The 66,783-nt window shown below is 65.7% G+C and overlaps 5 protein-coding genes and 3 non-coding genes across 8 annotated transcripts in view; 2 read left to right on the plus strand and 6 right to left on the minus strand.

Moving 5' to 3' along the window:
* The window catches only part of WDR13 (WD repeat domain 13), a 12,485-nt gene extending 1,012 nt beyond the window's left edge, over positions 1–11,473 (plus strand). Inside the window, exons 3-10 of the mRNA XM_068999076.1 lie at positions 850–1,081; positions 1,947–2,041; positions 2,580–2,707; positions 4,718–5,025; positions 8,329–8,509; positions 9,250–9,391; positions 10,220–10,353; positions 10,995–11,473. Of these exons, the coding sequence (XP_068855177.1) occupies positions 850–1,081; positions 1,947–2,041; positions 2,580–2,707; positions 4,718–5,025; positions 8,329–8,509; positions 9,250–9,391; positions 10,220–10,353; positions 10,995–11,179 (1,405 nt within the window). The 3' untranslated portion in view covers positions 11,180–11,473. The remainder of the gene's footprint in view (positions 1–849; positions 1,082–1,946; positions 2,042–2,579; positions 2,708–4,717; positions 5,026–8,328; positions 8,510–9,249; positions 9,392–10,219; positions 10,354–10,994) is intronic.
* A 391-nt stretch (positions 11,474–11,864) lies between these two features.
* Positions 11,865–17,238, minus strand: SUV39H1 (SUV39H1 histone lysine methyltransferase). The gene is made up of 6 exons (XM_068999066.1): positions 17,137–17,238; positions 16,567–16,712; positions 14,589–15,251; positions 13,584–13,730; positions 12,717–12,846; positions 11,865–12,033 (listed from the first exon to the last, which is right to left on the minus strand). The coding sequence occupies exons 1-6, from the start codon at positions 17,153–17,155 to the stop codon at positions 11,894–11,896; spliced, it is 1,245 nt and encodes a 414-aa protein (XP_068855167.1). The 5' UTR covers positions 17,156–17,238; the 3' UTR covers positions 11,865–11,893.
* Positions 17,239–18,095: 857 nt separating this feature from the next.
* Positions 18,096–28,765, minus strand: WAS (WASP actin nucleation promoting factor). The gene is made up of 14 exons (XM_068999073.1): positions 28,409–28,765; positions 26,968–27,096; positions 25,556–25,726; positions 25,059–25,145; positions 24,489–24,585; positions 22,909–22,947; positions 22,787–22,825; positions 21,871–22,069; positions 21,390–21,432; positions 20,108–20,261; positions 19,377–19,470; positions 19,158–19,284; positions 18,269–18,371; positions 18,096–18,184 (listed from the first exon to the last, which is right to left on the minus strand). Exons 1-14 carry the CDS (start codon positions 28,763–28,765, stop codon positions 18,132–18,134), a joined length of 1,692 nt encoding a protein of 563 aa, XP_068855174.1. The 3' UTR covers positions 18,096–18,131.
* A 2,536-nt stretch (positions 28,766–31,301) lies between these two features.
* TBC1D25 (TBC1 domain family member 25) lies at positions 31,302–35,957 on the minus strand. Its single transcript, XM_068999074.1, has 6 exons — positions 35,853–35,957; positions 35,385–35,494; positions 35,155–35,306; positions 34,660–34,781; positions 34,009–34,218; positions 31,302–33,344 (listed from the first exon to the last, which is right to left on the minus strand). Exons 1-6 carry the CDS (start codon positions 35,955–35,957, stop codon positions 31,302–31,304), a joined length of 2,742 nt encoding a protein of 913 aa, XP_068855175.1.
* Positions 35,958–36,298: 341 nt separating this feature from the next.
* On the minus strand, positions 36,299–52,721 carry LOC138101205 (GRIP1-associated protein 1-like). Its single transcript, XM_068999070.1, is given in 23 exon segments — positions 36,299–36,727; positions 36,978–37,105; positions 37,885–37,978; positions 38,064–38,198; positions 39,382–39,491; positions 41,083–41,182; positions 41,305–41,361; positions 42,876–42,962; positions 43,996–44,040; positions 44,168–44,227; positions 45,476–45,547; positions 46,262–46,349; positions 46,351–46,362; positions 47,277–47,324; positions 47,841–47,872; positions 48,272–48,307; positions 48,622–48,716; positions 49,075–49,240; positions 49,895–50,002; positions 51,264–51,290; positions 51,831–51,892; positions 51,998–52,064; positions 52,647–52,721. Coding segments are annotated over 23 exon segments (1,743 nt in total). The 5' UTR covers positions 52,689–52,721; the 3' UTR covers positions 36,299–36,655.
* A 3,887-nt stretch (positions 52,722–56,608) lies between these two features.
* Positions 56,609–56,799, plus strand: LOC138101213 (U2 spliceosomal RNA). Its single transcript, XR_011147024.1, has one exon. It is a non-coding gene; the product is annotated as a U2 spliceosomal RNA (small nuclear RNA).
* A 1,606-nt stretch (positions 56,800–58,405) lies between these two features.
* LOC138101215 (U2 spliceosomal RNA) lies at positions 58,406–58,596 on the minus strand. The gene has a single exon (XR_011147027.1). It is a non-coding gene; the product is annotated as a U2 spliceosomal RNA (small nuclear RNA).
* A 1,409-nt stretch (positions 58,597–60,005) lies between these two features.
* Positions 60,006–60,196, minus strand: LOC138101216 (U2 spliceosomal RNA). The gene has a single exon (XR_011147028.1). It is a non-coding gene; the product is annotated as a U2 spliceosomal RNA (small nuclear RNA).
* Between the last annotated feature and the right edge of the window lie 6,587 nt (positions 60,197–66,783).

The following is a 66,783-nucleotide window of genomic DNA, read 5'->3' on the forward strand; positions in this document are numbered from 1 at the left end:
AGTTCCGCACCCCTGGGTCCGTTTTTTGTGGGATTTCTCCCCATTTTTGGATGGAATTTGATCTGTTTTTGGGTGGAATCATTCTGGTTTTGGGTGGAATTAACCCCCTGTCCCACCTGTCTCACCTGTCCCCCCTCACCTGCGTCCCACACTCCGCAGCCGCCGCAGTTCCGTGTGCCCAGCCCTGGTTTTGGGTGGAATTTTTGTGCTTTTGGGTGGAATTTTTGTGCTTTTGGGTGGCATTTGAGCCGTTTTTGGGTGGAATGGGCCCGTTTGTGGGCGGAGCTGACTGGTGCCTCCCCCGTCCCACCTGTGCCAGGTACACGGCGCACGCCACCCCCAGGTGCCCCCAGTTCCGCACCCCTGGGTCTGTTTTTTGTGGGATTTCTCTCATTTTTGGGTGGAATTTGATCCATTTTTGGGTGGAATTTGATCCGTTTTTGGGTGGAATCATTCTGGTTTTGGGTGGAATTACCCCCCTGCCTCACCTGTCCCACCTGTGCCCCCTCACCAGTCACCTCAGCCCCCAGGTGCCCCCAGTTCTGCACCCCTGGGTCTGTTTTTTGTGGGATTTCTCCCCATTTTTGGATGGAATTTGATCCGTTTTTGGGTGGAATCATTCTGGTTTTGGGTGGAATTAACCCCCTGTCCCACCTGTCCCCCCTCACCTGCGTCCCGCACTCCGCAGCCGCCGTGGTTCCGCGCGCCCGGCCCCGGTTTTGGGTGGAATTTTTGTGCTTTTGGGTGGGATGTGATCCATTTTTGGGTGGGATGTGATCCATTTTTGGGTGGGACGTGCCCGTTTGTGGGCGGAGCTGACCGGTGCCCCCCCCGTCCCACCTGTGCCAGGTACGCGGCGTACCGCACGCCGCAGCTGCCGCAGTTCCGCACGCAGTACGTGCGGCGGCGCTCGCAGCTGCTGCGGGAGCGGGCGCAGGGCGGGCACCTGGCGGGCGAGGCGCGGCGCTGGTACCTGCGGCTGCGGGCCCGGCTGCTGGCCCAGCGCTACGGAGCCCTGTCGGAGCCGGGCAGCTGCCGCAGCGCCCTGCGGGCCAGCCGGACCACGCTGGACCGCATGGAGGTACCTGGGGCACACCTGGGGGGGTGGGGATACGCCTGGGATACACCTGGGCACAGCTGGGATACACCTGGATGCAGCTGGGGCACACCTGGGGGGGTGGGGATACACCTGGGATACACCTGGATATACATGGGATACACCTGGGCACAGCTGGGATACACCTGGGCATACCTGGGATACACCTGGGATACACCTGGGATACACCTGGGGACACCTGGGCACACCTAGGATACATGTGGGATACACCTGGATACACCTGGGCACACCCAGGGTACACCTGGATGCACCTGGGGCACACCTGGGGGGGTGGGGATACACCTGGAACACACCTGGGATACACCTGGGCATACCTGGGATACACCTGGATACACCTGGGCATGCCTGGGGACACCTGGGCACACCTAGGATACACGTGGGATACACCTGGATACACCTGGGCATGCCTGGGGACACCTGGGCACACCTAGGATACATGTGGGATACACCTGGGCACACCCGGGCACACCTGGGATACACCTGGGATACATCTTGGGGGTTGGGGACACACCTGGGCACACCTGGGATACACCTGGGGACACCTGGGATACACCTGGGCACAGCTGGAACACACCTGGGGCACACCTGAGATACACCTGGGCACAGCTGGGGACACCTGGGGGGTGGGGATACAGCTGGGCACACCTGGGATACACCTGGGCACACCTGGAACACACCTGGGCACACCTGGGATACACCTGGGCACACCTGGGTGGGGTCAGAGCACACCTGGGCACACCTGGGCACACCTGGGGGAGGTCAGAGCACACCTGGGGGGCTTTGGGGGTTCCCACCCCCCCTAACCCGTGTGTGCCCCCCCCCTCCCCAGGATTTCGAGGAGGACCCGCGGGGGTCCCGGGGGCACCGGCGCTCCCTGAGCCGCAGCTCCGGCCCGGGGGGGCTGCGGGGGGGCCCCGACGAGCGGTGAGACCCCCGGGGGGGGCTGGGGGCGGTCCCGGGGGGGTTTGGGGGGGTCCCGGTATTTTGGGGGGGGGGTCCCAGGGGGGTCGGTAATGTTGGGGAGGGGTCTCAGGGGGGTTGTGGGGTCCTTTGAGGGAGGTCACGGTATTTTGGGGGGGGGGGGTCTCACACTGCCCCTCCCCCCCACCCCCCCCATCGCGGCCCCCCCGGGAATGGTTCCCACCCCCCTGGGTGAGACCATTGTGGGCGATGGGGGGGGGGCCGGGGGTGCCAATCGATACCGGGGGGGGTCCGGGGGTACCTGGGGGGGGGTCTCAGGGTGCAGGGGGGGGGTCTCAGGGTGGGGGTCTCAGGGTTGTGGGGGAGTTCACGCTGCCCCCCTGGGGGGTCCCCCACCCCCCTGGACGAGACCATTGCAGAGGATGGGGGCGGGGGGTGGGTGGGTAACAATCGATACGGGAGGGGGGGGGTTTGTCGATATCGGGGGGTCCCGATCGATGCCGGGGGGGGTCTCACGCTGCCCCCCCTCCCCTCCCCGCAGCCCCCCCGGGGTGGTGCCCACGCCGCTGGCCGAGGCCAGCCGGGCCATGGCCGGGGACACGACCCTGAGCGAGAACTACGCCTTCGCGGGGGTGTTCCACGTGTTCGACCAGCACCTGGACAGCGCCGGTGGGCACGGGGGGGCACCGGGGGGGCACCGGGGGGCACCGGGGCGGGGGGAGCGGCCTGGGGGCCTCGATGGGTCCCCCAAAGGGGTCTGGGGGGGGGGTCTCAAGTGTCCCCCCCCCCCCCCCCCCCAGTGTAGAAGCTTCAGTTCCCTGGAGGGGTTGGGGGGGAATTCTCTGGATCTCGGGGGGCTCCCTGTGTTTGGGGGGGCTTCCCTTGGCGCTGGGGGGGGTCCCAGGTGTCCCCTGGGGGAGGGGAGGGTCTCAGGTGTCCCTCCCCCCCCCCAGTGTGGAAGGCACATTTTGCCCACGACCCTGGAGGGGGTTGGGGGGGCTCCCTTGGGTCTGGGGGGGGCTCTGCTGTGTCCGGGGAGTCCTGTGGGATTTTGGGGTGGGGTCTCACCTGCCCCCCATCCCCCCCAGTGCAGAAGGTGCAGTTTGCCCACGACCCTGGAGGGGTTTGGGGGGCTCCCCCGGCTCTGGGGGGGCTCTGCTGTGTCTGGGTGTTTTGGGGGGGCTTTGGGGTGGTTTTGGGGTGAGGTCTCACGTGCCCCCCATCCCCCCCCAAGTGCAGAAGGCGCAGTTTGCCCACGACCCTGGAGGGGTTTGGGGGCTTCCCCTGGCTCTGGGGGGGCTCTGCTGTGTCCAGGTGGTTTTGGGGTGGTTTTGGGGTGGGGTCTCACGTGCCCCCCGTCCCCCCCCCCAGTGCGGAAGGTGCAGTTTGCCCACGACGAGCAGCACCTGCTGGAGGGGTTTGGGGGCTCCCCTGGCTCTGGGGGGGCTCTGCTGTGTCCGGGGAGTCCTGTGGGATTTTGGGGTGGGGTCTCACGTGCTCCCCCCGTTCCCCCCCAGTTTGGAAGGCACATTTTGCCCATGACCCTGGAGGGGGTTTGGGGGGCTCCCTTGGCTCCGGGGGGGGCTCTGCTGTGTCCGGGTGGTTTTGGGGTGGTTTTGGGGTGGGGGTCTCACGTGCACCTTCCCCCCCCGTCTCCCCCCAGTGCGGAAGGTGCAGTTTGTTCACGACCCTGGAGGGGTTTGGGGGGCTCCCCCGGCTCTGGGGGGGCTCTGCTGTGTCTGGGTGTTTTGGGGGGGCTTTGGGGTGGTTTTGGGGTGGTTTTGGGGTGAGGTCTCACGTGCCCCCCATCCCCCCCCAAGTGCAGAAGGCGCAGTTTGCCCACGACCCTGGAGGGCTTTGGGGGCTTCCCCTGGCTCCGGGGGGGCTCTGCTGTGTTCGGGTGGCTTTGGGGTGGTTTTGGGGTGGGGTCTCACGTGCCCCCCGTCCCCCCCCAGTGCGGAAGGTGCAGTTTGCCCACGACGAGCAGCACCTGCTGGAGGGGTTTGGGGGCTCCCCTGGCTCTGGGGGGGCTCTGCTGTGTCCGGGGAGTCCTGTGGGATTTTGGGGTGGGGTCTCACGTGCTCCCCCCGTCCCCCCCCAGTTTGGAAGGCACATTTTGCCCATGACCCTGGAGGGGGTTTGGGGGGCTCCCTTGGCTCCGGGGGGGGCTCTGCTGTGTCCGGGTGGTTTTGGGGTGGTTTTGGGGTGGGGGTCTCACGTGCACCTTCCCCCCCTGTCTCCCCCCAGTGCAGAAGGCGCAGTTTGCCCACGACCCTGGAGGGGTTTGGGGGGCTCCCCCGGCTCTGGGGGGGCTCTGCTGTGTCTGGGTGTTTTGGGGGGGCTTTGGGGTGGTTTTGGGGTGGTTTTGGGGTGAGGTCTCACGTGCCCCCCATCCCCCCCCAAGTGCAGAAGGCGCAGTTTGCCCACAACCCTGGAGGGCTTTGGGGGCTTCCCCTGGCTCCGGGGGGGCTCTGCTGTGTCCGGGTGGCTTTGGGGTGGGGTCTCACGTGCCCCCCGTCCCCCCCCCCCCAGTGCGGAAGGTGCAGTTTGCCCACGACGAGCAGCACCTGCTGGAGGGCTTTGGGGGCTTCCCCTGGCTCCGGGGGGGGCTCTGCTGTGTCCGGGTGGTTTTGGGGTGGTTTTGGGGTGGGGTCTCACGTGCCCCCCGTCCCCCCCCAGTGCGGAAGGTGCAGTTTGCCCACGACGAGCGGCACCTGCTGGCCTGCTGCTCGCTGGACGGGACGCTGTCCGTGTGCAGGCTGGCCCCCGGGCCCCCGGCCGTGCTGCGGCGGCTGCGGGGCCACGGGGCCGGAGTGTCGGACTTCGCCTGGTCCCTGTCCAACGACGTCCTGGTGTCGGCCTCGCTGGACGGGACCCTGCGGCTCTGGGACCCCGCGGACGGGCGCTGCATCCGCCGCGTGCCCGACCCCGACGGCGCCGCGCTGCTGTGCTGCGCCTTCCAGCCGCTCAACAACAACCTCACCGTGGTGAGAGAGCCCCGAAAACCCTAAAAACCACCCTAAAATACCCCAAAAACCACCCTAGAATACCCCAAAAACCATCCTAAAATACCCCAAAAACACACAGCCCCTGAGACCCTCCCCAAACCCAGCCCTGCCCTGCTGCGCCTTCCAGCCGCTCAACAACAACCTCACTGTGGTGAGAGCGCCCCGAAAACCCTAAAAACCATCCTAAACCACCCCAAAAACTACCCTAAAATACCCCAAAAACACACAGCCCCTGAGACCCTCCCCAAACCCAGCCCTGCCCTGCTGCGCCTTCCAGCCGCTCAACAACAACCTCACTGTGGTGAGAGAGCCCCGAAAACACCCTAAAAACCATCCTAAACCACCCCAAAAACCACCCCAAAACCACACAGCCCCCTGAGACCCTCCCCAAACCCAGCCCTGCCCTGCTGCGCCTTCCAGCCGCTCAACAACAACCTCACCGTGGTGAGAAAGCCCCGAAAACGCCCTAAAAACCATCCTAAAATACCCCAAAAACCACCCCAAAAACACACAGCCCCCTGAGACCCTCCCCAAACCCAGCCCTGCCCTGCTGCGCCTTCCAGCTGCTCAACAACAACCTCACCGTGGTGAGAGTGCCCCGAAAACCCTAAAAACCATCCTAAAATACCCCAAAAACCACCCTAAAATACCCCAAAAACCACCCCAAAAACACACAGCCCCCTGAGACCCTCCCCAAACCCAGCCCTGCCCTGCTGCGCCTTCCAGCCGCTCAACAACAACCTCACCGTGGTGAGAGCGCCCCGAAAACCCTAAAAACCACCCTAAAATACCCCAAAAACCACCCTAAAATACCCCAAAAACACACAGCCCCTGAGACCCTCCCCAAACCCAGCCCTGCCCTGCTGCGCCTTCCAGCTGCTCAACAACAACCTCACCGTGGTGAGAAAGCCCCGAAAACACCCTAAAAACCATCCTAAACCACCCCAAAAACCACCCCAAAACCACACAGCCCCCTGAGACCCTCCCCAAACCCAGCCCTGCCCTGCTGCGCCTTCCAGCCGCTCAACAACAACCTCACTGTGGTGAGAGCGCCCCGAAAACCCTAAAAACCATCCTAAAATACCCCAAAAACCACCCTAGAATACCCGAAAAACCACCCTAAAATACCCCAAAAACCACCCTAAAATACCCCAAAAACCACCCCAAAAACACACAGCCCCCTGAGACCCCCCCCCCAAACCCAGCCCTGCCCTGCTGCGCCTTCCAGCCGCTCAACAACAACCTCACTGTGGTGAGAGCGCCCCGAAAACCCTAAAAACCACCCTAAAATACCCCAAAAACCACCCTAAAATACCCCAAAAACACACAGCCCCTGAGACCCTCCCCAAACCCAGCCCTGCCCTGCTGCGCCTTCCAGCCGCTCAACAACAACCTCACCGTGGTGAGAGCGCCCCGAAAACCCTAAAAACCACCCTAAAATACCCCAAAAACCACCCTAAAATACCCCAAAAACACACAGCCCCTGAGACCCTCCCCAAACCCAGCCCTGCCCTGCTGCGCCTTCCAGCCGCTCAACAACAACCTCACTGTGGTGAGAGAGCCCCGAAAACACCCTAAAAACCATCCTAAACCACCCCAAAAACCACCCCAAAACCACACAGCCCCCTGAGACCCCCCCCAAACCCAGCCCTGCCCTGCTGCGCCTTCCAGCCTCTCAACAACCTCACCGTGGTGAGAAAGCCCCGAAAACGCCCTAAAAACCATCCTAAAATACCCCAAAAACTACCCTAAAATACCCCAAAAACCACCCCAAAAACACACAGCCCCCTGAGACCCTCCCCAAACCCAGCCCTGCCCTGCTGCGCCTTCCAGCTGCTCAACAACAACCTCACCGTGGTGAGAGCGCCCCGAAAACACCCTAAAAACCATCCTAAATCACCCCAAAAACCACCCCAAAACCACCCCAGAATACCCCAAAAACCACCCCAAAATCCCCCTAAACCACCCCAAAATCCCATGGGAGCCCCGTATCTCGTGCAGTCTCCCAGGGCCCCCCCAAGACCCCCCACCCCTCCTGTCCCCAGTGACCGACTGAGAGGGGTCTGGGCTGGGGAGGGGCTCAGGGGGCTCCGGGTGCCCCCCAGGTGGGCAGGGGTCAACATCTCCATGGGGAAGGTGGCACGGGGGGGTTTAGGGGGATTTTGGGGGTCCTAGGGGGGGTCTCTGGGTGCTCCTCCAGCCCCTCTTTGTGCCCCCCCCAGGTGGGCAGTGCCCAGCACAGGGTGTCGGCAGCGCTGGAGGGGGTTGGGGGTCTCAGGGGGGGTTCAGGGGTCTCTGGGTGCTCCTCCAGCCCCTCTTTGTGCCCCCCCCCAGGTGGGCAGGGGTCAACATCTCCACGGGGATGGTGGCACGGGGGGCTTGGGGGGGATTTTGGGGGTCTCAGGGTGGTCTCAGTGACCCCTCCCGTGCCCTCCAGGTGGGCAGTGCCCAGCACAGGGTGCGGGTGGCACCCAGGAGGGGGTTGGGGGTCTCACGGGGGATTTCGGGGGTCTCAGGGGGGGTCTCAGGGTGCTCCTCCAGCCCTTCTTTGTGCCCCCCCCAGGTGGGCAGTGCCCGGCCCAGGGTCCGAGTGGTCAACATCTCCACAGGGATGGTGGCACAGGGGGTTTGGGGGGGACTTTGGGGGGGTCTCAGGGTGGTCTCAGTGACCCCCCCTGTGCCCCCCGGGTGGGCAGGGGTCAACATCTCCACAGGGATGGTGGCACGGGGGGTTTTTTGGGGGTCTCAGGGTGGTCTCAGTGACCCCCCCTGTGCCCCCCAGGTGGGCAGTGCCTGGTACAGGGTCCGAGTGGTCAACATCTCCACGGGGATGGTGGCACGGGGGGTTTGGGGGGGATTTTGGGGGGGTTTCAGGGTGGTCTCAGTGACCCCCCCGTGCCCCCCCAGGTGGGCAGTGCCCGGCACAGGGTCCGAGTGGTCAACATCTCCACGGGGATGGCAGCTTGGGGGGGCTTGGGGGTATTTTTTGGGGGTCTCAGGGTGGTCTCAGTGACCCCCCCCGTGCCCCCCAGGTGGGCAGTGCCCGGCACAGGGTCCGAGTGGTCAACATCTCCACGGGGATGGCAGCTTGGGGGGGCTTGGGGGTATTTTTTGGGGGTCTCAGGGTGGTCTCATTGACCCCCCCGTGCCCCCCCAGGTGGGCAGTGCCCGGCACAGGGTCCGAGTGGTCAACATCTCCACGGGGAAGGCGGCGCGGGGGGTTTGGGGGGCATTTTGGGGGGGTCTCAGGGTGGTCTCAGTGACCCCCCCTGTGCCCTCCAGGTGGGCAGTGCCCGGCACATGGTCCGAGTGGTCAACATCTCCACGGGGAAGGCGGCGCGGGGGGGCACCGGCCGCCTGCCCGGGAGGGTCCTCGCCCTGTGCTTCGATGCCCCCGGGCGCGTCCTGTGGGCAGGGGACGACCGGGGCTCCGTGTCCTCCTTCCTGTGCGACCCCGGGACTGGTACGGGGCACTGGGGGGCACTGGGGGATACTGGGGGGCACTGGGGGGCACTGGGAGGGTGTCCCACACCGCTGAGCCCCTTGTGCCCCCCAGGCCGGCTGACCAAGGGCTCGTGGGTGCTGCTCCACGGGGGCACTGGGAGGGACTGGGGGACACTGGGGGGGACTGGGGGACACTGGGAGGGACTGGGGGCACTGGGGTGGTTCTGAGGGACACTGGGAGGGACTGGGGGCTCTGGGGTGGTTCTGAGGGACACTGGGAGGGACTGGGGGACACTGGGCAGTACTGGGGGCACTGTGGTGGTTCCGAGGGACACTGGGCAGTACGGGAGGGCACTGGGCGGGACTGGGGGGCACTGGGGTGGTTCTGAGGGACACTGAGCAGTACTGGGGGCACTGGGCAGTACTGGGGGGCACTGGGGTGGTTCCTGAGGGACACTGGACAGTACTGGGGGGCACTGGGTGGTACTGGGGCAGTACTGGGGGACACTGGGCGCTACTGGGGGCATTGGGCGGTGCTGGAGGGCACTGGGCAGTACTGGGGGGCACTGGGCAGTATTGGGATGGGGGGTCTCACGTTCCTGCCCCCCCCCAGGCCGCCTGACCAAGGCCTTACGGGTGCTGGTCCGTGGGGGCACTGGGTGGTACTGGGGGACACTGGGCGGTACTGGGGACACTGGGCAGTACTGGGGACACTGGGCAGTACTGGGATGGGGGGGTCTCACCTCCCTGCCCCCCCAGGCCGCCTGACCAAGGCCTCGCGGGTGCTGGTCCAGGCCGGCGGCTCCATCACGTCGCTCTCGGCCCGGGCCTGGGCCAGCCGGGAGGCGCCGGACCCGTCCCTGCTGGTGAACGCCTGCCCCGACCGCCTGCTGCTCTTCCGGTACCGGGGGGCACCGGGGGGCTGGGGGGGCACCGGGGCTCTGCGGGGGCTGGTTCGGGGCTGGCAGGGGCACTGGAGGGCACTGGGGGGACACTGGGGGGACACTGGACCCGTCCCTGCTGGTGAACGCCTGCCCCGACCGCCTGCTGCTCTTCCGGTACCGGGGGGCACCGGGGGGCTGGGGGGGCACCGGGGCTCTGCGGGGGCTGGTTCGGGGCTGGCAGGGGCACTGGAGGGCACTGGGGGGACACTGGAGAGACACTGGCAGACACTGGGAGGCACTAGAGGGACACTGAGGGGCACTGGAGGGATACTGGGGGGACACTGGGAGGCACTGGGGGACAACGGGGGACACTGAGGGGCACTGGTGGGATACTGGGGGGGCACTGGGGGACACCGGGGGACACTGAGGGGCACTGGGGGGCACTGGTGGGGTACTGGGGGGCACTGGTGGGATACTGGAGGGACACTGGGAGGCACTGGGGGACACTGAGGACCACTGGGGGACACTGAGGGGCACTGGTGGGATACTGGAGGGCCACAGGGGGACACTGGTGGGATACTGGGACAACACTGGGATGACACTGGGGACACTGGGGGGCACTGGGGGGGTTGGGGTTTCATGGTTGAGCCCCCCCGTGTCCCCCCCCAGGGTGGTGGAAGACAAAGGGGGATCGGGGGAGGGTTTGGGGCAGTTTTTGGGGTGATTCTGGGGTGTTTTTGGGGTGATTCTGGGGTGTTTTTGGGGCAGTTTTTGGGGTGATTCTGGGGTGTTTTTGGGGCAGTTTTTGGGGTGGTTTTGAGCGTTCCTTGGCTCCCCCCCCCCAGGGTGGTGGAGGACGAGGGCGGCTCGGGGGCCCCGGGGCTGCGGCTCCGGCGCAGTTTCCCCACCCGGCACCGGGAGCAGCCCCTGAGGAGCTGCTTCTGTCCCCTGATGTCCTTCCGGCAGGGAGCCTGCGTGGGTGAGCACTGGGAGCCACTGGGAGCCACTGGGAGGGACTGGGGACACCAGGAAGGACTGCAGGAACACTGGGAGCCACTGGGAGGGACTGGGAGGGACTGGGGACACCAGGAAGGACTGCAGGAACACTGGGAGCCACTGGGAGGGACTGGGGACACCGGCAGGGACTGCACGAGCACTGGGAGCCACTGGGAGGGACTGGGGACACCGGCAGGGACTGCAGGAGCAGTGGGAGGGACTGGGGACACTGGGAGGGGACTGCAGGAGCACTGGGAGGGACTGGGGACACTGGGAGGGGACTGCAGGAGCACTGGGAGGGACTGGGGACACGGGGAGGGGACTGCAGGAGCACTGGGAGGGACTGGGAGGGCCTGGGGACACTGGGAGGGACTGCAGGAGCAGTGGGAGGGACTGGGGACACTGGGAGGGGACTGCAGGAGCACTGGAAGGCGCTGGGGACGCTGGGAGAGGACTGGGGACACTGGGGTGGCTCCGGGTTCCCTGAGCCTGTCCCCAAACCCTTCCTGTCCTTGTCCCCCCCCCCCCCCCCCCCCCGGTGTCCCCAGCGGTGCCAGGCAGCCGGGAGGGCTTTGGGTGCCACCCTGGAGCCCCCCCAAACCCTGTCCCCGCTGTCCCCGGCAGTGACGGGCAGCGAGGACGCCTCCGTGCACTTCTTCGACGTGGGCCGGGCCGCCCGGGCCACCGTGAACACCCTGCAGGGCCACGGGGCCGCCGTGCTGGCCGTGGCCTTCAACTGCGACGAGTCCCTGCTGGCCTCGGGGGACGCCGCCGGCACCGTCATCGTGTGGCGCCGCCAGCACGCCTGAGGCGCCCCGAAAAACCCAGAAACGGCCCCGGAAAAGCCCAAAATCCACGTGAAAATACCCCAAAAACCACCCCGAAACGTGCCGGTCTGGCCTCGGAGCGCGGCGAGTTCTGCGGGCGCCGTCTGGCACCAAAACCACCCCGAACCCTTCCCAAAGCCAGCCTGAAATCGCCCCCAAAGCCACCCCGGAACGTCCCAGTCTGGCCTCAAGAGTGCGGCGAGTTCTGCGGGCGTTGTCTGGCACCAAAACCCCCCCAAATATCCCCAAACTGCCCCAAAAACGCCCCCAGCCTGGTCCTTGAAGCGCGAGGGGTCTCGCGGGCGCCGCGCGACACCAAAACCCCCTCAGACATCCCCAAACCCTTCCCAAACCCCTCCAGCCCTTCCCCCACCCCCCCAGACCCTTCCTAGAACCCCCAAACCTCCCCTGGATCCCCCCAAACTCCCCTGGATCCCCCCCAAACCCCCCCAGTGTGACCTTCCTGACGCCCCAGGTGCCACCTGCGCGTGGCACTCGCAGCACACCCAGACCCCTCAAAAACCCACCTGGGCCCCTCCAAAACCCCCCTAAAACCCCTCAAATTCCCCCCAAAACCACCCTGGGCCCCCCCCCAGAGCCCTTCAGAACCCCCCCAGCCCCTCCCCCCGGCGCGGGCGGCAGTGGAGGCGGGGCCCAGGTGCGCGGTGGGTGCGGCCCAGGTGCGGCCCAGGTGTTTCAGAACAGGAACTTGCGGCACGAGGCCGCCCCGCACTTGCACTCGATGCGGCCGCGGGCGCGGGGGGAGCCCCCCAGGGACCCCCCCACCAGCCCGAAGTTGGAGTCCATGCGGGTGCTCTCGGCGTCCACCGGGTCCACTGCGGGCAAAGGGGGGGCGGTCAGCGGCGTGGGGACCCCCCCAGGTGTGGCCTTGAGCCCCCCCGAAGCACTTGGGAGACCCCCCCCAGGTACGGCCCTGAGGACCCCGAATGGTGAAGGGAGCCCCAGGTGTGGCCACGGGGTGGGGGTGGGTGTGGGACAGGTGGGACGGGGACAGGAGTGTGACAGGTGTGTCATAGGTGTGTGACAGGTGTGTCACAGGTGTGTCAGGTGTGTGACAGGTGTGTGTCAGGTGTCTCAGGTGTGTCACAGGTGTGTGTCAGGTGTCTCAGGTGTGTCAGGTGTGTGTCAGGTGTGTCACAGGTGTGTCACAGGTGTGTCTCAGGTATGTCTCAGGTACGTCAGGTGTGTGACAGGTGTGTCACGGGTGTGTCGTGTGCATGTCAGGTGTGCCTCAGGTGTGCCACACGTGTGCCACAGGTGTGTCACAAGTATGCCAGCTGTGTCACAGGTGTCTCAGGTATGTCAGGTGTGTCTCAGGGATGTCTGATGTGGGACAGGAGTGTCTCAGGTGTGTCAGGTGCATGTCAGGTGTGTCACAGGTGTGTCAGGTTTGTCTCAGGTGTGTCGGGTGTGTCACAGGTGTATCACAGGAGTGTGTCAGGTATATCACAGGTATGTCAGGTGTGTCACAGGTGTGTGCCAGGTGTGTCTCAGGTACCGTGCATGTTGTAGTCGAAGGTGAGCTCCTCGCCGGCCCGGATGGGCCTGGTGGCGAACAGGGCGATGCGGGGCAGGCGCTGGTCCAGGTTCTCGATGAACACGTTGTACACCTGCAGGTTGGGGTCGCACTGCCCCGCCCCCCAGGTGAGCCACACCTGGCAGGGGAGCCCCAAACACACCTGAGCCCCCCCTCCCCCCTCGGCGGGTGAGCCCCGCTCACAGCACCCAAGCCAGCAGGTGAGGCCACACCTGGGGACAGGTAAGGGACACTTGGGGGCAGGGGAAGGACCCCTGGGGACAGGTAAAGGGACACCTGGGGACAGGCAAAGGACACCTGGGGGCAGGTAAGGGACACCTGGGGACAGGCAAAGGACACCTGGGGGCAGGTAAGGGACACCTGGGAGCAGGTAAAGGATACCTGGGGACAGGTAAAGGATACCTGGGGACAGGTGAAGGACCCCTGGGGACAGGCAAGGAACACCTGGGGACAGGTAAGGGACACCTGGGGGCAGGTAAGGGACACCTGGGAGCAGGTAAAGGATACCTGGGGACAGGTAAAGGATACCTGGGGACAGGTGAAGGACCCCTGGGGACAGGCAAGGAACACCTGGGGACAGGTAAGGGACACCTGGGGGCAGGTAAGGGACACCTGGGAGCAGGTGAAGGACACCTGGGGGCAGGTAAGGGGCTCCTGGGGAAAAGTAAGGGACACCTGGGGGCAGGTAAGGGACACCTGGGAGCAGGTAAGGGACAGCTGGGAACAGGTGAAGGACACCTGGGAGCAGGTAAGGGACACCTTTGTGCGGGTAAAGCCCCACCTGTGGGCAGGTAAAGCCCCACCTGAGCCCAGGTGCGCCGCACTCACGCTGTGGTTGACGAAGTGCGAGATGTTGCCGTAGTGGGCGGCGTCCACGGTGTAAACGTCCTCCACGTAGTCCAGGTCGAACAGGTACGTGGCGCCCTGGCGGTCGTACACCTGGCCCCGGCGCTCCGCCTCCTCCGAGGTGATGATCTGGGACAGGGACACAGCTGGGGCACAGCTGGGACACACCTGGGGCGCACCTGAACCACCCCACACACCTGGGACACAGCTGGGGCACAGCTGGGACACACCTGGGGCGCACCTGAACCACCCCACACACCTGGGACACAGCTGGGGCACAGCTGGCACACACCTGGGGCACACCTGAACCACCCCACACACCTGGGGCACAGCTGGGACACACCTGGGGTGCACCTGGGGCCACCCCACACACCTGGGGCACACCTGGGGCACAGCTGGCACACACCTGGGGCACAGCTGGGACACAGCTGGGACACACCTGAACCACCCTGCACACCTGGAACACAGCTGGGACACACCTGAACCACCCCACACACCTGGGACACAGCTAGGACACACCTGGGGCGCAGCTGAACCACCCCATACACCTGGGGCACACCTGGGGTGCAGCTGGGACACAGCTGGGGCACACCTGAACCACCCCGCACACCTGGGGCGCACCTTTACTGCCTCACACACCAACGCCACATCACACCTGCACCATGTCCCACCTGTCCCACCCATCCCACCTGTCCCACACCTGTCCCACCTATCCCTCACCTGTCCCACCCATCCCACCTATCCCTCACCTGTCCTACCCATCCCACCTATCCCTCACTGTCCCACACCTGTCCTTCACTGTCCCACACCTGTCCCACCTGTCCCTCACTGTCCCACCCATCCCACACCTGTCCCACTGATCCCACACCTCTCCCACCTATCCCTCACTGTCCCACACCTGTCCTTCACTGTCCCACACCTGTCCCTCACTGTCCCACCCCCGTCCCACCCCCGTCCCTCCCCGTCCCCCCCGCCGGTCCCACTCACCTCCCCCACGTACTCCATGACGAAGGAGTTCTTGCGGATGCGCTGCAGCGTGCGCACGCCCCAGCCGCGCCCGTCGCCGGTGCGGAAGATGCACAGGTCGTAGCGGATGCCGCGCTGCACCACGCGGTTGGGGCACTCGGCGCCGCAGCGGCAGCGCGAGTTGCACTCGTAGATGGGCAGCCCCGCCCGGATGCGCACCTGCCCGGCCTCGTTGTAGGCGAACCTGTTGTGGGACGCGCCCGGGCAGCAGCCCCCGGCCAGCGTGGCCTCGGCCAGGCAGTCGCGGCACTCGCAGCCGGCCGCCACGGGGGTCAGCGCCACGCCCGCGCCCACCTTGTACTCGTTGACGTAGACGAAGTCGCGCGGGGGCCCGTGCAGGTCCACCTCGTTCTCCACGGCGATGCGGCCGCGGTGGCTGCGCGTGCGGTTCAGCAGCTGCTCCCAGCGCCGCAGCGCCCGCCGCTGCTCCGCCTTCTGCGCCAGGTAGGACACGGCGCGCGCGGGCAGCCCGCGGGGACCCGGCCGGGCCGGACCGCCCGGCGCCCGGGCCAGGTCGGCGTGGAGCTGCTGCAGCAGCCCCCGGCAGCGCAGGTTGCGGCGCGGCTCCCAGGTGTTGGCCGAGGAGGGGTACCCGCGCCACTTCACCAGGTAGAACTCCTCGTCCTGGGGGGGGGGGGGGACGGGGGCTTAGGGGGGGGATTTGGGGCGGGGGGAGCCAGGGGAGATCGTGGTGGGGGTGGCACAAGGGGTCTCAGAGGGTCAGGGGTGTCCTGGAGTGACCCCCATGTCCAGGGGCCCTGTGGGGTCTCAGAGGGTCAGGGGTGTCCTGGAGTGACCCCCCTGTCCAGGGGCCCTTTGGGGTCTCAGAGGGTCAGGGGTGTCCTGGAGTGACCCCCATGTCCAGGGGCCCTTTGGGGTCTCAGAGGGTCAGGGGTGTCCTGGAGTGACCCCCGTGTCCAGGGGCCCTTTGGGGCCTCTTTGGGTCAGGGGCACTTGGGGAGTGCCAGGGCCGGGGGTCCCCAATGTGGGGGGGCCCTGTAGGGTGCCAAGGGAAGCTTGGGGACATTGAAGGAGACCCCAATGTCCCCGTGGGGTCTCACAATGGCGGGGGGGTCCTGGGGTCACCAGGGCAGCCCCAGGGGCTCTGGCAGTGCCCGGGGGGGAGGTCCTGGGGATGGTGTCCAGTGGGGGGAGGGGATTTCCTGGTGTGGGGGTCCCAGGGCCGTGCGTGCCACGGGGGTCCTGGGGTGCCTGGGGAGGGGGTTCAGGCTCAGTGTCTGGTGGGGGGGGGTCTCAGGACAGTGCCCAGTGGCGGGGTCCCAGCTCAGGGTCCACTGTGGGGGTCCCGGGTCAGCGTCTGGCAGGGGGGTCCTGGGGCAGTGCTGGCTGGGGGGGGGGGTCCCGTGGGGGGGTCCTGGGGCAGTTCCCGGTCTCCCTGCGGAGGTCCCGTGGGGGGGTCCCGGGGCCGTTCCCGGTCTCTCTGTGGGGGGGGGGGTCCCGGGGCCGTTCCCGGTCTTTGTGGGGGGGTCCCGGGGCCGTTCCCGGTCTCTCTGTGGGGGTGGTCCCGGGGCAGTTCCCGGTCTCTCTGTGGGGGGGGGGGGGTCCCGGGGCAGTTCCCGGTCTCTGGGGGGGGGGGTCCCGGGGCAGTTCCCGGTCTCTCTTGGAGGGTCCCGGGGCAGTTCCCAGTCTCTGTGGGGGGGTCCCGGGGCAGTTCCCGGTCTCTGGGGGGGGGTCCCGGGGCAGTTCCCGGTCTCTGTGGTGGGGGTCCCGGGGCAGTTCCCGGTCTCTCTTGGAGGGTCCCGGGGCAGTTCCCAGTCTCTGTGGGGGGGTCCCGGGGCAGTTCCCGGTCTCTCTTGGAGGGTCCCGGGGCAGTTCCCGGTCTCTCTGTGGGGGGGTCCCGGGGCCGTTCCCGGTCTCTCTGTGGGGGGGGTCCCGGGGCCGTTCCCGGTCTGTCCGTGCGGGGGGTCCCCCCTCTCACCCGCACTCGCCGGTAGTCGCACAGCAGCTCCACCTCGAAGTCGCCGAGGTTGCGGCGGGTGACGCGGAGGGCGCGGCACCGCACGCGCTGCAGCCGGCACAGGTCCTGCAGCCGCGACCACGACGACAGGCAGCACACGGAGCACTCTGGGGATGTCACCGAGGGGTGGGGACACACCGGGGGGGGGGCGTGAGGGGCGCTGGGGACAGGACAGACACCCCCCTCCCCTCCCCCCCCCCCACCTCCCGCCCGCGCAGCCGGCACCGCTCGCGCTGTCGCGACCACACGACGGGGACGACTCGGAGCACCCCGGGGAAGTCCCCGGGTGGGGAGGGGGGGACATTGTGGGGGGGGGGGGTGTTGGGGACAGGGCAGAGCCCCCCCCTCACACGCTCCTCTCCCCACCCCCCCCTCCCCCGCGCGCGTTCCCGCCACTTCCCCCCCCCCCACTTCCCTCAGGCGCCAACGGCCGCGCGCGGGAAACGGCGCCATCCCCTCAGAGCCCCCCCAGCCCCTCTCTGCCCCCTCGGGGCCCCCCGGGGACCCCCGGGCCCGCCCCGCTCGCGCCACCTTTTAAATTTTCCGCCATTTTCAGCCGCCGCCGCTTTTTTTTTGCCTTTTTCCGCCTTTTTCCTTTTTTTTTCTTGCGCTCCTTCCGCCCGGCGGGCAGCGCGGGGGGCGGGGCTTCCTCCGCCCGCGTCCAGCGCCCATTGGTTGCCGCAGCACCTGATTTACATATTGACAGCACGCTGCGCGCCTCCCATTGGCTGACGCAGTGATCCATTTGCATATTGACAGCTTCCCGCCCACCCTCTATTGGCCGCCGCGCTGCTTCATTTGCATAATATCTGATCCCGCCATTGGTCGTTGCGCCCCTTTATTTGCATATCGCTCCCGCCTGCCCGGCTGCTTTATTTGCATACACGCCGCTATCGCCCATTGGCTGTCGCGCCTCTTATTTTGCATATCGCTCCCGGCAGGCCACGCGCCTCGTCATTTACATACTGACAACCCCGGACGCCTTCGATTGGCCGCGGCGCTGTCTCATTTGCATATCGCTCCCAGCAGCCCCCGCGCGCTGCGCCGGCCCCAAAATCCGCCGGTTTTTCCCCATTTTCGCCGCGGTTTTCCCGGCTCGGAGCCGCTGGAAGGGCGGGGACCCCCCCCTCGGGACCCTCCCTGAGGCGACTCGGGCCCGGTTCGCCCCCTCGATCCGCGCTCATTAAACGGTAATTAATTAATTAACGAGGCGAGCGGTCACGTGATTCCTGCTTTAATTTGGTATTGCGGGGGTGGGGGGCAAAAAGGGGGGGGGGAGGGAAATTGGGATGGGATTGGGGGGGACAGGAGAAGGCGGTGCCCCCACCCCCCCCGAGCTGGGGGGGGGGGAGGGGCTCTTGGGGGGCTGGGGAGGGGTCTCTGCCTCCCCCTCCCCCCCCATTTGAAGCCGGAGGGGAGGGGGTGGGTGGGGGGCCCATTTTGGGTCTGGGGGAGTTCGTAGAAGCAGTGGGGGGGGGTCTTAGGGCCAGGTGGAATTGGGGGGGGGTCCCCGATCCGGGGGGGGCTCAATCGTCCCATTCATCGTCGTCCTCCTCCTCCTCGCTGGCCGCGCCTTCATCTGGGGGGGGGGGGGGTCAAGAGGGGGAGGTCAGGGGGGTCGTGGGGGGTCCGGGGGGGTCCGGGGGGGTCTCGGGGGTCTCACCTGAGGAATGGATGACGCGGCTCCGCTTCTGCATCACGTCCATGAGGGCCCCCACGAGCCCCCCCGCGCCGGGGCCCGCGCCCACCTCGGGGGTCTCAGGGGTCTGGGGGGGACGGGGGGGGGGGTCAGGCAGGACCCTGCAGCCCCCACCCCTCCCCCATAGACACCCAAATGGTCAGGGGAACCCCCCCCCCCCCAAATGATAACAGGATCCCACCCCCTAAAAGGGTCGTGGAGGAGCCCCTCCCCCATCCCATGGGATCACCGACCCCCCAAAGGTCACGGGACCCCCCCCTTGGATACCCCCGAGGGTCCCGCCCCCCTTTTTGGGGTCCCACCCTCCCTTTTTGGGGTCCCACGCCCCTTTTTGGGGTCCCACCCTCCCTTTCTGGGCTCCCACACTCCTTTTTGGGGTCTCACCCCCTTTTTGGGGTCCCACGCCTCCGTTTTAGGGGTCCCACCCTCCGTTTTTGGGGTCCCACGCCCCCTTTTTGGGGTCTCACCCCCTTTTTTGGGGTCCCACGCCCCTTTTTGGGGTCCCACGTCCCCGTTTTTGGGGTCCCACGCCCCCTTTTTGGGGTCCCACCCTCTCTTTTTGGGGTCCCACGCCCCTTTTTGGGGTCGCACGCTCCTTTTTGGGGTCCCACGCTCCTTTTTGGGGTATCTCCCCCCTTTTTGGGGTCCCACGTCTCCGTTTTAGGGGTCCCACCCTCCGTTTTTGGGGTCGCACGCTCCTTTTTAGGGTCCCACGCCCCTTTTTGGGGTCCCACCCTCCCTTTTTGGGGTCCCACCCTCCCACGCTCCTTTTTGGGGTCTCACCCCCCTTTTTGGGGTCCCACGCCCCTTTTTGGGGTCCCACCCTCCGTTTTTGGGGTCCCGCCCCCCGCACCTTGTTGAGCGTCACCCCTTGGCGGATCTGGTCCAGCAGCGCCCCCCGGCCCGGGGGGGTCGCGGGGGGGGCTCCTCCGGAGGGGGGAGGGGGCGGGGGGAGGGGGGGGGAGGGGGCGGAGCCGCCGCTCCGGGTGGGGCGGGGCCTCGCGGGGGAGGGGCGGGGCCTCGAGGAGGGGGCGGGGCCGGAGGAGGGGCGGGGCCGGCGCGGGGAGGGGGCGGGGCCGGGACCCCCGAGCGGGAGCGGCTCGAGGAGGGGGGAGGGGCGGGGGGAGGGGCGGGAGGCCCACGGCCCGGGGGGGGAGGGGGCGGTCCTGGGGGGGGGTGGAGAGAGAGAGAGAGAGAAGGGGGAGGGGTCAGAGGGGGCACAGAGACCCTCAGAGGTGCCCCCGGGTGATCTCCAGAACCCCCCAGACCCCCTCAGGTGCCCCCCAGGTGCCCCCCAGGTGCCCCCCACCCCCCCGCAGGTACTCCCGGGTACCCCCAGGTGAGCTCCAGGTACCCCAAGCCCCCCCCGGCATCCCCCAGCACCCACCCTGGTGCCCACCAGGGACCTCCACCTGCCCACAGGACACCCCAGGAGCCCCCAGCTCCCCCCCAGACCCCCCCAGGTGCCCCCCAGGTGCCCCCCACCCCCCCGCAGGTACCCCCAGGTGAGCTCCAGGTACCCCAAGCCCCCCCTGGCGCCCACCCTGGTGCCCACCAGGGACCTCCACGTGCCCACAGGACACCCCAGGAGCCCCCAGCTCCCCCCCAGAACCCCTCAGGTGCCCCCCAGGTGCCTCCCAGGTGAGCTCCAGGTACCCCAAGCCCCCCCCGGCATCACCCAAGCACCCACCCTGGTGCCCACCAGTGATCTCCAATGCCCACAGGACACCCCAGGAGCCCCCAGCTCCCTCCCAGACCCCCTCAGGTGCCCCCCAGGTGCCCCCCAGGTGCCCCCAGCCCCACCCTGGCGCCGCATCTCCTCGCGCACGGCCTGCAGCCCCCCCCGGCCCTCGATGAAGTCGTGGATCAGCCGCGAGGTCTCGGCGTCGGCCAAGTGGCGCTCGCTGACCCCGGCCTGGGCGAAGAGTGACCGCAGCGCCGGGTCCAGGTTGGCCAGCTGTGGGGACAATGGGCACGGCGCTGGCACGCGCTGCGGGCTCACCCGGGGGGGCACCGGCACCCCACGGGGTCACTCGGGACACCAAGGGGTCAACGGGCACCCCCAGGGGTCAATGGGCACCCCAGGGGTCACTCGGGACACCAAGGGGTCAATGGGCACCCCAGGGGGTCAGTGGGCACCCCACGGGGTCACTCAGGACACCAAGGGGTCAACGGGCACCCCCAGGGGTCAACAGGCACCCAGGGGGTCACTCGGGACACCAAAGGGTCAACGGGCACCCCAGGGGGTCACTCAGGACACCAAGGGGTCAATGGGCACCCCAGGGGGTCAATGGGCACCCTGTGGGGTCACTTGGGATGCCAAGAGGTCAGTGGGCACCCCAGGGGTCAGTGGGCACCCCAGGGGTCACTCGGGACACCAAGGGGTCAATGGGCACCCCACGGGGTCACTCGGGACACCAAGGGGTCAGTGGGCACCCCAGGGGTCACTCAGGACACCAAGGGGTCAATGGGCACCCCAGGGGTCAACGGGCACCCTGTGGGGTCACTCAGGACACCAAGGGGTCAATGGGCACCCCAGGGGTCAGTGGGCACCCTGTGGGGTCACTTGGGATGCCAAGGGGTCAATGGGCACCCCAGGGGGTCAATGGGCACCCCAGGGGTCAGTGGGCACCCCAGGGGTCACTCGGGACACCAAGGGGTCAATGGGCACCCCAGGGGTCAGTGGGCACCCCAGGGGGTCACCGGCACCCCAGGGGGTCACTCGGGACGCCAAGGGGTCAATGGGCACCCCAGGGGTCAGTGGGCACCCTGTGGGGTCACTCGGGACACCAAAGGGTCAACTGGCACCCCAGGGGGTCACCGGCACCCCACGGGGTCACTCAAGACACCAAGGGGTCAATGGGCACCCCAGGGGTCACTCGGGACACCAAGGGGTCAATGGGCACCCCAGGGGGTCAGTGGGCACCCCAGGGGGTCACTCGGGACACCAAGGGGTCAATGGGCACCCCAGTGGTCAGTGGGCACCCCAGGGGTCATTGTGACCTCAGGGGGTCACCCAGCACCCCACGGGGTCGCTGCCACCCCACAGCAGGGGGGACACGGGGGGGGCCCGGGTGCCACCTACGTCCAAGCCGCTGTTGGGGTCCCACCCGACGTGACTGACGTGCCTGGGGGGGGAGGGGAGGGGTGAGGGGCTGGGGGAGCCACAGGGACCCAGGACCCCCCCCAGACCCCCTCATAGACCCCCAGTGCCCCCCAGACCCCCCTGACCCCCCCCAGACCCCTCTGACCCCCCCAGACCCCCCACTGCCCCCAGACACCCCCCAGTGCCCCCCAGACCCCTCCCCAGACCCCTCCCCAGACCCCCCAGTGCCCCACAGACCCCCCTGACCCCCCCAGACCCCCTCCAGTGCTCTCCAGTGCCTCCCAGAACCCCCCAGACCCCCCTGACCCCCCCCGACCCCCCCAGTGCCCCACAGACCCCCCTGAACCCCCCAGTCCCCCCCCAGTGCCCCACAACGCTCCCCCACCCCACAGCCCCTCCCCCCCACCCCATACACCCCTCCCCACCCCCCCAGACCCTCCCCTCCCCCACCCAGACCCACTTGAAGCCGGAGGGGGCCCCGATATCGGCCTTGGAGATTTTCTTGCGCCCCCCCCCCTTTTTGGGCTCGCCGGGGGGGGCTCCGGCCGCGGGGGGGGGTCCCGAGGTGGGGGAGGGTCCCGAGGGGGGGCTGGGCAGCCCCCGGTACCGGCTGGGGGTGATGTCGGGGTTGGGGATGGGCACGGCCGGGATGGGGGGGCCTGGAGGGGGGGGGGGGGACTCGTTATGGGGCACTGGACCCCCCCGCTGTGGGGCAGGACCCCAAAACCCCCAAGAAACCCCAACCCCCCCCAAAGAGACTCCCCCAAAACCCCCTTCCACCCCCCCAGAGGTGCCAAAAGTGCCCCCAGAGACCCCAAAACCCCCCAAAGACCCCCCCAGAGACCCCCAAAACCACCTTATAACCCCCCCCAGAGACCCCAACCCAACCTGAGACCCCAAAACCCCCCAAAGACCCCCAAAACCACCTTATAACCCCCCCCAGAGACCCCAACCCAACCTGAGACCCCAAAACCCCCCAAAGACCCCCCAGAGATCCCCAAAACCCCCTTATAACCCCTCCAGAGACCCCCAAAATCCCCCAAAGACCTCCCCACAGACCCCAACCCAACCCGAGACCCCAAAATCCCCCCAAAGACCCTTCTAGAGACCCTCAAAACCCCCTAAAGACCCCCCAGAGACCCCAACCCAACCCGAGACCCCAAAACCCCCCAAAGACCCCCCCAGAGACCCCAAACCCTCCCTACAGCCTCCCCCCCCCCCCCCGATGCCTCCAGGACCCCAAATTCGCCCCAAATCCCCCCCTGCTCCCCCCAGGACCCCCAAATCCTCCTCAATTCCCGCCCTGGGCCCTCCCCAACCCCCCCAAATGGGGCAGGACCCCCCCAAATCGGGGAGCACCCCCCCTCCTCACTCACCATCGGGGTTGGGGGTCCTGGGGAGGCTCCCCCGATGCTCTGGGGAGGGGTACAAGGAGGGTCAGGGGGGGTGGGGACCCCCCCAGTGACCCCAAAACCCCCCCGGGGGGGTCAGGACTCACCATGGCCGGGGGGTGGGGGAGGGGGCAGCGGCTGCTTCTCTGTGAGGGGAGAAAAGGGGGGGTCAGAGCGGGGGGAGGGGGGGTTTGGGGGTCCCAGGGATTGGGGGGAGCGGGGATCCGCTGGAATTTTGGGGGTCCCGCTGGATTTTTGGGAGTCCCCAGTGGATTCTGGGCATTCCAAGTGGATTTGGGGGGGGCGGGGGGGGGGGGTTCTGATGTAGTTTTGGGGTTCCCGGTGTATTTCGGGGGGTCCCAGGTGCATTTTGGGGGGTTCTGGGGGGGGAATTCAGGGTCCCCAGGTGCATTTTGGGGGGGTCCCAGGTGCATTTTGGGGTCCCCAGGTGCACTTTGGGCGGGTTCCAAGTGCATTTTGGGGTCCCAGGTGCACTTTGGGGGGGTTCCCGGTGCATTTTGGGGTCCCCAGGCGCATTTCGGGGTCCCAGGTGCACTTTGGGAGGGTCCCGGTGTATATCAGGGGGGGTCCCAGGCGCATTTTGGGGGGTTCCCAGGTGCATTTTGGGGTCCCCAGCTGCATTTCAGGGGGGTCCCTAGGCGCATTTTGGAGTCCCCAGGCACATTTTGGGGTCCCCAGGTGCATTTCGGGGTCCCAGGTACATTTGAGGGGGGTCCCCAGGTGCATTTCGGGGTCCCCAGGCACATTTTGGGGTGCCCAGGCACATTTTGGGGTCCCCAGGCGCATTTCGGGGTCCCCAGGTGCATTTTGGAGTCCCCAGGCACATTTCGGGGTCCCCAGGCACATTTTGGGGTCCCCAGGTACATTTCGGGGTCCCCAGGCGCATTTCGGGGTCCCCAGGCACATTTTGGGGTCCCCAGGCGCATTTCGGGGTCCCCAGGTGCATTTCGGGGTCCCAGGTACATTTGAGGGGGGTCCCCAGGTGCATTTCGGGGTCCCCAGGTGCATTTCGGGGTCCCAGGTACATTTGAGGGGGGTCCCCAGGTGCATTTTGGGGTCCCCAGGCACATTTTGGGGTCCCAGGCGCATTTTGGGGTCCCCAGGTGCATTTCGGGGTCCCAGGTACATTTGAGGGGGGTCCCCAGGTACATTTGAGGGGGGTCCCCAGGCGCATTTTGGGGTCCCCAGGTGCATTTCGGGGTCCCAGGTACATTTGAGGGGGGTCCCCAGGTACATTTGAGGGGGGTCCCCAGGCGCATTTTGGGGTCCCAGGCACATTTCGGGGTTCCCAGGTGCATTTCGGGGTCCCGAGGCGCATTTCGGGGTCCCCAGGCACATTTTGGGGTCCCCAGGCGCATTTCGGGGTCCCCAGGTGCATTTCGGGGTCCCCAGGCACATTTTGGGGTCCCCAGGTGCATTTCGGGGTCCCAGGTACATTTGAGGGGGGTCCCCAGGCACATTTTGGGGTCCCCAGGTGCATTTCGGGGTCCCAGGTACATTTGAGGGGGGTCCCCAGGCACATTTTGGGGTCCCCAGGTGCATTTCGGGGTCCCAGGTACATTTGAGGGGGGTCCCCAGGCACATTTCGGGGTCCCAGGTACATTTGAGGGGGGTCCCCAGGCGCATTTCGGGGTCCCCAGGCGCATTTTGGGGAGGGGTCTCTCACCGCTCCGCTGCTGCCGCCGCCGCAGCCGCTCCTGGACGCGGCCCTCGAACGTCGCCGCCTCGGCCTCGGACGCGAAGTTCAGCCCCGCCCACCCCTCCTGAGCCAATCAGGGGCGGCCGTGGGCACCCAGGCCACGCCCACTCACACCCCAAACCACGCCCCTTTTCCTTATATGGTCACATCCCATTCGGCCACACCCATCCAAAGCCACGCCCACTTTCCCTTATATGGGCGGGTCCGCCCATTGAGCACAGGCCACGCCCACACGATGCTGACCCCGCCCACTTGAGCTTGACCACGCCCCCACCCCAAATTCCCCTGGCCACACCCATTTAAGCTCCTCCCCTTTTGCCCCACCCAAACAGCTCCTCCCACCTCCCCATGGCCACGCCCACACCCCAACCCCACCCACCGGCCCCGCCCCTCGACCCACCCTCATTTCCATAGCCCCGCCCACCGACCCTTCACTGACCACGCCCACCGCAGGTTTCCCAGCCCCGCCCCCTTTGCCCCTTCCACGACCACGCCCCCTTTGGCCACGCCCACCCTCCCCTGGCCACGCCCACTCACGTGGCTGACGAAGGTGTGGAAAAAGGGGGTGGGGGTCTTGTAGCCCATCCCCCCCTGCAGCTCCTGCTCCCACCACAGCTCCCCGGCCTGGGGGGGGGGGAGGGGCTCAGGGACCCCCCCAAAACCCCCCCTGACCCCCGGGGATCCCCCCAGGACCCCCTCACCCAATCCCAAACCCCCCCCATCCTGGGATTTGGGGACCGCCCTCGGGACTGGGGAAACCCCCCGGGATTTTGGGGACCCTTACGAGGATTTTGGGGACCCCCCCCCCCGCGATTTTGGGGACCCCCTCCCCCCCCACGTTAGGGGCAGGCAGAAGATGGGGATGAAGCGGAAGGAGTGGGGCTCAGCCCAGACCCACCCCACAGACTTGGGGACAACCCCTGGGGTTTGGGGACCCCCCCCCCGGTGATTTTGGGGTTCCCCCCGGTGATTTTGGGAGTCCCCCCGAGGATTTTGGGGTCCCCCCCGAGGATTTGGGGCCCCCCCCGGCTCACGGGCAGGCGGAAGATGCGGATGAAGTAGGAGCGCCGGGGGCTGTCCCGGACCAGGCAGGCGACGCCGCAGCCCCGGAGGCTCCAGGAGCCCCCCGGGACCCCCCCGGGGACCCCCCCGGGGACCCCCCCGGGCTCGGCCACCACGAGCTGGACCACGGCCGTCACCAGGGTCTGCGGGGACACGGCGGGGTGGGACCCCGGGGACCCCAAAATTCCCCCTGAGACCCCCCCCAGACACCCCGAAACTGCCCCAAATCCACCCCAGAGACCCAAAATCCACCCCAGAGACCCAAAATCCACTCTGAGATCCTCCCAGACACCCCGAAACTGCCCCAAATCCACCCCAGAGACCCCAAAATCCCCCCTGAGACCCCCCCAGACACCCCGAAACTGCCCCAAATCCACCCCGGGGACCCCAAAATCCCCCCAGAGACCCCAAAATCCCCCCTGAGATCCCCCCAGACAACCTAAAACTTCCCCAAATCCACCCCAGCGACCCCCAAAATCCCCCAAGACCCCCCAGACACCCCAAAACTTCCCCAAATCCACCCCCGGGGCCCCAAAATCCTCCCTGAGATCCTCCCAGACACCCCAAAACTGCCCCAAATCCACCCCGGAGACCCAAAATCCACCCCAGAGACCCCAAAATCCACCCCAGAGACCCCAAAATCCCCCCTGAGATCCTCCCAGACACCCCGAAACTGCCCCAAATCCACCCCAGAGACCCCAAAATCCACCCAGAGACCCAAAATCCACCCCAGAGACCCCAAAATCCACTCCAGAGACCCAAAATCCACCCCAGAGACCCAAAATCCACCCTGAGATCCCCCCAGACAACCCAAAACTTCCCCAAATCCACCCCAGCGACCTCAAAATCCCCCAAGACCCCCCAGACACCCCAAAACTTCCTCAAATCCACCCCGGGGACCCCAAAATCCCCCCTGAGATCCTCCCAGACACCCCAAAACTTCCCCAAATCCACCCCGGGGACCCCAAAATCCCCCCTGAGACCCCCCCCAGACACCCCAAAACTGCCCCAAATCCACCCTGGAGACCCCCAAATCCCCCGAGACCTCAAAATCCATCCCCGAGAACCCAAACCGTCCCCGAGACCCCTCCCCAAAACCACCTTACAAACCCCTCCCCTCCCCCGAGACCCCAAAACCACCCCAATGCCCCCAGGACCCCAAAACCCATCCTGGAGACCCCAAATACCCCCCCCAGGACCCCCCCAAATCCTCCCAGGAACCCCCTAAGTACCCTTCAAGCCCCCCAGATCCTCCTCAAATCCCCCCCAGGACCCTTAAGACCCCCCTCAAATCCCTCAATTTCCCCTCAAACCCCCCCAAATCTCCGCCAGGACCCCCCCCCAGTCCCCTCCCAGTGCCTCCCAGTTCCCCCCAGTTCCTCACCACGCATTTCCTGCCCAGCAGCTCGAAGATCCGCAGGTTCTCCTGCTCCCCCAGCAGCTCCGAGGGGACGTTGTCCCCCCCCGGCCGCGCCCCCCGGCTCATCCCCAATTCCCGGGACCCCCAAAATCCCTGGAAACCCCACAAAAAACTGCCCTGGGACCCCCCCAAAACACCCCTGGGACCCCCCCAAAAACCACCTGGGACACCCAAAACCTGCCCTGGGACCCTCTGGGACCCCCAAAACTGCCCTGGGCCCTCCCACCCCCAAAAACTCCGGGTGCCCCGAGGCCTCTTCCGGCCGGAAGCACCCAAAGGTGGCGGGGACGTCACCTCCGGACTGGGAGGGGAACTGGGGGGACTGGGAGGGACTGGGGGGGCTGGGAGGGGAACTGGGAGGGACTGGGAGGGACTGGGAGAGGAACTGGGGGAACTGGGAGGGACTGGGGGGGCTGGGAGGGGAACTGGGAGGGACTGGGAGGGACTGGGAGAGGAACTGGGGGAACTGGGAGGGACTGGGGGGGCTGGGAGGGGAACTGGGAGGGACTGGGAGGGACTGGGGGGGCTGGGAGGGGAACTGGGGGAACTGGGAGGGACTGGGGGGGACTCGGGGGGCTGGGAGGGGAACTGGGGGAACTGGGAGGGACTTGGGGGGCTGGGAGGAGAACTGGGAGGGACTGGGAGGGAGTTGGGGGGCTGGGAGGGGAACTGGAGGGACTGGGGGGGCTGGGAGGGGAACTGGGGGAACTGGGAGGGACTGGGGGGGCTGGGAGAGGAACTGGGGGAACTGGGAGGGACTCAGGGGGCGGGGAGAGGAACTGGGGGAACTGGGGAAGGAAATGGGGGAGACTGGGAGGGACTGGGGGAACTGGGAGGGACGGGGAAGGGGAACTGGAAGGACTGGGAGCAGCCTCCGCCAACGATGGGAACGCAACTGGGAACACTGGGAACATCCCAGTCCTGGCCCCGCCCCCACCCACGCCCTCCCAGTCCGGACTCGGAGCTCCCCAGTTCATACTGGGAACGGCAAATCCCTTCCCAGTCCATACTGGGAACCTCCATCCACTTCCCAACTCCACACTGGGAGCCCCAACCCCCTCCCAGTCCATACTGGGAGTGGTAAATCCCTTCCCAGTCCATACTGGGAGCCCCAACCCCCTTCCAGTCCATACTGGGAGCTCACCAGTTCATACTGGGAGTGGTAAATCCCTTCCCAGTCCATACTGGGAGCCCCCAACCCCCTCCCAGTCCATACTGGGAGCCAGACCAGTAACAGGCATTGTTTATTGGTGATTCCGGCACCTCTGGGACCCCCTGGGGGGAGGGGCAATAAATAAGGGGGGGAGGGGAGAAGGCACCCAGGGTGGGGGGCAGGAACTGGTTTGTACTGGTCCATACTGGGAGAAGGCCTATGGGCATCAATACAGCAGTGGGGGCACCCTACCAGTCCATACTGGTCCATACTGGGAGGACGCAAGGCCACGCGGGTGAAGAGATCCTGGGCGAGCTCTGGACTGGTTTGTACTGGTCCATACTGGTCCATACTGGGAGGACTCAAGGCCACGCCGGTGAAGAGCTCCCAGTTTGGCTGCTGGACTGGTCCGTACTGGTGCATGCTGGGGTGGCTGAAGGCCATGGCAAGGCACTGGTCCGTACTGGTCCATACTGGTCCGACCCAAGGCGATGCACGTGGGGCTCCCAGCTCCTTCCTGCTCCACACTGGTCCGTACTGGTCCATACTGGTCCGGCCCAAGGCAACGCAGATCCAAGAGTTCCCAGCCGCGATGTCGCAGTGGCTCATACTGGTTCATACTGGTTTATACTGGGATGTCCCACGGTGGTGCAGAACCCAGCGGGGAGGCACTGGGCTGTACTGGTTCATACTGGGAGGGGTCTCCGGTACCACGGGGGGGTCACGGGGAGGGCCTGGGGGTCTCTGCTGACCCCAGGGTGGCCTTGGGGACCCCAAGCAGGAGCCTCACGCCCCACGGGGGTCCCCACATTGTCCTGGGGGCTCCCAGGGGGTCCCTGGAGACCCTCATGGGGTCCCACCGTGTCCTCCTGACCCCAGTGACCAAGGGGGGGTCCCCAAGGTGACCCCGAGACCTCTCAGACCTCTCATGGGATCCCACCGTGTCCTCCTGACCCCAAGGTGACCTCAGGGGGACATTTGATGGTGTCCCCACATCTCCTACAGCTTCCCACGCTCGGCTCGGGAGTCCCCGTGACGGCTCTGGGCTCCCTGGAGATGTTCTGTGGGGTCTCCACATCGCCCTAAAGACCCCCAGAGTGACCCCAGGGTCCCCAAGGTGACCCCGAGACCTCTTGGAGCTCTCCTATGGGTTCCCCACGTCACCCTCCAGACCCCCAGAGTGACCAAAGGGTCCCAAGGTGACCTCAAGGAGATTTCTATGGGGTTTCCACAGAGCCCCAAAGACCCCCAGAGTGACCCCAGGGTCCCCAAGGAGACCTCAAGGAGATTTCTATGGGGTCTCCACATTGCCCTAAAGACCCCCAGAGTGACCAAAGGGTCCCCAAGCTGACCCCGAGACCTCCTGGAGATGTTCTATGGGTTCCCCACGTCATCCTACAGACCCCCAGTGACCAAAGGAGCCCCAAAGTGACCTCAAGGAGATTTCTATGGGGTCTCCACATCGTCCTAAAGACCCCCAGAGTGACCCCAGGGTCCCCAAGGTGACCCCAAGACCTCTTGGAGCTCTCCTATGGGTTCCCCACATCGTCCTACAGACCCTCAGAGTGACCCCAGGGTCCCCAAGGTGACCTCAAGGAGATTTCTATGGGGTTTCCACAGAGCCCCAAAGACCCCCAGAGTGACCAAAGGGTCCCCAAGCTGACCTCGAGATGTTCTGTGGGTTCCCCACATCGTCCTAAAGACCCCCAGTGACCAAAGGAGCCCCAAGGTGACCTCAAGGAAATGTTCTATGGGTTCCCCACATTGTCCGAAAGACCCCCAGAGTGACCCCAGGGTCCCCAAGGTGACCTCAAGGAGATTTCTATGGGGTCTCCACATCGTCCTAAAGACCCCCAGTGACCAAAGGAGCCCCAAAGTGACCTCAAGGAGATTTCTATGGGGTCTCCACATTGCCCTAAAGACCCCCAGAGTGACCAAAGGGTCCCCAAGCTGACCCCAAGACCTCCTGGAGATGTTCTATGGGTTCCCCATGTCACCCTCCAGACCCCCAGAATGACCCCAGGGTCCCCAAGACCTCTTGGAGCTCTCCCCTATGGGTTCCCCACATCGTCCTCCAGAACCCCAGAGCGACCAAAGGGTCCCCAAGCTGACCCCAAGACCTCCTGGAGATGTTCTATGGGTTCCCCACATTGTCCTACAGACCCCCAGTGACCAAAGGAGCCCCAAGGTGACCTCAAGGAGATGTTCTATGGGGTCTCCACATTGCCCTAAAGACCCCCTGAGTGACCCCAGGGTCCCCAAGCTGACCTCAAGGAGATTTCTATGGGGTCTCCATGCTGTCCTAAAGACCCTCAGAGTGACCAAAGGGTCCCCAAGATGACCTCCAGACCTCAAGGAGATGTTCTATGGGTTCCCCACGTCATCCTACAGACCCCCAGAGTGACCCCAGGGTCCCCAAGACCTCTTGGAGCTCTCCGATGGGTTCCCCACATCGTCCTCCAGAACCCCAGAGCGACCAAAGGGTCCCCAAGCTGACCCCAAGACCTCCTGGAGATGTTCTATGGGTTCCCCACATTGTCCTACAGACCCCCAGTGACCAAAGGATCCCCAAGGTGACCTCAAGGAGATGTTCTGTGGGGTCTCCACATTGCCCTAAAGACCCCCAGAGTGACCCCAGGGTCCCCAAGGTGACCTCAAGGAGATTTCTATGGGGTCTCCATGCTGTCCTAAAGACCCCCTGAGTGACCCTAGGGTCCCCAAGCTGACCTCAAGGAGATTTCTATGGGGTCTCCATGCTGTCCTAAAGACCCCCTGAGTGACCCTAGGGTCCCCAAGCTGACCTCAAGATTTCTATGGGGTCTCCATGCTGTCCTAAAGACCCTCAGAGTGACCAAAGGGTCCCCAAGATGACCTCCAGACCTCTTGGAGATGTTCTGTGGGTTCCCCACATCGTCCTACAGACCCCCAGTGACCAAAGGGTCCCAAGGTGACCTCAAGGAGATGTTCTATGGGGTCTCCACATCGTCCAAAAAACCCCCAGAGTGACCCCAGGGTCCCCAAGCTGACCCCGAGACCTCTCGGAGCTCTCCTATGGGTTCCCCACGCCGTCCTCCAGACCCCGCCGGCGCCCGCGGGCTTCCCAAGGAGAACCCGCAGGGAGCCCCCACCCCATCCCCACATCCCCCTACCCCGACGGGGGTCCCGCTGGGGGTCCCGCTGGGGGTCCCGCCGGGGGTCCCGCCGGCGCCGTGCCCCCCCAGCCCTCCAGGTACCTGGCGAAGAGCCCCTTGGCGCGGCGCAGCACGCGGGGCAGCTGGTGGCGGCGCACCAGGCGGTCGAAGTGCATGGCCACCTCGTTGTAGTCGCCGGCCCGCGCCATCACGGCCTCGCGCTGCTCCAGCAGCATGGCCAGGCACACGAAGAGCAGGAACGGGTTGCCCTGGCCCAGCTCCTCCGGCGGCGGCAGCGGGGCCCCGTCGTCCTCCACCGTCACCTCCTCGTCCGAGGAGGACGAGCACGAGGAGCACGAGGAGGAGCACGAGGAGGAGGAGGAGGAAGGCTCTTCCCAAGCCCAACGGCCGCCCCAAGGGTCTTCGGGGGTGGTTGGGTCGTTGGGGGTGGTCTTGGGGTCATCGTGGTCGTGCTTGGGGTCATCGTGGCCCTCCTTGGGGTCCTTGTGGCCTTCTCTGAGGTTGTGTGCCTCTCCCAGATTGTGTGCTTCTCCAAGGTTGCCACGTCCTTCTCCAGGGTCATCGTGTCCTCCTTTGGGGTCATCACCTCTCATCCCAGGGTCACCACGTCCTTCTCTTGGGTCGTGTCCCTCTTTGGGGTCACCAAATCCTTCTCTGGGGTCATCTCGTCCCTCTTTGGGGTCTTCTTCTGCCTCTGGGGGGGACTTGGGGCCATTGAGGGTCCCACCAGCCCCTCTGGGGTCTTGGCTGAGCTCTTCAGGGTCCTCTCCGACCCTCTCTGGGGTTCTGGGGGGTTCTTGTCCCTCCCTAGGGACGCTGTGACCTTGGCGGGTCCCCCCGGAGCCCTGGGGGTCCCCCCCAGCCCCCCAGCAGAGGCTGTGGGGTCTCTGCTCCATCTCCAGGGCGTCGGTGCCTTCCTCCACCTTCCTGGGGCCACCTGGCTCCGAGTCCTTGGAGCCCTCGGGGGCTTCTCCAGCGCCCCTGGGGGGTCTCCTCTGGGGGCTCTTGGGACCTTTGGGGACATGGCTGGAGCTCCTGGGACCCTCCTGGCCGTCCCCGAGACCCTCGAGGACGTCACCAGAGCTCCTGGGACCCTCCTGGGTGGCCTTGGGACGCTCTGGGCCATCGCTGGAACCTTTGAGGCCACCACTGGAGCTCTTGGCACTGTCAGGGACATCTCCAGAGCTCTGGGCACCCTCAGGGCCATTGCTGGCAGCCTCGAGACCCCCGAGACCACCCCCAGAACCCTCCGGGACCCCTCCAGCACCGCCTCGTCCATCCTCCTCCTCCTCCTCCTCCTTCCTCCTCCTCCTCCTCCTGCGGGGCGGCCGCGGCCGCAGCCCCCGGCGCTCCCTCAGCCCGCGCCGAGCCCGGCGGGCGCCCAGGGGGGCTCCGAGCAGCGGGACCCCCTCGGGGGGCGGCGGCGGCGCCGGGGGCAGCGAGCTCCAGGTGATCTCCAGCACCCTGAGCGCGTCCTCGAAGGCGAACTCGCGCTTCAGCTCCAGCAGCAGCCAGCGGTAGCAGAACAGGAGGTCGTGGGCGCCGCGCGCCGCCAGGAAGGCCCAGAACGGGGGGTCGGCGCGCCGCAGCAGCCGCCGCAGGTGGCAGAAGGCCCGGGCCAGCCCGCGGCCGCCCGGGCGGAAGCGCGGGGCCAGGCGGCGCATCAGCGAGCAGAAGCACAGGAAGGCCTGCGCCTCGTCGTCCAGCACGGCCAGCAGCGGCGCCGCCACGTCCGACATGCCCTGGCAGTAGGAGAGGCGCGGGTGGCCCAGCGCGAAGGTGGTCAGCAGCGCCTGCAGCGCCGCCAGGTGCGGGTGGCCCTCCTCGGGGCCGCCGAAGTAGGGGTGGGCGCGGTCGGTGCGCACCACGTCCTTGCGCACGGCCGCCGCCACCTGCGCCAGCTCGGCCGGCGCGGCGCGGGCGGCCAGCGCCGCCTTCAGCGAGGAGTACTCGGCCGCCTTGAGCCGCAGGTGCGACAGGCGCTCCTGGCCCGTCAGGCCCGCCGGGAAGACGTTGAGCAGGTAACGCCACACCACCTGCGCGGGGAGCGGGGGGGGGGCCGGGTCAGGGGTGTGAGGGTGCCCGGAGTGGGGCTGGGGGTGTCGGGGGTGGGGTCAGGGAACGCTCGGGTGGTGGTCGGGACGGGGTAGGAGCATCCCCAGGTGTGGCTGGGGCGGCATCGGGAGCCGCCAGGTGTCATTCAGGTAAGAGGAGAAGGCCCAAGGTGTGACTGAGGTGGGATCAGAACCTTCCCATGCACCCCCCCGGGTGTGCCCCAGGTGTGACCACACTCCCCAGATGTCTCTCAGGTGTGTCCCAGGTGTGATCACACCCCCCCAGGTGTGTCCCAGATGTGTCCCAGGTGTGATCACACCCCCCAGGTGTGTCCCAAGTGTCTCCCAGGTGTGTCCCAGGTGTGATCACACACCCCAGGTACATCCCAGATGTGTCCCAGGTGTGTCCCACGTGTAATCACACCCCCCAGGTGTGTCCCAGGTGTGCCCCAGGTGTGCCCCCACCCCCCAGATGTGTCCCAGGTGTCTCTCAGGTGTGCCCCAGGTGTGACCACACTCGCCAGGTGTATCCCAGGTGTGTCCCAGGTGTGACCCCACCCCCCAAGTGTGTCCCAGGTGTGTCCCAGGTGTGACCCCACCCCCCAGCTGTGTCCCAGCTGTGTCCCAGGGGGCTCTGGGCTCTCACCTTGCGCAGGCCGGGCTCGACGCCGCCGTGGAAGACGTGCAGCCGCAGGTCCTGGGGCCGCAGCAGGCGCCCACCTGGGCCCAGGTACGACCTGAGGTCGGCGTCGCTCAGGGGGGCGCAGGGCGGGGGTGGGGGAGGGGGCGGGGACACTGCCGGGGTCCCCTCGGGCCACGCCAGGGCCGCCTGTGCCCGCGCCAGCGTCCGGCCAACCTGCGGGAACGGCACTGGTGGCACTGGGAGGGCACCGGGAGGGGGTTGGGAGGAAACTGGAAGAGGACTGGGAGCACTGGGAGGGCACTGGGAGAGGATTGGGAGGGGTCTGGGAGCACTGGCAGTCACCAGGAGGGAACTGGGAGTCACCAGGAGGGAACTGGGAGGACTGGGATTCAGCACAAGGCTGACAAATGGAACTGCAGATTACTGGGAGAGAACTGGAACTAAACTGGGAGAGAACTGGGGGTTACTGGACGTGACTGGGAGAGAACCGCGAGAGCACTTAGAGGGGACTGGGGGTCACTGGGAGGGGGCAGGGAAGGGGCAGGGAGCACTGGGACGTCACTGGGATGCCCAAGAGAGCAGCACGAGCTCTCTGTGAGCTCCTGGCAGGGTGAGGCACCCCAGTGTGACCCACCTGTGCCAGGTGTGCCTCACCTGTGCCAGCAGGGCCTGGGTGAAGGGCAGGGCTGCTGCCAGCAGCGAGCGGCGCTCGGGGACCGGCTCGGCCGCCGCCACCTCCCGTGGGCTGATGATGTCCCAGTCCTCCAGCAGCGGGCCTGGGGACAGCGCACCTGAGCCACAGGTACCTCACACACACCTGAGCCACAGGTACCTCACACACACCTGAGCCACAGGTACCTCACACACCTGAGCCACAGGTACCTCACACACACCTGAGCCACAGGTACCTCACACCTGAGCCACAGGTACCTGTGAACCCTCTGACCTCTCCTCACACACCTGGCACCCTCCCCCGGGCACCCAGCACCTCCTGACACCCACCCCAGACCCCCAAGTGTCCCAGGTGTGTGGCCCCCCCCCCCCCACTCAGGTACATCCCAGGTGTGTCCCAGGTATGTCTGTGAGTATCCCCAACATGCCTCAGGTGTGTTTTCTCCCCACCAGGTGTATCCCAGCTGTGTCACTCACTGTCGGGGGGGTTCCTGACGTCCAGGCGCAGCCTCAGGGTGGGCCGGGCGCAGGTGAAGGCGTTGGCCAGGTCACCATCGCTCAGCAGAGGCACAAAGGTGTCCTGGCCCTGCCCGTCCCGCGCCGCGAAGCTCAGGGCGAAGCTTTTCTTCCTGACAGAAAACAGGTGGGGTCACCTGGATGGTCTGGGGGGGGGTCCCAGGTGGGGAAACCGAGGGGGCCCCACTCACCCCTGCAGGTCGAAGGCCCGGGCCAGGATGTGCTGCAGCACGTCCAGCGACGTGATCTGCGGGTCCACGGCGAACGAGCGGAACTCGGGCGGCTGCTGCCCCTCGCTCTTCTGCGGGGACAGCGTCAGGGGGTCCCGGAGGGTCCCGGTTGGTTCCAGGGGGTCCCGGAGCCCCCCCGGCCCCTCACGACGGCCCCAAGATGGCGGCGCTACCCGTCACCGTGGCAACGCCGCGCACCCACCACGACGCTGATTGGCCGCCAGGCCCCACGTGACCAAATAGGCGGGAAACTTTCCCGCCGGCGCCACACCCTCCGGCGGCAACACCGTGGCCACGCCTCCCCCCGAGCTGATTGGCTGCAGGCGGCCACGTGACCCGCGCGACACCCCCGAGTAGCCCCGCCCACGCTCTCCGACGCCGCGACCGCGCCCACGCCAAGCCCCGCCCACCCAAGGCCCCGCCCCTTACCTTGACGCGCACGCGCACAACCTCGCACTCCTCCTCCAGCGCGGCCACGCCCCCCGCGCCGGTACCGCCCCCCGGAGAGGCCCCGCCCCCCGCCGCCGCCGCCATCTTGGGGCGGGGTCTCGGAGGGGCTCGGGGTGGGGGGGGGGGTTGGGGGGGTTTTTGGGGGGAGTTTCGCCGCCGCCGCCGCCCCCCCCAAGCCGGGGAAGCGGGGGGGCTGCTGTTACGTCACCGTGCTGACGTCACGCCGCGCCCCCCCGGTCGGACGGCGCGGGGCTGTGGGGGGGGATCCGGAGCCGCAGCGCGCCCGTGCCCGTCCGGCGGCCGCGGCCGCGGCAACAACATCCGGGGCAGCGCGCGGAAGTGACGTCACGGGGGCGGGTCCGCTGGGCGGGACCCCAGTGACGTCATAGCGTCCCTCGCGGCGCAGCGAAATGACGTCACAGGCAGCGCTTCACATCGGGTTTATTGAGGGGGGAGGGGGGCGCATGCGGGACCCCCTTAAACGGGCAACGCCAGAGTGGGGACCACGTCCTCCTTAAAGGGGAAACGCCAAGGCGGGGACCGTCCCCGGTCTTAAAGGGGCAACGACCGAAGCGGGTGCGTCCCGTCTTAAAGGGGCAGCGCCCTCCGGGGGCCGCCTTAAAGGGGCAACGCCAGGCAGGGAACCGTTCCGCCTTCAAAGGGCGATGCCAGCGGGGCCCACGCCGTTGTTAAAGGAGCAACGACCCCCCCGCAGCAGCGGCCCGGCCGGGGGGCGGAGCCTGCAGGGGCGAGGCCCCGCCCACGAGGAGAAGCCCCTCCCCTCAGGGGGGTCCCGGGGGGGCCGCTTGTTCCTTCCTGAGCTGCGCCAGCTCCTGGGACAGCGACTCCAGGTCCTGGGAAAGGGGGGCAATGAGGGGGGGGGGCAGCAGCCACGCCTCCTGCCCGAGGCCACGCCCTCCGAGCGGCCACACCCTCGTCCTGGCCACGCCCACACACCATTAAAGCGCAGTGACGTCACACACTAAGCCACGCCCCCGAGCCACACCCTTTAAACCGCGAGTCACACCCCTCATAAGCCACGCCCCCCGGCTTTAGCCACGCCCCCTTAGAGCGCCCCACCCTGGGCTGGCCCCGCCCCCTCACCTGAGCCAGGTGCAGGTTCTTGGTCAGCTGCTCCTCCAGGAGGTTCTGCAGCTTCTTGTTCATCTCCCGCAGCCCCTCCTCGGGTGGGCCCGGCCCGCGCCGCGGGGGCCCCGCGGGAACCGCCGCCTCTGGGGGCACACGGGCACAGGTGAGAGGGGGCAGGGGGCACAGGGGAGAGGGGACAGGGGCACAGGGGAGAGGGGACAGGGGCACAGGGGACAGGGGCACAGGGGCACAGGGGAGAGGGGACAGGGGGCACAGGTGAGGGGACAGGTGAGAGGGGACGGGGCACAGGTGAGAGGGGACACAGGGAGAGGTGAGAGGGGACACGGGGATAGGGGAGAGGGGATGGGGGGACAGGGGAGAGGGGGCACAGGGACAGGGGAGAGGAGACACAGGGACAGGGGACACGGGGACAGGGGACATGGGGAGAGGGGACACACGGGGACAGGGGAGAGGGGACACGGGGACAGGGGACACGGGGACAGGGGGACAGGGGAGGGGGGAGAGGGGGCACAGGTGAGAGGGGACACAGGGACAGGAGAGGGGACAGGGGAGGGGGGACACAGGGACAGGGGAGAGGGGACACAGGGACAGGAGAGGGGACACAGGGACAGGAGAGGGGACAGGGGAGGGGGGACAGGGGAGAGGGGACAGGGGAGACTGGGACGGATGAGAGAGAACAGGTAAGACTGGGACAGGTGAGAGGGGACGGGGGACAGGTGAGAGACAACCCAAGTGTGTGGGGACAGGTGGGACACCGGCTGAAGGGGCACACGGCTGGGACAGGTGGGGGCACAGATGAGGGGACAGGTGAGGGGACAGGTGAGGGGACAGGTGAGGGGACAGGTGAGGGCAGGGAGGAGGGGGCTGGCAGGGGTGCCCGCGGTGCCCGCGGTGCCCTCACCGGTGCGGCTGTCGCGCACGAAGCTCTGGATGATGGCGCTCTTCCTGCACAGGTCCTCGGCCATGGAGGCGCTCGACACCTCCAGGTGCCTCACCTGGGCGGGGAGAGGGGAGGTGCCAGGTGAGCCCCGCCCCGGCGCCCGCCCCGCCCCTCCCAGTCCCTCCCAGTGCTCCCAGTACCTTCTCCTCCAGCAGCCAGCGCTCCTGCTGGCTCTGGGCCAGGCGCTGGAACAGCTCGGCCACCTCTGCCGGGGACAGGCCCCCCCCGCCCGGGACCCCCCCGGCGCTGCCGCCCCCGGGGCTGCCCGAGCCCGACTGGGGGAGGGGCGGGGGGGAGGAGAGGGGGGGCGTGGTCAGACCCCCAGGCCACGCCCACCAAAGCTCCACCCCCTCCAGGGGGTTCATTCATAAGGGGGAGGGGCCAAATGGCCACGCCCACCACAAGCCACACCCCCACTGTGCCCCAAGGAGGCCACACCCACCCAAGCCACGCCCTCAAAGCCACGCCCCTAATTAATTATGGCTGGAGAAGGCCACACTGTAATTAATTATGCCCCAATTAAGCCACACCTCCAAAGCCACACCCCTAATTATGCCCCAATTAAGCCACACCCCCCAAAGCCACACCCCTAATTGATTACGGCTGGAGAAAGCCCCACTGTAATTAATTATGCCCCAATTAAGCCACACCCCCAAAGCCACACCCCTAATTAATTATGCCCCAATTAAGCCACACCCCTAATTAATTATGGCTGGAGAAAGCCACACTGTAATTAATCATGCCCCAATTAAGCCACACCCCAAAAGCCACACCCCTGTTTCAGTATAGCTGAATTAAGCCACACCATAATTAATTACGCCCCAATTGTGGTGTGTAACCACAAGGGGGTTACACACCGAGGCCACACCCCTAATTAAAACCCACCTAGCCACACCCCCAAATTATTCATGCCCTAACGAACCCACACCCTAATTAAACCACGCCCTCTTCACATCACAACGGCAGGGCCACACCCTCTTAGGCCACGCCCACAAAGCCCCACCCCAGTTTAACCCCAACCATGCCCCATTAAGCCACGCCCACAAAGCCCCACCCATTGAACCCAACCACGCCCCATTAAACCACGCCCACAAAGCCCCACCCCCAGTTTAACCCCAACCACACCCCATTAAGCCACGCCCACAAAGCCCCACCCCCAGTTTAACCCCTACCACACCCTTAGGCCACGCCCACAAAGCCCCACCCATTTAACCCAACCACGCCCCATTAAGCCACGCCCACGAAGCCCCACCCCAGTTTAACCCCACAACCACACCCCATTAGGCCACGCCCACAAAGCCCCACCCATTTAACCCAACCACACCCTTAGGCCATGCCCACAAAGCCCCACCCCCAGTTTAACCCCAACCACACCCCATTAAGCCACGCCCACAAAGCCCCACCCCCCAGGTGGCACCGCCCACCCAAGCCACGCCCCCTCGCCGAGGCCACGCCCACCTTGGTGCTGCCGGGGGCGGAGCCGTCGCGGCCCAGCGAGGACACGGAGCTGCTGTCCCCGCCCGGGCCCCGCCCCGGGGAGCCCCCGTCCAGCCCCAGCTCCTCCAGCCCTGCGAGGGACCCCAAAATCCCCTCAGGGATACCCCAAAATCCACTCAGGGACCTCAAAATCCACTCAGGGACCCCAAAATCCACCCAAGGGACCTCAAAATCCACTCAGGGACCCCAAAATCCACTCAGGGACCCCAAAATCCCATCAGGGACCCCAAAATCCCATCAGGGACCCCAAAATCCCGTCGGGGAGCCCAAAATTCCATCAGGGACCTCAAAATCCCATCAGGGACCCCAAAATCCACCCAAGGGACCTCAAAATCCACTCAGGGACCCCAAAATCCACTCAGGGACCCCAAAATCCCATCAGGGACCTCAAAATCCCATCAGGGACCCCAAAATCCCGTCGGGGAGCCCAAAATTCCATCAGGGACCTCAAAATCCCATCAGGGACCCCAAAATCCACCCAAGGGACCTCAAAATCCACTCAGGGACCCCAAAATCCACTCAGGGACCCCAAAATCCCATCAGGGACCTCAAAATCCCATCAGGGACCCCAAAATCCCGTCGGGGAGCCCAAAATTCCATCAGGGACCTCAAAATCCCATCAGGGACCCCAAAATGCCATCGGGGAGCCCAAAATCCCACCGGGGACCTCAAAATCCCATTGGGGAGCCCAAAATCCCATCAGGGACCCCAAAATCCCATCAAGGACCCCAAAATGCCGTCAGGGACCCCAAAATCCCCTCAGGGACCCCAAAATGCCATCGGGGAGCCCAAAATCCCATCGGGGACCTCAAAATCCACCTGGGGACCCCAAAATCCACCCGGGCAGCCCCAAAATCCCATCAGGGACCCCAAAATCCCGTCAGGGACCTCAAAATCCCATCACGGACCCCAAAATCCACCCGGGCAGCCCCAAAATCCCATCAGGGACCCCAAAATCCACCTGGGGACCCCCAAAATCCACCCACGGATCCCCAAACCCCCCCCCCCCCCCCATCCTCAAACACCCCAAACCCAGCCGAGGACCCCTCGACTTTCAGCACCCCCTCCCCACCACCAATCATTTTGGGGAAACTCCCATTAATTTGGGGACCCCCCCCGTTGATTTTGAGAACCCCCCATTAATTTTGGGGCCCCCCCCCATTAATTTTGAGACACCCCCATTAATTTTGGGACACCCCCCGTTAATTTTGGGACCCCCCCCCATTAATTTTGAGAACCCCCCCGTTAATTTTGAGAACCCCCCATTAATTTTGGGGGCTCCCCCGTTAATTTTGGGACCCCCCCCGTTAATTTTTGGACCCTCCCATTAATTTTGAGACCCTCCCGTTAATTTTGGGACACCCCTCGTTAATTTTGGGGCCCTCCCATTAGAGACCCCCTCATTAATTTTGGGACCCCCCCCCGTTAATTTTGAGACCCCCTCGTTAATTTTGGGACCCCCCCCGTTAATTTTGGGACCCCCCCCCATTAATTCTGGGGCCCCCCCATTAATTTTGAGACACTCCCATTAATTTTGAGAGCCCCACCATTAATTTTGAGAGCCCCCCCCCCCCCATTAATTTTGAGACCCCCTCATTAATTTTGGGACCCCCCTCATTAATTTTGGGGCCCCCCCCCGTTAATTTTGGGACCCCCCCTGACCCGAGCGGGCCCTGCTGGGCACCAGCAGCTCCTGCAGCCGCTCCTGCAGCCGCTCCCCCCGGCGCCGCTCCAGCTGCAGCTGCCGCCGCAGGTCCTTCAGCTGGGGGGGGGAAAAGGAGGAGGATTTTGGGGGGTGGGGGGCTCTGGGGACCCCCCAAATTTTTGGGGAGGGGGTCCTCGAAACCCTCAGAGCGTCCCCGAAGCCCCCCCGGGGTCGCTCACGGCGGCGCTGCCTTTCTTCTCCAGGATGCGCTGCCCGTCCCGCACGTCCTTCAGCTCCTGGGGGGGGTTTGGGGGGGGGTTAGGGGATTTTGGGGGGTCCTGAGGGGGATTTGGGGGCGGGTTAGGGGATTTTGGGGGGTCCTGAGGGGGATTTGGGGGGGGGTTAGGGGATTTTGGGGGGTTTTGGGGGGTCCTGAGGGGAATTGGGGGGGGGGGTTAGGGGATTTTGGGGGGTTTTGGGGGGTCCTGAGGGGAATTGGGGGGGGGGTTAGGGGATTTTGGGGGGTTTTGGGGGGTCCTGAGGGGGATTTGGGGGGGTCCTTCAGCTCCTGGGGGGGTTTGGGGGGGGTTTAGGGGATTTTGGGGGGTCTTGGGTAATTTGGGGGATTTTGGGGGGGTCTTGGGGGGGCCTGAGGGGGATTTGGGGGGGGTTTAGGGGATTTTGGGGGGTTTTGGGGGGATTTTGGGGTGGTTTGGGGGGTCCTGAGGGGGATTTGGGGGAGGTCCTTCAGCTCCTGGGGGGGTTTGGTGGGGGTTTTAGGGGGTTTTGGGGGGATTTTGGGGGGGTCTTGGGGGATCCTGAGGGGGATTTGGGGGGGTTTTAGGGGATTTTGGGCGGTCTTGGGTAATTTGGGGGAGTCTTGGGGGGTCCTGAGGGGGATCTGGGGGTCCTTCAGCTCCTGGGGGGGGGTTTGGGGGGGGTTTAGGGGATTTTGGGGGGTTTTGGGGGATTCTGGGGAACTTGGGGGGGTCTTGGGGGGTCCTGAGGGGAGTTTTAGGGGATTTTGGGGTGGTTTGGGGGGGGGTTTTAGGGGATTTGGGGGGGTCCTTCAGCTCCTGGGGGGGGTTGGGGGGGGGGTTTAGGGGATTTTGGGGAGTCTTGGGGGATTTTGGGGTGGTTTGAGGGGTCCTGAGGGGGATTTGGGGGGGTTTTAGGGGATCTGGGGGGGGTCTTGGGGGGTTTTGGGGGAGTCTTGGGGGGTCCTGAGGGGGATTTGGGGGGGGTCCTTCAGCTCCTGGGGGGCGGAGGGGTCCCTGGGGAGGTTTTTTGGTGGGGAGGGGGTCCCCAGGGCTGTTTTGGGGCAGTTTTGGGGCCGTTTTGGGGCAGTTTGGGGCCGTTTGGGGCCATTGAAGACAGTTTGGGGCCGTTTTGGGGTGTTTTGGGGCAGTTTTGGGCCGTTTTGGGGCAGTTTTGTTGCACTTTGGGGCCGTTTTGGGGCAGTTTTGGGGCCATTTGGGGCAGTTTGGGGCAGTTTGGGGCAGATTTGGGGCAGTTATGGCAGGTTTTGGGCAGTTTGGGGCCATTTTGGGGCAGTTTGGGGCAGTTTGGGGCAGTTTTGGGGCAGTTTTGGGGCAGTTTGGGGCCATTTTGGAGCAGGTTTGGGGTAGTTTTGGGGCAGTTTTGGGGTGTTTTGGGGCGGTTTGGGACAGTTTTGGGGCCGTTTTGGGGCAGTTTTGGGCCGTTTGGGGCCCTTTGGGGCAGTTTTGGGCAGGTTTGGGGCGGTTTTGGGGCAGTTTGGGGCAGTTTTGGGGCAGTTTGGGGTCGTTTTGGGGCAGTTTTGGGGTCACACCTGTCTCAGGGCGCGTCCCTCGGCCTCGTGCAGCTCCCGCAGCCGCTGCTCCTCCCCCAGCGCCGCCCGCAGCCGCCCCAGCTCCGCCTGGGGGGGACACAGGGGACCCTTGGGGACACTCGGGGCCGTTTTAGGACATTTGGGGGCGTTTGAGGGGTCCCGGCACCACCCCGAGGTCCCCCCGACCCAGGCGACACCGATGGGGACGGGAATTGTGATATCCCCCCTCTGAAACCACCCAAAATGCTCCAAACCCCCCCCCAAAAATCCCCCAAAACCTCCCCCAAAAATCCCCCCCAATATCCCCCCCAAAACCTTCCAAAACTCCCCCAAAAATCCCCTAAAACCTCCCAAAATCCCCCAAAAATCCCCCCCAAAAATCCCCTAAAACCTCCCAAAATCCCCCAAACCCCCCAAATCCCCCAAAAATCCCCCAAAGCTCCCCCCAAAAATCCCCCAAAACCTCCCAAAATCCCCCAAAAATCCCCCCCAAAAATCCCCTAAAACCTCCCAAAATCTTCCCAAAATCCCCCCCAAAAATCCCCTAAAACCTCCCAAAATCCCCCAACCCCCCCCAAAAATCCCCCAAAACTTCCCAAAATCCCCCCCAAAAATCCCCTAAAACCTCCCAAAATCCCCCAAACCCCCTCCAAAATCCCCAAAAATCCCCCAAACCCCCCTCCAAAAATCCCCAAAATCCCCCAAACCCCCCCAAAAATCCCCCAAACCCCCCCAAAATCCCCCAACCCCCCTCCAAAATCCCCCAAAATCCCCCAAACCCCCCCAAAAATCCCCCAAAACCTCCCAAAATCCCCCACCCCCCCAAAATCCCCTAAAACCTCCCAAAATCCCCCACACCCCCTCCAAAATCCCCAAAAATCCCCCAAACCCCCCTCTAAAAATCCCCAAAATCCCCCAACCCCCCTCCAAAACCCCCCAAAATCCCCCAAACCCCCCCAAAATCCCCTAAAACCTCCCAAAATCCCCCAAAACCTCCCAAAATCCCCCAAACCATCCTCAAAAATCCCCCAAAACCTCCCAAACCCCCCCCAAAAATCCCCAAAAACCTCCCAAAATCCCCCAACCCCCCCCCCCAAAATCCCCCCCAAACCCCTCTGACCTCGAGTTCCCCCCGCTGCTGCTCCTGCTCCTCCCGCAGCCGCTCCTGGGGGGGGCACAGGGGGGAGTTTTGGGGGGTCCCCGATGCCGGGGCTGGGGGGTGGGGGGGGGGACAGACCCCAAAGGTGGGGAGGGGTCCCTGGGGGGGTCCCTGGGGGGTCCCTGGGGGTCACCTGGGCGGCCTCGGCCTCGTGCAGGCGCTGGCGCAGCTCGTCCCGCTCACCTGAGCACACCTGGGGGGCACCGAAGGTGTTTGGGGGGGGGTCAGGAGACCCCCAAATCCTCCCTGGGGACCCCAAAAACCCCCCCTGGGAGCTCCCCAAATCTTCCCCCCCCCCCCCCCCCCCCCCCAGGGACACTCAAACACCACCCCAAAACCCCACAAATCCCTCCTGGACACCCCCCCCAGGAGCCCCCCAGGATTTCCCCAAATCCCCCCCCCCCCCAGGAACCCCAAACCCTTCCAGGACCCCCAAACCCTTCCAGAGCCCCCAACTCTGCCCCCAATTTCCCCCCCCCCCACCCCAGACTCCTCCAAACCCCTCCAACCACCCCCGATGCCCCCCTGAGGAGACCCCAAACCCCTCAGGGACCCCCCCAAATCCCCCCTAAACCCCTCAGGGACCCCCTCAAACCCCCCAGCCCCCTCTGGGACCCTCCCCCAAATTACTCCCAGCCCTGAGGAGACCCCAAATCCCCCCAAACCCCTTGGGGACCCCCCCAATCCCCCCCAGATCCCTTGGGTACCCCCCAGACTCCCCCAGCCCCCTCAGGGACCCCCCCAAACCCCTTGGGGACCCCCCCCCAAACCCCTCAGGGGACCCCCTCAAACTCCCCCAGAGCCCTCGGGGTCCCCCCCAAACCCCTCAGGAAACCCCCCCAGCCCCCTCAGGGACCCCCTCAAGCCCCCCCAGACCCTTCAGGGACCCCCCCAAACCCCTCAGGAAACCCCCCCAGCCCCCTCAGGGACCCCCTCAAGCACCCCGAGATCCCTCAGGGACCCCCCCCAAACCCCTCAGGGACCCCCTCAAGCCCCCCCTAAACCCTCAGGAAACCCCCCAGCCCCCTCAGGGACCCCCCCAGCCCCCTCAGCCCCCTCAGGGACCCCCTCAAGCACCCCTAGATCCCTCAGGGACCCCCTCAAACCCCTCAGGGAACCCCCCCCAGCCCCCTCAGGGACCCCCTCAAGCACCCCCAAACCCCTCAGGGAACCCCCCCAGCCACCTCAGCCCCCTCAGGGACCCCCCAAACCACTCAAGGACCCCTCCGGCCCCCTCAGGGACCCCCTCAAGCCCCCCCAAACCCCTCAGGGACCCCCTCAAGCCCCCCCAGACCCTTCAGGGACCCCCCCAGCCCCCCTCAGGGAACCCCCCCAGCCCCCCCAGCCCCCTCAGGGGACCCCCCCAGACCCCCAGACCCCTCAGGGACCCCCCCAGACCCCTCAGGGACCCCCCCTGAGCCCCCCCAGCCCCCAGCCCCACCTGCAGCTGGCTCCGGCTGTCCCGCAGCTCCCGGGCCTGGGTCTCGCTCAGCTCCCGCAGCCCCCCCTGGGCCTGCCCCAAAAACACCGTGGGGGGGCTGGGGGGGCCCTATAGGGGCTCTATGGGGGGGTGAGGGGTCCCTGTGGGGCCCTACGGGGGCTCTATGGGGGGTGAGGGATCCCTATGGAGCCCTATAGGGGCCCTATGGGGGGTGGGGGGGGGTCCCCTATGGGGCTCTATGGGGGGGTCCCCTATGGGGCTCTATGGGGGGGTGGGGGGTCCCTATGGGGCCCTATAGGGGCTCTATAGGGAGTGGGGGGTCCCTATGGGGCACTATGGGGTCCCATGGGGTTTTATAGGGTCTGTGGGGTTCTACAGGGCCCCGTGGTTTCTATGGGGTTCTGTAGGGTCCCGTGGGTTTCTATGGGGTTCTATAGGGTCCACGCGGTGCCTATGGGGTTCTATAGGGTCCCGTGGGGTTCCATAGGGTCCCGTGGGGTTCCATAGGGCCCCGTGGGGCTCCATAGGGTCTGTGGGGTGCCTATGGGGTTCCATAGGGTCAGTGGGGTTCTATGGGGATCTATAGGGTCCCGTGGGATTCCATAGGGTCCCGTGGGGTTCCATAGGGTCTGTGGGGTGTCTATGGGGTTCCATAGGGTCAGTGGGGTTCTATGGGGATCTATAGGGTCCCGTGGGATTCCATAGGGTCCCGTGGGGTTCCATAGGGTCTGTGGGGTGCCTATGGGGTTCCATAGGGCCCCGTGGGGTTCCATAGGGTCCCCGGACCTGCGTGGCCGCCTCCAGCTCCTGCTGCAGCCGCCGGGCCCCGCGCCCGCAGCTCCCGCGCCTCCGAGTCCCAGCGGGCCCGGAGCCCCTCGGCCTCCGACCTGGGGAGGGGGCACGGCATGGGACCCCCCCAAAACCAACCTGGGACCCCCAAAACCAACCTGGGACCCTCAAAACCAACCTGGGACCCCCAAAACCCCACCTGGGACCCCCCCCCCCGGGTCAGAGACCCCCCCCAAAAACCCACCTGGGACCCCCCTAAAAACCCACCTGGGGCCCCCAAAACCCACCTGGGACCCCCCCTGGGTCAGAGAGACCCCCCCCAAAAACCCACCTGGGACCCCCCCTAAAAACCCACCTGGGACCCCCCCCCCCGGGTCAGAGACCCCCCCAAAAACCCACCTGGAACCCCCAAAAACCCACCTGGGACCCCCAAAACCCACCTGGGGCCCCCAAAACCCACCTGGGACCCCCCCTGGTCAGAGGACCCCCCCCAAAAACCCACCTGGGACCCCCCTAAAAACCCACCTGGGACCCCCCCCCCGGGTCAGAGACCTCCCCCAAAACCCACCTGGAACCCCCAAAAACCCACCTGGAACCCCCAAAACCCACCTGGGGCCCCCAAAACCCACCTGGGACCCCCCCTCCGGGTCAGAGACCCCCCCAAAAACCCACCTGGGACCCCCAAAACCCACCTAGGACCTCCCCCCCAGTCAGAGACCCCCCCCAAATCCACCTGGGACCTCCTGGAGACCCCCCCAAAACCCACACGGGACAACCTCAAGTCCACCTGAGACCTCCCCAAAATCCCCCTGAGACCCCCCCCGGGTGAGGGACCGCCCCCCCCAAATCCAGTCAGGACCCCAAAATTCCCCTGGGACCCCAAAAAGTCCCCAAGGACCCCCCCAAATTCCCTCCATGGGTCCCCAAAATCCCCTCTGAGACCCCCCAAAACTCTGTCTGGGACCCCCAAAATCCCCCAGACCCCCCAAAAATCCCCCAGACCCCCCCCCACCCGCTCTCCCGGAGCAGCGTCTCCTTCTCCTCCTGCAGGCGGAGAAAACTGGGAAAAACCAGGGGAAAACGGGCAAAAATGAGGGAAAAAAGGGGAAGCAAAGGTGGGAAATGGGGAGAAAATGGGGGAAAAAAGGGGAAAATGGGGGAAATGGGGGGGAAAATGGGGGGAAAAGGGGAAAAAGGGGGGAAAATGGGGGAAAATGGGGAAAAGGGGGAAAAGGGAGGAAAAAGGGGGAAAAGGGGGGGAAATGGGAAGAAATGGGGGGAAATGGGGGGAAAATGGGGGAAAAAGGGGAGAAAAAGGGGGAAAAAGGGGGGGAAAAAAGGAGGGAAAATGGGGAGGAAATGGGGGAAATGGGGAAAAAAGGGGGGAAAATGGGGAGGAAATGGGGGAAAATGGGGGAAAATGGGGGAAAATGGGGGGGAAAATGGAGGGGAAATGGGGAAAATGAGGGAAAAAGGGGGGATAAAAGTAAATAATGGAGGAAAATCGGCAAAAAAATTATGGAAACTGCAGCTCCCCCCCCCCCCAATCCCCCCAAAATGTTCCCGAAATTCTCACCTTTCCCGCTGTTCCCGCAGCTCCTCCGTCAGCTGGGGGGGAAATTTGGGGTGGGGGCATCACTTGGATCCCCCCAAATCCCAAAAGGAGCCCCCACTTCCTCCCCCCAGGACCCAAATCCCCTCTTGAAGCCCCCAAAATCCCCCCCTGGGATCCCCCAAATCCCCCCTGGAGACCCCAAATCTCAAAAGGAACCCCCCCTTAATCTTCCCCCCAGGACCCAAATTGTCCTCAAATCCCTCCCAGGTGACCCAAATTCCCCCCCTGGACCCCCCAAATTCCCCCCTCAGGAGCCCCCAAATCCAAAAGGAGCCCCCCAAATCTCCCCTGGACCCCTAAATTTCCCGCCCTCCCCCCAAAACCCCCAAATCCTCCCCCAGGAGACCCCAAAACCCCCCCCTCCCCCCCCCAATTCTCCCTCCCCCCCTCACCTTGGCCACCTCCTCCTGCAGCTGGGCCACCTCTGCCTGCAAGAGACCCCCGTGAGACCCCTCCCCCCCAAAAACTCCACCTCCCCCCCTCCCCAAACCCCCCCAAATCCCCCAATTATCAATCCCTTTAAATCCCAAATTCCCCCCAAAATCTCCTCCTCACAGCCCCCCCCAAACCCCCAAAAGGAGCCCAAAATCCCCCCCCAAAAAATCCCCCAAACCCCCCCCCCAGACCCTCCCCAATTTATTCCCCTCCCCAAATTCCCCCCCAGACCCTTTTAAACCCCCCCCAAAAACCCCCCCAAAAAAACCTCCCAGAGCCCCCCAAATCCCCCCCAGATCCCCCCTACCTGGGCAGGGGGTGGTGGGGGGTCCCTGAGGGGGGCGTCCCCCCCTCCCCCCTCCTCCTTCTCTGGCTGTGGTTTTTGGGGGGGCTCTGGGGGTGCTGTGGGGGGAGGGGTATCAGAGAACCCCCCAAAATTCATCTGGGGGGGCCCCAAAACCACCCCCCCCGCCCCCCCAGACCTTTGGGACCCCAAATTCCTCCCCCCAGGGACCCTCTCAGACCCCCCCTCCCCCCAAAGCCACAGGGATCCCCCCCAAAAATCCCCCCAAATTCTCAGAGACCCCCCCTGACCCCCCCAAATCACCAGGGACCCTCCCAAACTCACCCCAAAATCCCCCCAAATTCTCAAATCCAGCCCCCCCACCCCCCAAAAACCCTCCAGGAGCCCCCCCAAATTCTCAGAGCTCCCCCCAAACATCCAGGACCCCCAAACCCCCCCCCCCAAGACCCCCCTCACCTTCAGGGGGGGCCCCCCCATCCCCTTGGGCCCCATCCTGGGGGGGCTGGGCCGAGCTCGGGGGGGGCTCAGGGGGGTCCCCAGGGGGGTCTCGGGGGGCTCCCCCTGCTCCCCCCCCCTGCAGCCGCCGATTCTCCTCCTCGAGCCCCTCGATCTGGGCACAGAGCTGGGACCCCCCCCCCCAAGGTCAGAGACCCCCAAAATCGACCCCAAAATATCCCTGGGACCCCCCCAAAAAACACCTGGGACCCCCCCCAGGTCAAGAGACCCCCGAAATTGACCCCAAAATATCCCTGGGACCCCCCCCAAAATAACCCCAAAACATTCCTAGGATCTCCCTGGCTCAGGGACCTCCAAAATCAACCCCAAATTACTCCTGGGACCCCCCCAAAACCACCTGGGGACCCCCCCCCCACCTCCCCCGGGTCAGAGCCCCCCAAAATCCACCCCCAAAACACCCCTGGGACCCCAAAATAACCCCAGGGACCCTCTGGGGACCCCAAAATGACCTCAGGAGACCCAGACCCCAAAAGTGACACCGAGGACCCCCAAAATGACCCCAAAAATAATCCCAGGGACCCCCAAAATGACCCTGCAGAACCCCAAAACGACTCCAGAGGACCCCCCCCCTCCAAGGACCCCCCCAAAAATGACCTCAGAGAAGCCCCAGAGCCCCCCCAAAGAATCCCTGGGATGCTCCCGGTGGCTTTGGGACCCCCCCAAAATGAGACCCTTCGGGGTGGCTGTGGGGACTGGAGGGGGTTGGGGGTCCCGGGGGGGGGATTTTGGGGGGGCTTGGGGGGGTTTTTGGGGGTCCCACCTTGGCCAGTTCCCGCAGCAAGGTGCTGTTCTGGAGCCGGAAATCGTCCTCTTGGCTCTGCAGCTTCCCCTGCAGCATCCGGGTCTCCCCCAGCAGCGCCTCCACCTCCTGGGCACCCCCAAAAATGGGATGGGAACCCCCAAAAGTGAACCCAGAGACCCCAAAAATGGGATAGAACCCCCCCAAAATGGGATAGAACCCGCCCAAAATGAGATAGAACCCCCCCAAAATGGGATAGAACCCACCCAAAATGAGATAGAACCCCCCCAAAATGGGGTAGAAAACCCCAAAATGGGATAGAAGCCCCTCAAAATACCCCTGAACCAACCCTGACACCCCCAAAACACCCCCAGGGACCCCCCCTGCAGCATCCGGGTCTCCCCCAGCAGCGCCTCCACCTCCTGGGCACCCCCAAAAATGGGATGGGAACCCCCAAAAATGAACCCACAGACCCCAAAAATGGGATAGAACCCCCCCCCCAAAATGGGATAGAACCCCCCAAAATGGGATAGAACCCGCCCAAAATGAGATAGAACCCCCCCAAAATGGGATAGAACCCGCCCAAAATGAGATAGAACCCCCCCAAAATGGGGTAGAAAACCCCAAAATGGGATAGAAGCCCCTCAAAATACTCCTGAACCAACCCTGACACCCCCAAAACACCCCCAGGGACCCCCCCTGCAGCATCCGGGTCTCCCCCAGCAGCGCCTCCACCTCCTGGGGACCCCAAAAATGGGATGGGAACCCCCAAAAGTGAACCCAGAGACCCCAAAAATGGGATAGAACCCCCCCCAAAATGGGATAGAACCCCCCCAAAATGAGATAGAACCCCCCCAAAATGGGGTAGAAAACCCCAAAATGGGATAGAAGCCCCTCAAAATACTCCTGAACCAACCCTGACACCCCCAAAACACCCCCAGGGACCCCCCCTGCAGCATCCGGGTCTCCCCCAGCAGCGCCTCCACCTCCTGGGCACCCCCAAAAATGGGATGGGAACCCCCAAAAATGAACCCAGAGACCCCAAAAATGGGATAGAACCCCCCCAAAATGGGATAGAACCCACCCAAAATGAGATAGAACCCCCCCAAAATGGGATAGAACCCGCCCAAAATGAGATAGAACCCCCCCAAAATGGGGTAGAAAACCCCAAAATGGGATAGAACCCCCCCAAAATGGGATAGAACCCACCCCAAAATGAGATAGAACCCCCCAAAATACCCCTGAACCAACCCAGAGACCCCCAAAATATCCCAAAACCTCCCCAGGGATCCCCCAAAATGAACCCGGGGATGCTCCCAGTACCAACAGGGACCCCCAAAATCCCCCCCAGCACCCCCAGAGACCCCCAAGAGCCCCCCCCAGGACCCACCTGGGCCTTCTTGCTCTTACTGAGGGCCTGGAAAAGAAGGGGAGGGGTCACAAAGGGGTTTGGGGGGGCTCGGGGGGGGTCTCAGGGGCTCTGAGGGGGATTTGGGGGGTCTCAGGAGGTCACAGGTGGAGATGGGGGGGGTCACAGGGGGGTGCTGGGGGGGATTTGGGGGTCCTGAGGGGGGTCATGAGGGGGATTTCGGGATCTCTGAGAGGGATTTGGGGGGTTTTTTGGGGGGGGCACGGGGGGGGTCATGAAGGGGATTTGGGGGTCTCTGAGGGGGATTTGGGGGTCCTGGGGGGGTCGTGAGGGGGATTTGGGGTTTTTTGGGGGGCGGGGTCATGGGGGGGTCATGAGGGGGATTTGGGGATCTCTGAGGGGGATTTGGGGCTCCTGGGGGGGGGGTCACAAGGGGGGTCAGGAGGGGGACTTGGGGTTTTTTTGGGGGGGGTCATGCGGGGGTCATGAGAGCGATTTGGGGTTTTTTTTGGGTGGGGGGTCACAGGGGGGTCATGAGGGGGATTTGGGGTTGTTTTTTGGGGGGGGGGGTGGGGGTGTCACCCTCACCTTGTTGGCCTTGGCCAGGTCCCTGTCCAGCGTCTGCACCCGCTGCCGCAGCCCCGACAGCTCTGGGGGGATCACAACCGTGAGGGAGGGGGGGGGGCTGCCGGGACCCCTCCCCGGCCCTTCGGGACCCCCCCAGGGACCCCCCCAAGCCCCCCCCCCGGCCGTACCGGCGCCGTTCTTGCGCAGCTCATCCGACAGCCGATAGTTCTCGGTGCGCAGCTCCAGCAGCTGCGCCTGGGGGGGATCGGGGGGACTTTAGAGGGGCAAAGAGACCCCCGAGATCCCCTCGAGACCCCCCCAAACCTCCCCGAGACTCCTCAAAACCCCCCCAATTCCCTATAACCCCCCCCCCCAGGATCTCCCAGCCGCCCTGAGGAAGCCCTGCCCCAACTCCTCTGGGATCCCCCCACGCCCCCCCGACCCTCCCAGACCACCGGGATACTCCGGGACCCTCCCCAGACCACTCCCGACAACCCCACAAGCCCCCCCGAACCTCCCCCAGGACCCTCCCCTGAGACTCCTCCGGGGCTCCCAGGCCCTTCTCGAGCTCCCCCAGTCCCCCCAGGATCCCCATGAGACCCCCCCCGAGCACGACCCCTCCCGGGACCCCCCAGAGCCGCCCCCAGGACTGCCCCAGGCCCCCAAAGCCCCCAGGACCCCCCCAAGTCCTCCCCAAGCACCCCCGAACTCCTCCACAGCTCCCCCCCGTCCCCCTTATGATCCCCCATGACCCTCCCACGACCCCTCTCAGGCTCCGCAGAGCCCCTGGGCCCCCCCAGCCCCCTCCCCGAGCCCCCCGGGACCCCCGGGCCGCACCTGCATCCTCTGGAACTCCTCGGCCGACAGGGCCTGCGCCATCTTGGCGCGCGGGACCCCCCCCGCGGGAGGGGGCGGAAGTGGCCGCTCTGCCCCGGCGCGGGGTCATAGAGACGCCAAGGCACTGCCGGGTAGAGGATCATAGAGTTCGGGCCTCCCCGCCGGCCAGAGCGGCGCGGCGAGCATCGAGCTCAGTCCTCCGCGCCGGCCAGAGAGGCCGGAGGATCATAGAGTTGGCTTCTCCCCGCCGAGACCATGGAGAGCGCCAGGGCTGCACAAACCCTTCTCCCCCCGCTGTGTCGGGGGGTCCTGAGGGTCCCGGGAGGGGGTCCTGGGCTGTGTCCCCACTCCCAGAGGGACCACGGGGACCCCCTGGGGCCTCAGATCCAATAGGGGCTGTAGAGACACCCCCGCCCCCCTCGTTCTGTGGGGCCTCAGGGACACCACTTGTCCGCTCACGGGCTCCGTTTCCCCCTCAGCTGCCCTCAAACCCTTCACAGGTGACATTTCCACCCTCATCCCCTTTATGGGTGCCATTTGTCCCCTCATGGGCTCCGTTTTGCCTTTGCACCCCCTCACGGGCTCTGTTTCCCCCTCAGTTGCCCTCAAACGCCTCACAGGTGACATTTGAACTCTCATCACCCTCAGGGACACCATTTGTCCCCTCACGGGCTCTGTTTCCCCCTCAGCTGCCTTCAAACCCCTCACAGGCACCATTTCCACCCTCATCCCCTTCATGGGCTCCATTTCCCCCTCAGCAGCCCCTCAAACCCCTCACAGGCACCATTTCCACCCTCATCCCCTTTATGGGTGTCATTTGTCCCCTCACGGGCTCTGTTTTACCTTTGCACCCCCTCACGGGCTCCGTTTCCCCCTCAGTTGCCCTCAGAACCCTCACAGGTGACATTTCCACCCTCATCCCCCTCATAGGGTCCATTTGTCCTCTCATGGGCTCCATTTCGCCTTTCCACCCCTCACAGGCACCATTTCCACCCTCATCCCCCTCATGGGCACCACTTGTCTCCTCACGGGCTCTGTTTTGCCTTTGCACCCCCTCAGCTGCCCTCAAACCCTTCACAGGTGACATTTCCACCCTCATCCCCTTTAAGGGTGTCATTTGTCCCCTCACTGGCTCTGTTTTGCCTTTCCACCCCTCACGGGCTCCATTTCCCCCTCAGCTGCCCTCAAACCCCTCACAGGCACCATTTCCACCCTCATCCCCCTCATGGGCACCATTTGTCCCCTCACGGGCTCTGTTTCCCCCTCAGCTGCCCCTCAGAACCCTCACAGGTGACATTTCCATCCTCATCCCCCTCATGGGTACCATTTGTCCCCTCACGGGCTCCATTTCCCCTTTCCACCCCTCACGGGCTCTGTTTCTCCCTCAGCTGCCCTCAAACCCCTCACAGGCACCATTTCCACCCTCATCCCCCTCACGGGCTCCATTTGTCCCCTCACGGGCTCTGTTTTGCCTTTCCACCCCTCACGGGCTCCGTTTCCCCCTCAGTTGCCCTCAGAACCCTCACAGGTGACATTTCCACCCTCATCCCCCTCACAGGGTCCATTTGTCCTCTCATGGGCTCCATTTCGCCTTTCCACCCCTCACAGGCACCATTTCCACCCTCATCCCCCTCATGGGCACCACTTGTCTCCTCACGGGCTCTGTTTTGCCTTTGCACCCCCTCAGCTGCCCTCAAACCCTTCACAGGTGACATTTCCACCCTCATCCCCTTTAAGGGTGTCATTTGTCCCCTCACTGGCTCTGTTTTGCCTTTCCACCCCTCACGGGCTCTGTTTCCCCCTCAGCTGCCCTCAAACCCCTCACAGGTGACATTTCCACCCTCATCCCCCTCATGGGCTCCATTTGTCCCCTCACGGGCTCTGTTTTGCCTTTCCACCCCTCACGGGATCCACTTCCTCCTCAGTTGCCCTCAAACCCTTCACAGCCACCATTTCTTCCCTTATTTCCCTCAGGGACACCATTTGTCCCCTCACGGGCTCCATTTCCCCCTCAGCTGCCCCTCAAACCCTTCACAGGTGACATTTCCATCCTCATCCCCTTTATGGGTGCCATTTGTCCCCTCACGGGCTCCGTTTTGCCTTTCCACCCCTCACGGGCTCCATTTCACCTTTCCACCCCTCACGGGCTCCATTTCACCTTTCCACCCCTCACGGGCTCCGTTTCCCCCTCAGTTGCCCCTCAGAACCCTCACAGGTGACATTTCCACCCTCATCCCCCTCACGGGCTCCATTTGTCCCCTCACGGGCTCTGTTTTGCCTTTCCACCCCTCACGGGCTCCGTTTCCCCCTCAGATCCCTCACAGGTGACATTTCCACCCTCATCCCCCTCACAGGGTCCATTTGTCCTCTCATGGGCTCCATTTCGCCTTTCCACCCCTCACAGGCACCATTTCCACCCTCATCCCCTTTATGGGTGCCATTTGTCCCCTCACGGGCTCCATTTCCCCCTCAGCTGTCCTCAAACCCCTCACAGGTGCCATTTCCACCCTCATCCCCCTCAGGGACACCATTTGTCCCCTCACGGGCTCCATTTCCCCCTCAGCTGCCCCTCAAACTCCACGAGTGCCATTTCTTCCCTGATCACCCCCATGCACTTCATATTTCCCCCTCATGGGCTCCATTTTTCCCCTCCTTTGCCCCTCACAGGGAATATTTGCTCCACTGGCCATCCTGTTTCCGGAGGTTTCTCGAGCTCAGTGTCCCTGGAATCAGCTCCAAAGCACAAAATTGAGGCTTTTCAGGGCACCTTAGAAGCTGCTCATAGTCATACGATTATTTTTTTTTTTATGTTTATAGGTCAATATTCTAATATTATAGCTGGTGACTGGTTCTGGTCCCACTTTTCCACTCGTTCAGTATTGTGGTGATGGGAATTCCAATGGCAAACGTATTTTTCTGGGCTTCCTCCAGCTGGAGTGAAGGAAAGGAAGGAAAACCAGCCCAAATCTCCATAAATCAACAAATTCTTCTTATTTCCCTACCTGCTTTTCCTGAAAAGCCTAAAACCTCCCATTCCAATGCTGCAGTCACAGGATCCATCTCACCACAGTGCCAATGAGACAAAACCCAGGCGTTTCCCTTGGTTTATTCCCGAATTCCGTGTCTTTGTGTGGAGATATCCGAGCCAGACCTGACTCCCTGGAGACCCTGGAAAGGCTTTGGGATGTCCCGGCCATCCCTGACAGGCGTTGGGTGCCAAATGTGGTTTAAAGCCTCTTCCCCAGCCTGGAAAGTCCCTGACCAAAGTTATTTTTATCCATTTTTCTCAAACAGATCCCATTAAACCAAGCTTAGCAAAGCCAGTCCTATGTTCCAAATAGCCAAACCCCGAGTCCAGCACCTTCGCTACGACCCTTTGCTGACCTGTCCGGCCCCTCCGGCCGTGCCGACCCTTCCTTTTCACCTGGAGAATCCATGAAAAGATTCCTAAAGCTCCAAAACCTTTTCCCGACTCTCCCGGAGCTCCGAGTCCCTCACAAACTTCCCGCGCTACGCCGTGAGGGGCGGGCTTATGCAAATTTGAGGCAAAGATGCGCGATTTGCATCACGGGAGCGTTATTTTGGGGGAAATTCAGGATTTCTGCGGATCGCCGCGTGCAGGACGCGAGGGAAAAGTGGAGAAGGAGCTGGAGAAAGAGAAAAGGAGGCGGTGGGGAAGTGCTGGGGAGAGGCGGGGCGTGGGCGGGGTTATGCAGATCACCAAGCCGCGCTCATGCAAATCAGGCACGGACCAGCGCGAACGGCATCACGGGAGCGCCAATTTGGGGGCGATTTTCGGGATTTCGGGCTCGGTGCGCGCGGAGCGCGGGAGGAGAGCGCGGAACGGAGCGGAGAGAAAGAGCCCCGGGGGGCTCGGGAAGGGCCGGGGGGCGGCGCGGGGGCAGCGGGAGGTGCGGGCGGGGCGGGCGGGGCCGGGAGCGCGCGTGGGGGGGGGGGCGGGTATCGCTTCTCGGCCTTTTGGCTAAGATCAAGTGTAGTATCTGTTCTTATCAGTTTAATATCTGATACGTCCTCGATGAGAGGACTTCATATTAAACGGATTTTTGGGCTCGGGAGTTGGACCCGGAGCTTGCTCCCTCCGCTCCGCGCATCGTGCCGGTATTGCAGTGCCTCCGGGAACGGTGCACCCCGCCCCGGGGACATCTCGTGGTCAAAGACAGAGCTGAGCTGGGGATGGATCGATCCTGCTTCTATCGCGATATCAGCCCCGCTGGGGGCCCTCGCTGTGCCCGCCGCGGTGCTCGCTGTGCCCGCTCCGCGCATCGTCCCGGGATTGCGGCGCCTCCGGGAGCGCTGCACCCCTCACGGGGATCTCAGCTGGTCAAAGATCGATTCCCAAATCGCAATGAATGAGTATTGATCGTCGCTTTATCGCGATATCAGCCACGCTGGTGTGACTCGCTGTCCCCGCCCCGGTGCTCGCTGTGCCCGCCCCGCGCATCGTCCCGCTGTTGCGGCGCCTCTGGGAGCGCTCCCCCCTCACGGGGACATCCAATGGTCAAAGACAGATCCGAAATCGGGATTTAGTATCGTGCTTCTATCGCGATATCAGCCCCGCTGCTGCCCCTCGCTGTCCCCCCGGTGCTCGCTCTCCCCGCTCCCTTCACCGTCCCGCTGTCGCGGCGCCTCCGGGAGCGCTGCCCCCCGCCCCGGGCCCTGCCGTCGCTCCAAGCCCGTCTCGGCCGCCGCTCTCCCGCTCGCTCTCTCCCCGCTGCCGCCGCACCGAACCCGCTGCCGCTCCCCGCGCTGCGGCCGCTGCCGGGCCCGCGGCTGCCGCTGCAGCGCTGCCGCCGCTCGGGGCTCTCCCGCCCGCCCCCATCCCCTCGCAAGGCCGCGGAAGGCGGCGCCGACTTCTCCTCGCTGCCGCTGCGGCCGCAGCGCCGGCAATGCCGGAATCCCGTCCCGGCCGAGCTCTGGGCAGCGCGGTAAAAACGCGGCGTGCTGCTGGTGCTGAGAGCGGGCTGAGAGCTCGGGGAGAGCGGGGCTGGCTCGGGGCGGCCGTGCGGGCCCTGAGGAGCGGCGGGGCCGCGGCTTTGACCGGCTGAGATCCCCGTGAGGGGGGCAGCGCTCCCGGAGGCGCCGCAACAGCGGGACGGTGAACGGAGAGGGCACAGCGAGCACCGGGGTGACAGCGAGTCACATCAGCGTGGCTGATATCGCGATAGAAGCACGATAAATCTCGGTTTCAGATCTATCTTTGGCCAGCACAGATCTCCGTTAGGGGTGCAGCGCTCCCGGAGGCGCCGCAACAGCGGGACGATGCGCGGGGCGGGGAGAACGAGCACCGGGGTGGGGACAGCGAGGGGCCAGCAGCGGGGCTGATATCGTGATAAAGCCACGATCAATACTCATTCATTGCGATTTGGGAATCGATCTTTGACCATTGGATGTCCCCGTGAGGGGTGTACCCTTCCCGGAGGCGCCGCAATCCCGGGACGATGCGCGGAGCGGGCACCGGGATGGGGACATCAAGTCACACCAGCGTGGCTGATATCGCGATAAAGCCACGATCAATACTCATTCATTGCGATTTGGGAATCGATCTTTGACCAGCTGAGATCCCCGTGAGGGGTGCAGCGCTCCCGGAGGCGCCGCAATCCCGGGACGATGCGCGGAGCGGGCACAGCGAGCACCGGGGCGGGCACAGCGAGGGCCCCCAGCGGGGCTGATATCGCGATAGAAGCAGGATCGATCCATCCCCAGCTCAGCTCTGTCTTTGACCACGAGATGTCCCCGGGGCGGGGTGCACCGTTCCCGGAGGCACTGCAATACCGGCACGATGCGCGGAGCGGAGGGAGCAAGCTCCGGGTCCAACTCCCGAGCCCAAAAATCCGTTTAATATGAAGTCCTCTCATCGAGGACGTATCAGATATTAAACTGATAAGAACAGATACTACACTTGATCTTAGCCAAAAGGCCGAGAAGCGATACCCGCCCCCCAACCCACGCGCGCTCCCGGCCCCGCCCGCCCCGCCCGCACCTCCCGGTTCCCCCCGCGCCGCCCTCGCCGCCTCCCGGCGCCGCTCGCGGGCTCCTTCCCCAGCGCATCCCGCAGCCCCGGCCCGGCCCCGCTCGCTCCGAGCGCGCCGGACCCCGAACCGCCCCGGGAACGGCGCTCCCGTGATGCCTTTCGCCGTTCGGTTTCCCCCGTCTCATTTGCATAGCCCCGCCCCCATAACCCCGCCCCCCGTTCTCTCCGGGGCGGCCGCGGGGCTCGGAGCGAGACGCGCCCGGGGGGGACCGGGACGCCTTTCCCCGAGCAAAGCCGCGGCCCCGCCGCTCCTCAGGGCCCGCACGGCCGCCCCGAGCCAGCCCCGCTCTCCCCGAGCTCTCAGCCCGCTCTCAGCACCAGCAGCACGCCGCGTTTTTACCGCGCTGCCCAGAGCTCGGCCGGGACGGGATTCCGGCATTGCCGGCGCTGCGGCCGCAGCGGCAGCGAGGAGAAGTCGGCGCCGCCTTCCGCGGCCTTGCGAGGGGATGGGGGCGGGCGGGAGAGCCCCGAGCGGCGGCAGCGCTGCAGCGGCAGCCGCGGGCCCGGCAGCGGCCGCAGCGCGGGGAGCGGCAGCGGGGTCGGTGCGGCGGCAGCGGGGAGAGAGCGAGCGGGAGAGCGGCGGCCGAGACGGGCTTGGAGCGACGGCAGGGCCCGGGGCGGGGGGCAGCGCTCCCGGAGGCGCCGCGACAGCGGGACGGTGAAGGGAGCGGGGAGAGCGAGCACCGGGGGGACAGCGAGGGGCAGCAGCGGGGCTGATATCGCGATAGAAGCACGATAAGTCCCGATTTGGGATCTATCTTTGACCAGCTGGATGTCCCCGCGAGTAGTGCACCGTTCCCGGAGGCGCCGCAACAGCGGGACGATGCGCGGAGCGGGCACAGCGAGCACCGGGGCGGGGACAGCGAGTCACACCAGCGTGGCTGATATCGCGATAAAGCCACGATCAATACTCATTCATTGCGATTTGGGAATCGATCTTTGACCATTGGATGTCCCCGTGACGGGTGCAGCGCTCCCGGAGGCGCCGCAACAGCGGGACGATGCGCGGAGCGGGGAGAGCGAGCACCGGAGCTGGCACAGCGAGGGCCGGCAGCGGGGCTGATATCGCGATAAAGCGACGATCAATACTCATTCATTGCGATTTGGGAATCGATCTTTGACCATTGGATGTCCCCGTGAGGGGGGCAGCGCTCCCGGAGGCGCCGCAATCCCGGGACGATGCGCGGAGCGGGCACAGCGAGCACCAGGGTGACAGCGAGGGCCAGCAGCGGGGCTGATATCGCGATAGAAGCACGATCGATCCATCCCCAGCTCAGCTCTGTCTTTGACCACGAGATGTCCCCGGGGCGGGGTGCACCGTTCCCGGAGGCACTGCAATACCGGCACGATGCGCGGAGCGGAGGGAGCAAGCTCCGGGTCCAACTCCCGAGCCCAAAAATCCGTTTAATATGAAGTCCTCTCATCGAGGACGTATCAGATATTAAACTGATAAGAACAGATACTACACTTGATCTTAGCCAAAAGGCCGAGAAGCGATACCCGCCCCCCCCCCCCACGCGCGCTCCCGGCCCCGCCCGCCCCGCCCGCACCTCCCGCTGCCCCCGCGCCGCCCCCCGGCCCTTCCCGAGCCCCCCGGGGCTCTTTCTCTCCGCTCCGTTCCGCGCTCTCCTCCCGCGCTCCGCGCGCACCGAGCCCGAAATCCCGAAAATCGCCCCCAAATTGGCGCTCCCGTGATGCCGTTCGCGCTCGTCCGTGCCTGATTTGCATGAGCGCGGCTTGGTGATCTGCATAACCCCGCCCACGCCCCGCCTCTCGCTCGCCCCGCCCCTTCCGTCCTCCTCGCTGTGTGATTGGTGGATCGCGTGCTCTGATTTGCATTGGCTCCGCCTCCTCCCCGTTCCCGGCCGAGGTCCGCGGGCCCGCCCGTGCCTCATTAGCATAATCCTAAAAACCCCTAAAAATCGCCTAAAGAGCCCCTAAACTCGGCCCTAAGCCCGGCCCGAATCACTAAACCCAGCCCTGAACCTAGCCCTGACCTTAATTCTCAATTCCCACCAGGGGGGACCCTGCACTCATCCCAGGCTCAACCTAAACCCAGCCCTGAACCCGAGTCTAAACCTAAGATAAACCCGGCCCTAAACCTGAGCCTAACGCAACCTAAACCTGAGCCTAAACCCATCCCTGAGGCCAGCCCTGACCTTAATTCCCACCGGGGGAACCTGCACTCACCCCAGGCTCAACCTAAACCCAGCCCTGAACCCGAGCCTAACCCAACCTAAACCCAGCCTAAACCCCAACACATCACCCCGGCCCTGCTCGGTAACCCCAGCACTAATCCCGAGCCTAAACCCGACCTAAACCCAGCCTAAACCCAGCCCTGAACCCAAATCCCAGCCCTAAGAATCCCCTGTCAGCAGCAGAAACCTTAAAACTAAACCCCCCCTAAAACTGCTCCTAACTGGTTTGGACTGGTGGGAACTGGGATGGGCACTGGTCCTGCCCAGTTTGGACTGGTGGGAACTGGGATGGGGACGGGTCCTGCCCAGTTCGTACTGGTGGGAACTGGGATGGGGACTGGTCCCGCCCAGTTCGTACTGGTGGGAACTGGGATGGGCACTGGTCCTACCCAGTTCGTACTGGTGGGAACTGGGATGGGCACTGGTCCTTCCCAGTTTGGACTGGTGGGAACTGGGATGGGCACTGGTCCCGCCCAGTTCGTACTGGTGGGAACTGGGATGGGGACTGGTCCTGCCCAGTTCGGACTGGTGGGAACTGGGATGGGGACTGGTCCTGCCCGGTTCGTACTGGTGGGAACTGGGACGGTCCCAGGAGCTCCTCAGGACCCTGCCCCTCCCCTTCCCGGGCCATGACGTCACGCCCCTCCCCCACCCCGGGGCCCCCCTGTCCTGGGCGTTCCCCGCCCCTCCCCCCCCCAGGGGACCCCAGGCACGATCGTGACTCAGGGCCGCGCCCTCCCCCACCCACAGCTGGATCCGCTCAACAGCTGGAGCGGGAGGGGGAGGGGACCCGGCCCTCCCCTCCCCCACCGCGCGCACCCCGATCTGCCCCTCCCCCCCCCCCCCCCAAAAAAAGGGGACTCAGGCGCGGGGTGGGGGAGGGGCAGCACCGGCCCTTTATTACCCTCGGCCCCCCCCCCGCCGCCCCTCCCCCACCCGAGAGGCAGGGCGGGAAGGGGGGAGGGGGGGCAATCCCAGTTTGGGGTTAACGATCCCAGTTTGGGGTCGTTTCCCAGTTTGGGAAGAGTTCCTGTCCCAGTTTGGGAGGGATCCCAGTTTGGGGGTCCTTTCCCAGTTTGTACTCCCAGTTTGGGGGGGGGGGGTGGGGAGCTGCAATTGGGGGCGGGGGGGGGTCCCTGAACTTCTGAGGGAGGGGGGCTTCCAGTTTGAGCCTTCCCCCTCCCAGTTTGGGAGGGGTCCTCGCCCCAGTTCGGGGCCAACAATCCCAGTGTGGGGTCCTTTCCCAGTTTGGACCCCCAGTTTGGGGGGGGTCCCTCCCAGTTTGGGCCCCCCCCCCCCCCACCCCAGCACCCTCAGCCGTGGGGGCTCGGGAGGGGCGGCCGGGGGGGTCTTCCCAGCCCTCCCAGTGCTCCCAGTATCACCAGTGCCCCTCCCAGTGCCACCGGCAGCGCAAACACCAGCCCGACCCGCAGGGACCCGCGACTGGGAGGGGTCCTGGGGGCAACTGGGGCCACTGGAGGAGCCACTGGGAGGGTCACTGGGGCAACCGGGAAGGTCACTGGGGCAACTGGGGGGTCCTTGGCCTGTGAGGGGGCGACGGGGGGTGTTACTGGGACAGCTGGGGGGGTAACTGGGAGGGTAATGGGGGCAACTGGGAGGGTAACGGGGGCAACTGGGAGGTCCTTGGTGCTGGGGGCGATAACTGGGGGGGTAGCTGGGATAACTGGGGGGTCTTGGGCCTGCGGGGGGGCAACTGGGAGGGGTTTGGGGGTTGGGGGGGCAATAGGGGGGTCCTTGGCTTCGGGGGGGGGCACTGGGGGGGCAACTGGGACAAACTGGGAGGATCTGTGGGTGGGGGCGGCAGTTGGGGGGGTAACGGGGAGCAACTGGGATTTAGGGGGGGCAACTGGGAGGGCTGTAGGGGGGTCCTTGACCCTGGGGAGGGCAACTGGGGGGGTAACTGGGGCAACTGGGGGGGCAACTGGGGGGTCCTGGGTTCTAGGGGGGTTAACTGGGGGGGTAACTGGGACAAGCTGGGGAGCTCCGGGGTTGGGGGGGGCAGTTGCAGGGGCAACTGGGGGCAACTGGGATTCTGGGGGGGCAACCGGGGGGGCACTTGGGGGGTCCCGGGGGGTGAAGGAGGAGCTTTGGGGGTCCCTGTGGGGCCTGGGGGAGGGGCTGAGTCCATTGGGGTCCCTGGGGTCCCTCGGGGGGTCCCAGGGCTCAGCCTCGGGAGCCCTGTGGGGGTCCCTGGGCTCATTCTGGGGGTCCTCATCACTATAGGGGTCCCCATAGGGGTCCCAGGTCCTGGTTTCGGGGTCCCCGGGCTCGGTCTGGGGGTCCCCACCCCCATAGGGGTCCCCGTAGGGGTCCCAGGGCTGGGCTTGGGGGTCCCCGGGCTCGGTCTGGGGGTCCCCACCCCCATAGGAGTCCCCGTAGGGGTCCCAGGGCCGGGCTTGGGGATCCCCGGGCTCGGTCTGGGGGTCCCCGTAGGGGTCCCAGGGCCGGGTTTGGGGGTCCCCAGGCTCGGTCTGGGGGTCCCCACCCCCGTAGGGGTCCCAGGGCCGGGTTTGGGGGTCCCCGGGCTCGGTCTGGGGGTCCCCACCCCCGTAGGGGTCCCAGGGCCGGGTTTGGGGATCCCCGGGCTCGGTCTGGGGGTCCCCGTAGGGGTCCCAGGGCCGGGGTTGGGGGTCCCCGGGCTCTGTCTGGGGGTCCCCGTAGGGGTCCCAGGGCCGGGTTTGGGGGTCCCCGGGCTCGGTCTGGGGGTCCCCACCCCCGTAGGGGTCCCAGGGCCGGGTTTGGGGATCCCCGGGCTCGGTCTGGGGGTCCCCGTAGGGGTCCCAGGGCCGGGTTTGGGGGTCCCCGGGCTCTGTCTGGGGGTCCCCACCCCCGTAGAGGTCCCAGGGCCGGGTTTGGGGGTCCCGGCCCCTCCGGAGGCTCCCGGGCTCGGGGTCCCTGTAGGGGTCCGAGGGGGGCGGGGCGGGGTCCCAGGGCCCCTCTTCAGAGTCCTCGTCCTCGTAGGGGTCCCCATAGGGGTCCCCATAAATGTCGGGGTCCCAGGGCTCCGTTTCGGGGTCCCACGGCCCCTCCTCGGGGTCCTCGCCCCTGTAGGGGGGGGCTGGGCCCCCATAGGGGTCCCCGTAGGTGTCGGGGTCCCCCAGGTCCCCGTAGGGGTCCCCGTAGGGATCGGGGTCCTCGTCCCGATAGGGGGGGGCAGGGGAGGGGTCCCCGTAGAGGGCGGGGGCCGAGGGCGGGTGGGAATCCCGGTGGGAATCCCGGTGCCACCCCCGGTGCCGGGGCGGTCCCAAGCCCCGATCTCCGTCCTCGTGCGGGTCCCGGGGCAGATCCCGGTGCCGATCCCGGTGCCGATCCCGGTGCCGCGGCGGTCTCGAGCCGGGATCCCCGTCCTGGTGCGGATCCCCGTGCAAATCCCCGTGCAAAGCCCGGTCTGGCCCCAAATCCCGGTGCCTTCCCCAGGGCAAATCCTCCCGGGAGTCCTCGGGCAAATCCCGGTGCCCACCTGGACTCGAGTCCCGGGGCCAATCCCGGGGCGGATCCCGGTGCGTGCCAGGTCTCAGATCCTCCCGGGAATCGTCCCGGGAATCGTCCCGGGAATCCTGGGGCAAATCCCGGTGCAAACCGCGCTGCCAGCCGGGCTGGGAATCCTCGTGGAAACCCTGGTGGGGATCCCGGTCCGAATCCCGGTCCGAATCCCGGTTCCAACTCCCGTGCAAGCTCCGGTGCGTTCCCGGGGGTAAATCCTCTTGGGAATCCCGGTCCGAGTCCCGGTCAAGATCCCGGTGCAGATCCTGGTTCAGATCCCGGTCCGAATCCCGGTGCAGATCCCGGTCCGAGTCCCGGTCAAGATCCCGGTGCAGATCCTGGTTCAGATCCCGGTCCGAATCCCGGTGCAGATCCCGATCCGAATCCCGGTCCAGATCCCGGTCCGAGTCCCGGTTCACATCCCGGTTCAGATCCTGGTTCCAATCCCCTTGCAAATCCCGCTGCCGCCCCGGCCTCAGCTCCCGGTGCCTTCCGGGAACCAAATCCCGATGAAGATCCCGGTAGAGATCCTGCTCCGAATCCCGGTAGAAACCCCGATCCGAATCCTCCGGTGCCAAATCCCGGCGCGAGGCTTCACCTCCTCCCGTCCCCTCTCGCCGCCGCTCCCGGGCTCTCCATCCCCGGGCGCTCCACCCGCGCCGGTTCCCCTCGGGGGGGGTCTCGGGCTGTCCCCGCTGCGCCCCGAACCCCTCGGGAGGGGTCTCGGGCTGTCCCCGCTGCGCCCCGAACCCCTGGGGAGGGGTCTCGGGCTGTCCCCGCGGTGCCCCGAACCCCTCGGGAGGGGTCTCGGGCTGTCCCCGCTGTGCCCCGAGCCCCTGGGGAGGGGTCTCGGGCTGTCCCCGCTGTGCCCCGAGCCCCTCGGGAGGGGTCTCCGGCTGTCCCCGCGGTGCCCCGGGCTGTGCCCCGGCCGGGGGGCGGCGGCGGCGGCGGCGGCAGGTGACCCCGTCGGGCTGCAGGACGAAGCCGCGGTGGCAGTGGCAAGCGAAGCCGCCGTGGTGGTTGAGGCACATGTGGTGGCACACGGCGGCCGTGCGACATTCGTCCCTGTCCCCGCAGCCGCCCGCTGCCACCGGCCCGAAGCCCAGCGGGCACGGGGTGGGGGTCGGCGGGACCCCCGAGTCTTCCCCGCTCGCCGCCGCCGTCGCCGTCGCCGCCACGGCCACCAGAGCCACCAGCGCCACCGGCGCCACCGGCATCGCGCTGCCACCGCCGCCGCCGCCGCCTCCTGTGCGGGATGGGGGGGCCACGGCCGGACCCGCCCCCCCCCAAAATCCCAAAACCCCAAACGCGGCCCCACCCCCCCCCCCCCGGCCAAAAATCCCAATTTCCAAATCCCAATCCTGGCCCCACCCCCCCCGCCCAAAACCCCAAGGGCGGTCCCACTCCCCCCCCCGCCAATCCCAAATCCGGCCCCACCCCCCCCAAAATCCCAAATCCGGCCCCATCCCCCCCCCCAAAATCCCAAACCCGGCTCCACCCCCCCCCCCAAAATCCCAAACCCGGCCCCACCCCCCCCCCAAATCCCAAACCCGGCCCCATCCCCCCTCCAAAATCCCAAACCCGGCCCCATCCCCCCTCCAAAATCCCAAACCCGGCCCCACTCCCCCCCAAAATCCCAAACCCGGCCCCACTCCCCCCCAAAATCCCAAACCCGGCCAAGGGCGGCCCCACCCAGGGCCCCACCCCCAGCCTGGGACGTTCGGGTGGCCCCACTCCCTTTTTGGGGACCCTTCCCCCACTTTTTGGGGTCCCAGGACAGCCCCACCCCCCCTTGGGGGACCCCAAGTTGACCCCGGGGGATCCGGGTGACCCCACCCCATTTTGGGGGGGTCCCAAGTGGCCGCACGGCTCAGGACAGACCCCGCCCCCCCCCGTTTTGGGTGACCCCAAATTGACCCCAGGGGACCCCGGGTGTCCCCGGTCCTGCTCCCCCCCCCCGTGCCATGGGTGCTGCCATCGCCGGTGTCACCGTCACCGCTCCAGGTGTCCCTGGCACCCGTCACCCATGTCACCTGTGTCACCTGTGTCACCCATGTCACCCACCACCCGTGTCACCCATGTCACCCATGTCACCTGTGTCACCTGTGTCACCCATGTCACCCACCACCCGTGTCACCCATGTCACCCATGTCACCCGTCACCTGTGTCACCTGTGTCACCTGTCACCCATGTCACCCATGCCACCTGTGCCACCCGTGCCACTGTCACTGTCACCGCTTCAGGTGTCCCTGGCACCCGTGTCACCCGTCACCCGTGTCACCCACCACCTGTGTCACCCATGCCACCCATGCCACCCGTGTCACCGTCACTGCTCCAGGTGTCCCTGGCACCCGTGTCACCCATGTCACCCCTGTCACCCGTG

This window comes from Aphelocoma coerulescens, unplaced genomic scaffold, assembly GCF_041296385.1.
Source record: "Aphelocoma coerulescens isolate FSJ_1873_10779 unplaced genomic scaffold, UR_Acoe_1.0 HiC_scaffold_211, whole genome shotgun sequence".
NCBI lineage: Eukaryota > Metazoa > Chordata > Aves > Passeriformes > Corvidae > Aphelocoma > Aphelocoma coerulescens.

Coding starts and splice junctions, on each gene's coding strand:
- WAS (XM_068999073.1), bottom strand. CDS start 28,765: ATGAGCCACTGCGACATCGCGGCTGGGAACTCTTGGATCTGCGTTGCC. Junction 25,727..26,967: donor TGCTGGGCAGGAAATGCGTG/GTGAGGAACTGG, acceptor GTGTCCCCGCAG/ACCCTGGTGACGGCCGTGGT. Junction 19,285..19,376: donor CGCTCGGGGGTCCCGGCCCC/GCCCCCTCCCCG, acceptor CCCCACCCGGAG/CGGCGGCTCCGCCCCCTCCC.
- SUV39H1 (XM_068999066.1), bottom strand. Junction 15,252..16,566: donor GCGACTACCGGCGAGTGCGG/GTGAGAGGGGGG, acceptor CCCCCCCCCCAG/GACGAGGAGTTCTACCTGGT. Junction 13,731..14,588: donor TCATGGAGTACGTGGGGGAG/GTGAGTGGGACC, acceptor TCCCTGTCCCAG/ATCATCACCTCGGAGGAGGC.
- TBC1D25 (XM_068999074.1), bottom strand. CDS start 35,957: ATGGCGGCGGCGGCGGGGGGCGGGGCCTCTCCGGGGGGCGGTACCGGC. Junction 35,495..35,852: donor TTGTGCGCGTGCGCGTCAAG/GTAAGGGGCGGG, acceptor CTGTCCCCGCAG/AAGAGCGAGGGGCAGCAGCC. Junction 34,782..35,154: donor CGTCAGGAACCCCCCCGACA/GTGAGTGACACA, acceptor CGCTGTCCCCAG/GCCCGCTGCTGGAGGACTGG.